Raw genomic sequence first — 72,089 nt, 5'->3', positions numbered from 1 at the left:
ACATCCAGGATTGGTCAAATAAGAAGCATTGTCATAATTCTTACCAATGCCAACATGTTAAGACCCTATGCCAGTTCTGGCTATAAACTAAACCCTAGACTGAACATCCCCAGTTCCCAGTAGGGAGCAAAAAAAGGCCAAATGGGGATACCCCCAGTATAATAAACAAACAAAATAGCCTGTTGTTGGTGGAGCATACTTAAAACAAACAATGAAAACCAAATGTAATGACAATTTCCCTGAAGCAAAGACAAAATAAGAGTTATAGTAACGGAGCCCAGAATATATTTTTGTATTGCATCTTAGCACATACTGCACCATAGCATATATATATATATATATATATATATATATATATATATATATATATATATATATATATATATAGTTACATTCTTATTCATTGGTAACAGTTTAGATCACAGTTATGCTCTGATACAGATTTGTTAAACAGAGAAAAGCCATTATTTATCCCTATCTCTAAAATGGTCAACATAGTGCTATCAATGGTGGTAGCCCCAGCTAATGAAAAGATTTGCCAGGTATCGCTGGTGAAAGCTTCACCATGCAAACTATTGGGAAGCCTATTTAACAAGGATCTCAGAGGTAGCAATAGCTTTAAATAAAGCATTTTTTCAATTGGCAATTCTGTTAAAAAAATATATATATTATTTTTTTTAAATATTTTGTATCTATTTTTTTTTTAAAAAAATTCACTTAGTGGAACTGTAAGCCCAAGTCTGTGAACCAGCTAGCTGGGTTGTGCTTGTGCATATTTCCCTAGTCTGGCCCGGGGAAGTCTTACTGCTCCCAACCAGTATCACAGAGGCAGCTGATCAGGGCCTGATTAAGGGTTCTGGCCGCCCTAGGCTAATACGGCCGCAGCGCCCCCCCCCCCCCCTCCTCCGAATATATAGGTGTATAGGAACACTCCTGAATATGAATGTTCAGGTGTATTCTCCAGCATTCAAATTTAGACAGATTGTGCCATTGTCTCTTACCTGTTCTTGCTCTTCTCTCTTGCAACTTTGTTATCCTCTCGCTGGCTACTGGAAAGTTGGCGTCCTGTTTTGAAAATGCAAAAATGTATTATAATGCAAACCCTGAATGATTAGGCCCTTTAGTTAAAACAAAACACTCCATTATGGCCAGCTAAAAGTACCCCATTGGACAGGCATATATAAGCAATATCTGAATATTTGTTGTCAATCAAATACAAACCTCTACCAGCCTCATCTCAGTAATATTTAGTATTCTAGTGATTGCTGAGACCACCCATGTGACCACCACACAATCATGAGATTCTGCTCCCCAAAGCTGCTCTATTTTTTAAATACCCCCTGCAGCCATTTTCCTTAACCACAACCCCCCCCCCACAGCCATTTTCTTTACTTCCCACCCTGCATCCATCCCCCTTGCAGCTGTTTTCCTTACCTCCACTCTGTAGCTATCCCCCCCCCGTCACATCAAAACTCCCCCAGTCACATATATCAGCCCCCCTCCTCTGCCCTCCTTCATACATATCAACCTCTCTCCCTCCCTATAGATTTTCATGGCAGCCCCCCCTCCCACCCTATAGATTTGTATGACAGTCCCCCTCTCCCTCCCTATACATATGCATGACAGTCCCCCCTCTCCCTCCCTATAGATATGCAAGGTAGTCCCCCCCCTCCCTATAGATATGCAGGGTAGTTCCCCCCCCCTCCCTATAGATATGCAGGGAAGTTCCCCCCCTTCCTATAGATATGCAGGGTAGTTCCCCCCCCTTCCTATAGATATGCAGGGTAGTTCCCCCCCTTCCTATAGATATGCAGGGTAGTTCCCCCCCCTTCCTATAGATATGCAGGGCAGTTCCCCCTCCCTATAGATATGCAGGGTAGTTCCCCCCTCCCTATAGATATGCAGGGTAGTTCCCCCCCCCCCTTCCTATAGATATGCAGGGTAGTTCCCCCCCCTTCCTATAGATATGCAGGGTAGTTCCCCCCCCCCTTCCTATAGATATGCAGGGTAGTTCCCCCCCCCTTCCTATAGATATGCCGGGCAGTTCCCCCTCCCTATAGATATGCAGGGCAGTTCTCCCCCTCCCTATAGATATGCAGGGCAGTTCCCCCCCCTCCTTATAGATATGCAGGGCAGTTCCCTTCTCCCTATAGATATGCAGGGCAGTTCCCCCCCTCCCTATAGATATGCAGGGCAGTTCCCCCCCGTCCTTATAGATATGCAGGGCAGTTCCCCCCCCTCCTTATAGATATGCAGGGCAGTTCCCCCCTCCTTATAGATATGCAGGGCAGTTCCCCCCTCCCTATAGATATGCAGGGCAGTTCCCCCCCTCCCTATAGATATGCAGGGCAATTCCCCCCCTCCCTATAGATATGGAGGGCAGTTCCCCCCCCTCCCTATAGATATGCAGGGCAGTTCCCCCCCTCCCTATAGATATGCAGGGCGGTTCCCCCCTCCCTATAGATATGCAGGGCGGTTCCCCCCCTCCCTATAGATATGCAGGGCGGTTCCCCCCCTCCCTATAGATATGCAGGGCGGTTCCCCCCCTCCCTATAGATATGCAGGGCGGTTCCCCCCCTCCCTATAGATATGCAGGGCGGTTCCCCCCCTCCCTATAGATATGCACGGCAGTTCCCCCCCTCCCTATAGATATGCACGGCAGTTCCCCCCCCTCCCTATAGATATGAAGGGCAGTCCCCCCCCCTCCCTATAGATATGCAGGGCAGTTCCTACCTCCCTATAGATATGCAGGGCAGTTCCCCCCCCCTCCCTATAGATATGCAGGGCAGTTCCCCCCCTCCCTATAGATATGCAGGGCAGTTCCCCCCCTTGCTATAGATATGCAGGGCAGTTCCCCCCCTCCCTATAGATATGCATGGCAGTTCCCCCCTCCCTATAGATATGCAGGGCAGTTCCCCCCTTCACTTACCTGTAGTTGTGCCAGCGTCGCTCCTCTCCTCAGATCAGCAGATAGGAAGTGAAGACGTCCTGCTTGCTGTCTGCTGCACAGCAACAGGCAGCCTGGCGATTGGCTGTGTGTTGCTAACCACTGACCACCAATGCTTTTGATCGTCGAGCCCTCCCCCCCCCCCTGCGGCGACCCCCCCCCCCCCCCCCCCCCCCTTGCGGCGACCCCCCCTCCCCCACCCCAAAAAAAAAATGAATGAAGAAAAAAAAAAAAAGGAAAAAAATTAATAAATACCCGCAACACCGCGCCCCCCGGGACCCAGCGCCCCAGGCTGAAGCCTGGTCAGCCTAGTGGTTGATCAGGCCCTGTAGCTGATTATCGCTCTGCTCTCTCAGCAATACTTGATTGTGAAATCATGAAGATAAGTGTGTTTCTATCACTGTGATAAGCAGCAATAGAACACCAGCCATATTGTCTTCAGGGGCGGGCTGGGCCGCTCATCAACATTACATTTTGGGTCACCTTGTCAGCAGGGGTGTGCAACACCTGCTCGCCCGTTACTACAGTGCCTATTGACAGAGAGCCAGCGCATGGGCTCTCTGCTCACTGCAGCGTCCTGACGTCCTCCCCCAGACTACAGGAGCCCTGTGGCAACAAATGACTGTGTGTGAGTGCGATCACCACAGTATTGATGAGCCAGGGTGTCAGATTATAATCCATTATATTCAGACAGGTATGTAAAAAAGGTTTTTTGTTGCATTATTTATTTTCCTTTTTTAAGATTTACATTTATAATAATTTATGTATCGCTGGATTAAGCAACACTAAAAAAACCTCTTTTTTGTATTGATAAATATATATTATAACAAAGACAACCCTTTAAGGATAGGCCGCTGCTAATGGGCCAGTGCTGTATGTTTGTCCCCCGGGCTGAAGTCTGCCAGCCAGCCCCTGATTGTCATGTATTAGTAAATGGACCCCATAGGAAGAAAGTGTGTACCCAGAAAGGGCAGTTAAGGTTCTAAAAATTATCTCTTCTTCCCTTCTATATGTTTTATCTAAATTGAGGTCAGCAAGGCAGCCTGCTGATTGCTAAAGTAATTATATCCTCTTGTGCATCAGACAACACTGCAAAGTCACTTAATAGGGAGCATTACCTATTCTCTAACAAGAGCTTCTGAACAATGAGCTAAATCCAAACAGCTTGACTGACTTGAAAATATGGGGTCAGTCACTTGCAGATTCTCACAGTGACTTTCACCCACAAGTGGTCATCTATGGAAACAAATACTATTTACCTTTTACAGGATATACACAATCAGGGATAACATCTACATGACACATACATCTCTAATTATAATGATTCCAGTACATTTTTTCTGCTTTGCCCTACAAAAAGATTTACTAACACGGAATGTATCCTGAATATCTCTAACTATTGGTCCTCTTGCTTTGATATATATCCTATGTTCTCACTCTTCAAGCCCCTAAGTAATGTTACCATTTTGTTTTTTTTGATAATAGTTTTTGCAAATATTTTTTTCCTCCATTCTTTTGTTTTGAATCCCTTTATAAATTTGTAGTTTGAAGTTCCATTGCACTTAATTATCTGCACAACACCTTGGATGGATAGGGGCGCAATGTTCTATTACACATTTTTTTAAAAAAAAAACTATAGTGAAAGTCAGCGTTCTGACCCTGATGTTAAATATATTAAAATGTTGCACCTGTAACATCAGTTACATTTTTACCAAACAATGAGACAGGAATGTGGTTTACAAAATACTACTTAAAGTCCACCTAGGTTTTTTGGGAATTTTTCAGTTTGCAGACGTATGCTCTTTTAATCAATTATTAAAAAAAATCATTGTTAAGATGCATAGTCTGTCCTGCCATCACTCTTTCGTTCCCTACAACCTGCCTGGGTTTTCTCCTGCCTTCCTTTGCATCAACCTATGCACCTATGGTGATTATAGAACAGTGAGCAAGGTGATCACTGTGCCACAGATGGTTATGCGCACCCTCTATATTGGTTGACAAGATAGAGAGGAAACAGATACTGTCAATTATGAGACTTCCAGGGAAATTATTTATGGGTGAAAATTTGCCTACCATAAAGGACAAGACGAATGTAAATTACAAACTGTAAACTAGTGTGGTTGATACATTGTAAGCATCGATAAGTACAAATAACATTATTATACATACTAGTACTTTTAAATACACAATGATATACAAAATCTAGACCAGAGGGGCTCAAACTCAGTCATCAAGATCTAGCAACAGTTCATGATTTTAGGATTATTATTATTATTATTATTATTATCGTTTATTTGTTAGGCGCCACAAGGTTTCCGCAGCACCGTACACAGCACAAACAGTACATTATACAGGGTAAAACAATACAGAACAATAAACACAAAGTACCAGAACTTCAGAAACTCCAGGCAGGCAAATACTGTAAAGGATGTCTGTAGGATGTTAATCTAGTTAATCTATTTTTCTAGGTCAATAATCATCCCACCTGTTACTACAGACAGAAATCCTGAAAACATAACTGGGCAACTCTTGAGGAATGGGTTTAAACACCCCTGATCCAGACTATTGTGTAGTGGGATACAAATGGTTTTCATGTATAAAACATGTTAATGGGGCCCACTGTGGCTTTTATCCAAACAGTAGAGGAACTGATAACTAAGTACAAAGCAAAACAGACAGGCAGATATTAGTCATTTAACTATATATCATCAACAGGAGACATAAGACAGTGGCAATGTAGCATACAATAGTGGGTAAACCACCCATCATATTGGTGTTTGCCACTCTCATGACTCATGCAAAATAGTTCAAGTGCGAATTGCTGTATTTTTCAATGTGTTATTCATTGTACCTGTATTTAAATATCCTTGTCAACTACATCTTATACTTGAATGTCATCTTGAATTACAACTTTCCAACAAATTTTAATTTTTCAAAATAATTTGTAACTTTAAGAATATTTTAATTAAACATGTTGTAAATACGGGTATTGATTCGGCACGGAGTACCCTCAAAGCTTTAATAAACAGTGACCTTTCCCCTTAAATATGTTAAAGATGAAAATATTATTAATGGTTTAATTTATCAGTATTTGTGGCTTTGGTGCAGTTTGCTTTATTTTAACAATACACAAAGTCAGCTAGATGTCCTGCCAGGTCTATCCACTGGAGAACAGCTCTGTACCGTGTTCTTGGCAAACTAAAAAGCAAGTATTGAATCTTCAGTACTCAGAGTTTCAGCTCAATACAAAGTCTGGCATCACCTTCACAAAATCTGATCTGCAAAGAAAATGAGTAGCATTCTGCAACTTCCATTAACGTTGATCAAATCCTTCAAATATTATCAAGATATCAGGTCCAAAATGTACCTTCTCCCTGATTTCAAATTATGAACAAATTGAAATTGTGAATTCAAATTATAAATTACTTCTACATATGATTGAAGTTTTTGGTTGAAAATAAGGTTTGCCTGTATGCTCGCCCTTTATCAGGATGATTCTGAACAGGATGCCTTATAAGTCACCAATAAAGAAATAAACAACCAAAGTCAAAAGTATACAATAGCAGTTCCCCTCATCAGACACATGGAAAGTGATTAGAAAAATATTCCATGTATCTAAATGAGGAAACCATCTAGCAATAGATATTTTATTGTGTTTTATTAATGTTTTATTAATGTTCTATACAAACTGTGACTCCCCCAATTATATAACTAGTCCTGTGATAGCCAGACTGCGCTGACTAGCATGATTTTTGGGAAAGACAAAACATGAGGTTCCCATATTATGTTAAACAGAAATGGGCCTGATTCATTAAGGAAAGTAAGGCAAAAAAGTAAGTATGTTTTTTCCTGAACAAATCATGTTAACATGCAAGGAGTGCAAATTAGTTTATTATTTTGCACATAAGATAAATACTGGCTGTTTTTTCATGTAGCACACACATACTTAATATCTTTATTTGTACACTGAAATTTAAAGTTGATCTAGAACATGCCTTAACCCAACTATAAATCTGTCCCCAAATTTTAAATTTACCTCCCCCTCCAATGCAACATGGTTTTGCCAAGGTGCAAAGTTACAATTTTTTTTTTGTTTACTTTCCTTAATGAATCAGGCCCAGTGGTGATAATTTCTAGTTCCAGACCCGGCAACAGGTGTTTGTGATGTTCAGATCTTCCAACTACAGATTAGCTTACCTTTTTGTATGTCGATGTAAGAGTATTTAATTTGTTGTTAATGTATATTAAAAGGTTTTTACTACATATAAGAGGCCCTTTATGTCCATTCTTTTACCTTTTGGTTTCCTATTGTGGTCTCCGGGCTGACTAATGGAACATATTGAGAGCCCTGGAGTGGGACCCCAGTGGAAGTTTACATTTGACATTTATGATTTTTTTTAGCCGTTTAATAGATAGATAGTGATATAAAGATATATAGATATATAAATATATATATATATATATATATATATATATATATATATATAGAAAGATGTAGATAAATACATGGAATTACCTTGCAGGAGACTAAAAAGTCTGATCTAGTATTCAGTCTTACTAGAAAATATCTTGATTAGTGATTTAAATCATTCTTAATGATTTTCTAAGTAAACTGAGCTTTTGAACAGAACACTTCTCTTAATCCTACAAAATATTTAAAAAAAATGTAAATTTCATTCCACTTCCATTTTTCCTTTTGAGTTGGAGAAATTGCATGTGAAGTAAATATATTGTGAAAGACGTGCAAACAGATGGCTCCTCACACAGGTTTCTGCTGAAGCACTTTAACGTTTATTTACTTGTCAGGATGGATAAACAGTCTTGGCAGTGTCTTCAGCAATCAAATGAAACATTCACCGAAATAAACATAGTCCCATAGCCCTAAACTCTGGCTATCACAGTTAGGTCCCTAACTGGTCACTGGTCACTTTTTGCCAGCAATCTACCACACACAGTTCAAACCCAGCTTTTTAAGCTTCCTGTTAGGCCTTGCCCTGGCTGACCCCTTAATTGATTAGACCAGGTGCTCCACCTGGTCACCTGCTCTGTGTCAGATTTAACCCTCTCTGCACCTTTAGGTTGTGGATTCTCAGAGAAACCATTACTATTTCCTCTATTAGAAGGAGGCAAAGTGTCCCAGTTGCCACAGTATACTCTTCCATAAGTGCATCTTTATAAAGAACACCCCATTCTGCTTCTATTAATAAACAGGAGTGCACATGAATGCAATCCTTTTTAAAAAAAAATCCAAAAATATTGACATATAAACCACAAATTAAAGGATCATTAAACCTAAAATACAAGTTGCCATGAAATATAAAATAATAACATAACTTAAACATAAACATTAAAAACATTAAAAATATAAACATTAAAATGTATTTGTACCTACAAAACATGAGCCTTTTCTTCATATATCTACTGAATGTGCAGTTCAGCATAAGTAATTGTTCTCTGCTATCTGACATTGTTAGACTTAAAAGTGTACATCTAAGTGCCACAACCAGCATTTGACAGCTTTTAGCCAGGTGTCCTTTGAAGAGCACTGGTGGACACAGCTCTCTTTTGTCAAATTTTGCAGATATGTAATTCACTATTGACAGTAGGACTGGTGACATAGAAAACAATTTCCCCTCATGATCACATCTTCATTTTTGATAACCAGGGAAGACTTTTATAAACATTTTTGAATGTTATTTGTAGCTCTTTTATAAAAGCCACATTGCATTTTTAGGTTTAGTTATCTTTTACGGTGAAGAAAAGTTTTCTCAATTTTGACAGTTATTTAATGGCTAACTTCTATTTAAATAACAGTTTTAATTGTAAATTTGTTTTCCCTGTGTTATTTTTCTATAACATTATTTTACATTAAAAGACTATTATAAGGCATTTATGTGTAGAAATGTAAAGATTTTCTTTAAAAAAAACATACTTGCATACTTGGCATGGCATTTTATTATATTGTATTATATTATTATACTAACTCATTTGAGTTGACACCCATACTTCATCACTGATATTAAAAGTTGCAGAAGCTTTTTAATCTTTTTGAGCAATTTTCAATATCTCCTTTAATAATTCGAGATTACTTTACATTAGAGTCAGTCGATCTTCAACAGCAGGATTGGAGAGTCACAAGGTAGATTGGGGGCATGTATTTGGATGATATTCTAGATTAGCATAGAAAGGGCTAAATCTGGTAGATAAAGGTTTGGAACTGTTATATGCAAATTCAGCTATGGGGAGGACATCAACCCAATCATCTTGGAGGTGACCAATATAGCATCTAAGATATTGCTCAAGTGTTTGGTTAGTTTCGCTCAGTTTCTTCATTTAACTGTGGATGAAACGCTCTAGACAAGTTCACAAAAATACCAAGAGATTAACAAAACTGTTTCCAAAATCTTGATGTGAATTGAACCTCTCAGACCTGGTCTGACACCTCACTATTAGGAATGCCATGCAGGTGGAATTCTTCCTTTATAAGTAAGTCAGCTGTTTCTTTTGCTGTAGGATTACCCTGGCAGCGTATAACACATGAGCCATCTTTGTCAGCTTGTCGAGTACCACAAATTTAGTGGACATATTCTTATATCTTGGAAGGTCTACTATAAAATCCATGGAAATGGAATCCCATAGACGTGTAGGTATTGACAAAGGTTGTAAGAGTCCAAAAGGAGAGGTACGAGGAGTCTTAAATCTGGCACCCATTGCGCAAGATGATACATATTTTGTTACATCCTCTTTATATTTGGGTCACCAGAATGTACAACTTAACAGTTCTTGAGCTTTCCAGACTCCTTTATGGTCTACTAATTTAGAGTCATAGAATAGCTACATGACCTTTAACCGTGCTGTTTCTGGAACATATAGTCGATGTTCCAAGTGCCAGACTCTGTTGTTATAGGTTAGTTTTAAATATTTTGGAGGATCTAGGAGGGTAGAATCAGCATCATACCCATTCTTGACATCTGTTAATAACTCACTGGTACAGATAACCCACAAAGGTTTCAGATCAGAAATTATTGTTTGAACAGGCTCTACTTGTTGAGGATTCTCAACATAGGCTCTTGAAAGAGCATCTGCTTTCCCATTCTTTGATCCAGGTCTATAACAAATTAGGATATCAAAACAGTTCGGACTTAGAGCCCAACAGTTTCATGATTGGTAAGAACTATACCTGGAATCTTTGTACCTTTTAAGAAATGACAAAAATGCAGCTATAATGATAGGAAGTTCCTTATTTCGCACATCATAATTTCTTTCAGGAGCAGTAAATTTGCCTTAAATATAAAGCACAGGGGTGAAGTAACATATTTTCTCCTACTGATTGTGATATTACTGCTCCATGATCTGAATCCAATGCCTCAGTTTCTAAAACAAATGGAACTGCAGGAAGAGTATAATTTAATGTAGAAGCTGATGTAAACTTTGTTTTCAAAAGGGAAAAAGCTTTATCACCTTCCCGTAACCATTGAAAAGAAGTGCCCTTTTTGTGAGTTGAGTAATGGGGGCAGTAATACCAGATAAGTTCTTTTTAAATTGTTGATAAAAATTAGCAAAAATCATTGTACTTCTTTAACATTTCTAGGTATGGGCCAATCTACCATAGCACAGACTTTACAGGAATCTATATACAGTCCTTGAGGGGATATAATGTAACCCAAAATTCTAATTTGAGTACGAAGGAATTCTTATTTCTCCAACTTGATATATACTTGCTTTATACGAAGACGTTGTAAAATAATTATAACACGTTCTTGATGTTCTCGTAAAGAATTTGAAAATATAAGGATATCATGAATATATACTATAATTAATAGATCAAGCAAATCTGGAAACACATAATTTATAAAGTGTTATAAAGTTATAAAGAAGGGACATTACATAACCCTAAAGGAATCATGAGAGACTCATAAAGTTCATAATTTGCTCGAAAGGCCATCTTCCATTCATCACCGGGCCAGATGTGTATTAAATTGTAAGCTCCTCTTAAATCGAGCTTTGTGAAAAAAATAGTCTTTCCAATAACTCTGGGATGAGTGGAAATGGATGTTTGTTCTTTATAGTATCTTTGTTTAGTTATTGATAGTCAATACATGAACACAAAGAACCATACTTATATTTTACAAAACAAATAGGAGCCCCCGCCGGGGATATTGAATGATGAATAAAACCTTGGACCTGATTTTCCTCAAGGATGTCTTTAGTGTCTTTAATTAAGGTTCAGCCAATGGATAAATCCAACCAAAAGGAATAGCAACCCCAGGTGATAGATCGACAAATTTTAAAGATGAGATGAGGAAAAATGTAAGATCCTCCTTATAATTGCATTGATTAATGAAGCCTAGATATCTTTTACGATCACCTTAAAATCAAGCTGGTGGTAATGGGAGAGTAGGTTGAAGCAATGTAGATGAAGGTAAATATGCAGTTCTACAATAACTCAATTTTGGAAAGTTAACTGGGGCCTGATTCATTAAGGATCTTGACTACAGAAACTTCTTATTTCAGTATCCTGGACAAAACCATGTTACAATGCAAGGGGTGCATAATTAGTATTCTGTTTTGCACATAAGTTAAATACTGTCTGTTTTTCATGTAGAACACAAATATCAACTTTAAATGTCAGTGTACAAATAAGCTATCAAGTATTTGTGTGCTACATGAAAAAACAGTTAAGCTCCTTAATGAATCAGGCCCCTGGTCTTTAACTTCTTGAACATTTATTTCTAAATTGGTTACCTTTTGGTTATGTAGTTGAATATTATTTGTAAACTGGGTCTCAAGCCCTTGAAATTTTGCATGAAATTCCTGTAGCTGTCTTGAGGTAGAATGCATGTAAAAAAGTCAGATCTGAAAGTCACTGTAAAGCAGTTGGTTGTGTACAGACTAACTCCATCATTTTGGCTTGTGTATCCTGTCACATTTCTGGAATCACAGATGGAAGTCCATTAGCCAAAAAGAAAAAGGTCTGGTGAAAGTATCAAACAATTGCAATTTTAAAATCACAGAAGGGAGCAAGTTTCTATGAAAGCATCAAGTTCAGATTCAAATACAATACACAGGCAAAGGCTTAAATCAGGAAGTGTCTTTTATAGGCCCAAAGAGGAAATGATATCCAAGATGGAATCTTAATGAAACAGTTCTGGCCGTCTTGGATAAGGCTATTCTATAGGTAAATTCACAGTCAGCTTCTCTTCAATAGTGGATTGGGGGTTAAAAATCACCACCTTTGATGCTCTGAAAGACTTAATGATCCACAAGCATTTTCTCACTTTGTGCCCAGCTGATGTGAACGAATGGGTAGTGGTTTGTGATCCTACATCATCGGAGGAGGCAGATAGACTTGCTAACACTGTCACTCGGGCACCTGCAGCTAAAGTGGATATTTTGTGCCAGGGCAGTATGCCTGGAAAGGGCATGGCCAGGAGGAGCAACACTGCCCCCCTCAGCAACTTTACTTGTTGTTTCCTCTTCATCAATTGGGAAGGTGGGGGCTTTGCCTGTTCTGGGATACACAGTTGTTTCATGTGCAACAAGGTGGGGTACACCAGTACTACCTGTCCAGAAAAGAAAAACACTACATCCTCCTCTAGGGGGACACCGTCCCTGCATTCTGCCCTAGCAGTCCTTTCTGTTGCTGGACCCCAAGGGAGTCAAAAGGAAAACCTGCAAACAGCCACTGTGAGTGACAAACTAACTGTGGGGTTAAGAGACATGGGTACTGATTTTACGCTGGTGATAATGAGATAGGTAAAATGTATGTTCAATCTGTGCCAGATGAGGCTGTTAATAAGTCTGATGTGTTCAGTATTAACAGGGTGTGTCCAAAGGTAATGAGTACCGAAATAAGGGCAAGATGTGATTACTGGAAGGGAGGGCAGAGGAAAATTGTGTATCCATCTGTGCCTGAACCAGCATGGCACACAACTATAGTGGACAAAGTGGAGTCCCACTTACCTGAGCTTAAGAGGGAGAATGTGGTTAGTTCAGCTAGTTCGCTAGAGGCTCTGGTAAAGATAGATGTAAGGCAATCACAGGAGAATGGCCCTCACCTTAAACCTTTGCATACTAAGCCATGTGTAGAAGGAGCTGTGTAGCGGAATGTTGGTGAAAACCTTAACAGGGAGGCAGCACTAGAGGTTAGTGTGTACCTGTATGTACCAGAACTAGTGGATTCCTCAATACCTGAGTCTATGAGAAAGGAAAGTGCTCTCTCCCTTAGCCCCAAGAGGAAACCCAGTTAGGGATAGAAACAAGGGGCCTGATTCATCAAGGCATGTATCTGCCAATTTTGAGCATATCGTACCCAAAACCATTCTGCGCACCGGGAGATATGACTGTGAATGCAGCCCTGTCCACCACGTCATCAAATGCAAAGGACACTTACTACAGCCTATAATTTTTGGGAGTGAAAGGTGCAGAGAAGGGGCATTTTGCCATAGACAATTTAGAGAAACGGGTTACTGTTACGAGCCGCGGCAGTGCCCAGCTGCCACGACTCTCCTACCTGCGTCCCGCCCATCGCTATGGCGACCGGGACATCACTTCCACCTATGACCCGGCCGTTGCCGGGGCAACGGAGGGACGCTTCAGCGCTGCGTCCCGGCAATGAGAAGCCGGGCGCATGCGCCCATCAATATTACTAGCCTGCGGGCTAATGAATTTAGGTGCAGGGGGCTGGGTATTATCAGAGCCAGGCTCTGATTGGCTGTCCTCACTATTTAAGGCAATGGGGTCTGTTACCTCATTGCCGGTTATAGCTTCTGTGCTCCAGTCTGCTGACCTGCTAGTTCCTTTTCCTGTATTCTGATACCACTACTGACTCCCCGTGTATGACCCTTGGCTTTGAATTGGACTTCGCTCGTGTTTCCTGTGACCCTGATCTCTGGCCTGTTTACTGATTCTGCTATTCGCCTGTGACCCCTGACCTTAGCTTGTTTACCGATACTGTTGTCTGCTGCCGGCCCTTGACCTCTGCGTGGACCTGACTCTTCTTGCCTGGGTTCTCCCCAGCTGGTACACACTTCACGACCCTCTGTCAGTCTGCGGCCCAGTCTGTCCCCACCATCAGGGGCTCCAGTGAACACCTGATTGGCAGAGTAGATTCCGGGTTGTGTTGTGCCGGCTGGAGGGGTTCCTAACAGTTACTAAACTCAAATACATACAGCCATGTCCGCATTCAGCTCTGGCCATCTCAAAGTTACTTGTTTTTCTGTTGTATCTCCTGCTTCAGGTAAAGGGCTATTCTAAATCCTGATCAGTAATGTTGACAGTCTCATATGCATGCTATAAGATATAACTGCAATCGTGTGCAACAGTAAAAATGTATTATATGCTTAGTAGACATTAGCAGCATCCTTATAAATGTAATACTTAGGACCCTTCCCCCCCTTTATTTTAACCTATTATATCATTAATACCTTTATTATTACCAGGTGGCATTAATTCAATATTTTGTTTCCTGTGCGTTTTGCAAATTTATAATCCACATTGGTATTGAATATAGCCTCCAGCATCTTGTGTAGTAGAGCACAGCAGACCTGCCCTTATTTCAACAGTACACATATCTTGAGATCCATGACTAGAGGAATTTGGGAGTACACAAAGCTGTATAATACTAACCATGGGTTACACTCAGAAAACATGCTTTGATGAATCAGGCCCAAGGGGAATGCAGGAGGTTACCTCCAGAATTGACCCTATTCCTACAAAGTAAAGTCTAAAACAGGTTTTGTGTCACAGTGACCGGAAACAGATGGATTGGGAGTCAGGACAAATAGAGGATATGGAGTGTGTTGTCTCTGATTTCCTTGAAACCAATACTCTGTGCTGGATAACCGAATGGGACACAACATGTAGAAAAACCACAGAGCTCTAATGACAGAGGGCCAAGTAAAAACAATACCCCAATTCACCCTCTTGAACAAGCTAACCCCAACCTCAGACCGTTGTCCCCAGACACTGGGCCCGAGGTGAAAGATACTGCAAGATCTAACAGAAGAGTCCTTTCCTGAGTCTCACAAGATGCTGTGAATGATTGTCATAGGGATATAGAATTTGTCCTTAAAGGGCATCTGGATAGAAAGCAGCACGGTTGGTGTGGCAAGCAATAAAATTTTATTTTATAGTTTATTTGTGATAAAGTAGTTTAAAGAGAGAACCGGTGGCTTCCTGAGTTAAAATGTCAGCTCTTCACAAAAATCCTTGGTGGTGGCATAATTGGTAAGGCAAAACTTAGTTTATGGCCTAGACAGGGGACGTTTTAATTATTTCAACAGACAAGGTGGTTGTTTTTAATAAACCCTTTGTCACAAACACGTCATGCAGGCTCAGGTGACTGCTGGATTGCGACACTGAGTATAAGCTCAAGGGGGAGTCAAAGTTTCATGCATTGGTGGGGACATTTAAACGCTTGAGTCCTACCACTTTGCACAACCCAAGGTCTTTCCTTTTAGACTACATCACTCAAGGGCGTTACATAGATACATACACCCAAAGTGTGATTACATGGAAATGTATTAATATTAGTTTAAATTAGTTTATTTAGTGCAAATGTTTAAAGCAATTTTAATATTAATACAGCTCAAAGTGCAGGCTGATGGACTACATCCTAATGGGCTCAGGTGTAAAGAAAATAGGTAGGATTTAGGTGGTATGATCTTATCTACTTAGATATGGGGGAAGTCAAGGGTGGAGTAGATGATGTTAACATGGATGAGTGGTACCTCTCCTGCGCATGTCTTTTTATAAATATGGATCTGCTTGCAGCTAATATTTATACTCTGGAAGCCTTGGTAATGTTAGTTTGCTTTCACCATGATTTTGCTATATGTGGAAATCATCCAGACCTTTGACAGTCCTGTATAGTCTAACTTGGCCAGAAAGCTCCATTCAGGTTAATGAGTAAGGAATATAAGAATGCACCAACTTGTCACATCTTCACAGTCTTTATACTGCAAAGCAAGGTACTATGTAAAACATGCCAGACAAGCCTGCAGCTGAGAAAACACATCACACTCGACAAGGAATAATACATCAGTGCAGTGAGATCGCTGGATCCCTCCAAAGGAAACAAAATCAGAGGTTGGCATTAAGAGTAGGAACTGAAACTCAACACAGGTTTGAACTACTGAACCTTTCTACAAGGGATGTGTGTGTCTCAGCTCATTCTTAAGCTCTTACACAGCAATGTTAGAGTCGGGACAGTTCTTAGATAGGCTATGCATCTTTTTAAAAAGACTCTGCCCAAACAGTTTAAGATATTTTCCTTCTACAGTGGTAGTTTTCCTCAATTCACCTCTGCCGGCTAGTCTTTCATGTTCTCACATTCATTCTCACCACTTTAGTATGTCATACCTGAATGTGGAATGTGCCGTGGCCTAGCAACGAAATGATGGAAGGAAATTGCATGCATGAAACAGTCTTTAATACTGTATACCGTAAAATGTTGTGATTTTTATTAATCATCAAAGAGATCACACAAATGAGCTATGTGATCCATATAATAGGCTGTTTATATACATAACCACCACTGCCAAAAGAAAATGCAGGGCAGATTACAGGCAGTCCCTCTAGATCAAACTTACTGTATAAAATATGTAAAAAAAAAGCTGTTGCACTGCCATTTGTAGCATTGCATTGATTCCACTATGTAGGGCACTGTGTTTTGTACACTTTTCCAGGGCAGGATACATATAATGCTGGCTATATATATTACATGTGTGTTTTGGTGAAAGGCTGGAATCCCCCTGTGAAAATGCTACACATGGAAACATTACTGTGCAAAACTTTCACAAATGTCTTGCAAAAAATTTGCTTTATTCTGCATCGGGACACAAAGTTTCCATAGTTATTTTGCCAATAAGTGTCCCCAGTACCTCAATGACACCACACAGCAGAATGTATTTATTCAGTCCTATTAATTTTGCAAAATGTAAATTTAAAAATACAGAGGCTGATTCAGAATGAAATGTGTGCCAGTTTGTGTGGTGTATCTTGCGTCAAGTCTATCTTACAATACCCAGAAAGGGGGAGTATTCATGTGCGTTATGACTTGCGTGATTCTGGCATTTACGCCCACTTGTCCCTGAAGAAGTAGAACAAGGGCGGGAAGGAGTGATCTAAAGTAGACCGAGTACAGGAAAGACATGTTTACACAGACCTGCAGAAACATATAAGACTGTTAGGAGGCTTATCTTTTACACTTGCTACAGGTACAGGTGAAAATGCTGCCAATATAGAAACGGACGAATCTTGAGACGTGTAAGGTTCTGCATAAGGGGGAAATACTTTATTTTTCCATGCTCTGTTTATAGAATCATTCCCCAATATTTTGCCAAAACCTCCGCATCAACCTTGCATTACAAAATGGCAGTAAAGCAAAAAAGGAACTCAAAGACTCTGGGCCTGATTCATCAAGGCACACATACCGAGCACAACTTGTGCATTAAATGCACGTATTTTGCCTTTGAGCACTCCTGAATTAATCGGATCTCAAGAGATGTTGTTAGATGAATTCTTTAGCAAGGACTTTTACGTGCCATAAATTCTGGCATAGCGTACTACTTCGTCTGTAAGTGGAAGTATTTGGTCCACCAGGTACTTCAAGGACACAGGTAAGTTTGAGTACGCTATGCATTTGTATTGCCAGCCTGTTATATATAGGTCCTTTGATGCATGAGCTCACATTGCAGTGAAACTCTTAGGAGCTGATTTTGCATCATTTACCAGGGTCTTGTTTTTCACAAAATTAGGGAATGTATTATAGATGAAAGACCCATCTTCATAGGGAATCCATCCCTATGTTGACATGCCTTAGGTTGTTGTAATTATGGCAGGGTGTCCCCACACTGTGGGATTAATTGCTATAGTGCCACCAGCCTGGGTTGTAAAGCCTAGTGCTGGTAATAGTAAAATCGGGGGGACCCCACGATTTTTATGAACCCGATTTTGCTAATACCAACCTAGGCTGGCAGCACTAGGGTTGCTTAAGCTGTTTGGGGGGAGATTGTTTTTTGGGGAAATAAACCTTTAGCATATTTTCTGGGCATAAATCCAACATTAATCAAACACACACACAAAATTTTCCAACTAAGAACAAAAATGTTTCTTTAACTTTTAAACAAAAAAAATGAATAATGACCTGTTTAGATAAGTAAGGGTCAACCAAAACTTTCACTTCCTCCAAATTCAGAAAATATTCACAATATTTCACCATAGTAATCTTCCTCTATGGATCTTATAAAGAAGAGTCTAATAAGATGAGTGTATGCAAATGTATGCTGGAGGATTGTTTCAACAAGCATTAGATGACGCAGGTGTCAAGCTATGTGTGTTCAGAGCTATCAGCAACGACTTAACCTAGACCCAGAGGTGATGTAGGCTTTCCGTCTGAAGATAAGTGTACTGGAGTTTAAATCAGACGTATGTACAGGTGAACGCCCTTACTGTATCTTGTCTATGTGCATCCGCCCAGTTCACATCCTGTTCCACCCCTGAAATCATAGGTTGTAGTAACTGTCCTTTGCGTCCCTGTATGCAGTGTACAAGGCTGTGTTTACTGGCGTATGGCCAGTTCTAGGTATGCGCAGTGTTACTTTGCGCATGATACACTTAAAATCAGCAGATGCGTGTCTTGATGAATCAGACCCTCTAGCTCCAGAATATTGCACCTCAAATAAATGGCCTGTTCCGCAGCAAAAATCAATTTAGAGCACAGGTATCAAATATGTGATTTATCACACCCCTTCTAAACAAACAAGCCCAGTCTTAAGTCTAGACAGGACCAACCTGACCCCACTTTTCCTACCACACTCTAACACTCTAAGCCTCAATTCATAAGGGTGATAGAGGTTCCATCTCCATCGTAGTTGGTGCAAGCAAAAAATAGCATTAGCAAGCCTTATTTTCAGACTCAATGAGCATCACAGGCCCCAGAACTGTATTACTCTACCGACATTAGCCACATATAAATGATGGGTAAGGCAACTCTGCCCCATGAACTATAATATTGTATCAGCATTCAGTATAGGTAACATTTTTTTCTGAAAAAATACCATTCTTCCTATATCTCCTTTGTTTCTGCTTTTTTAATAACAATGGCATTGAGCCCCTTTTTTTACAGGCCAGATGACAAACTTACGTAAGTAGGTTTATCCCTATTAAAGGTGCTTTTAATATGCTTTTAATAAATTTACTAAAACTCAGCTAAGAGGTACTCATTTTTTCTTTAAATGTAATGATTCTTTGTGTTTGACGAATGTCAGTATTCCACTCCACCGGCAACAGAGGGGTTAACTCATGATATATGCTGCAACATACTTATGCACCTGTTCTCAGCTGACTCCGGCCTCCAACTGCAAATTCAAGACCACAAACTGTGGGTTTTTCTATTGAACCAAAGACATGTTAGCTATATTTAGAGCATAAGATATTATCCACATGCAAGATCATCCTTTCAAACGCCCATTTATAAAAATATACTTATAGGGCATTTTTTATCAGTAGTCACCTGTACAGAAAATTAGCTAATTGCTAACAGTATAGAATATATTACTGACCAAATCATCCCTAGAGCTGCTTTACTTATATCACATAGTCATTGACTCTGAAAACAGGCATAAATCCATTAAAGAAGTCCACTCAACAAGGGTTAACAGGTGCAACTTTTGCATTTGTGACATAATTTTCAAAGAAGGGAATGTGGTGTCCCTGGGTCAACGAACAGCACATGACAGAATGTGACTTGTTAGCTACAACATCACATGCTACCAACCCTCAAAAAATAACACACATAGCACCCTTTCAAACAAATAATGTGTAAGCAATTGAATTGCAGCAGTTATTTCCCCTTTAAATTCATGTATAAATAATACAGTATTCTCCACTCACTTGAAAAGATACATTACAATGTATACTCAATCTTCAACTGATATCAATGTACTAGAATTGAAATGAGTACCCTCCAACATCATCCATATTATCTGGTACAAAATAATTTTCCTCTGTGATTCCAACTGCAGTAACCTGTGTGAATTATATATTATGTTAATTCATGTAAGATGTAGCACATTGAAAGCACGGATAGATTATTTGTTCTTACTGCATGTGACCTACTGAGGTTTTGTTGATGAAGTGACGACAGGAGCATGGGTTATTGTAGACCTCTCATAAGTTGCCTCTCAGTAAACTGATTCTTTGGGTGATTTGCTTGAGAAATTTACCCATATGAGTGGTTAGCTAATATGTGATCCTTAAATAATCAGTATCAATGTCCTAATAATACCCCAAATAATGTGGTACACAATACATTCTCACTGGGGTCATCAGAGTGGTTAACAGTCATAGAACCAGTTTCAATCAGAGACATAATGCTATTTATTTACACTCATATTTCCCTCTATTAGGACATGGTCTGGAGCATGGATAAAAGATTGTGTGAATCTTTCTTAGACAGTAACAGCTGCTTTAAAGAGTAATCTGAAGATGGGCTTCAGCAGCAGATGGACCAACATCTCACCTCCAAGCCCTATAGCCACGATAACACCTGCCACTAATTGTGTAATTGATTATGGAATGTATTTCCCTCATTAAAGTGCTATCTATCTATCTATCTATCTATCTATCTATCTATCTATCTATCTATCTGTCTATCTATCTTTGTATGTGTGTGTGTGTGTGTGTGTGTACTTGCATTCATATGCTTGTGGGGACATTGACCTGTTTACACACCAACACTGTTGGGACCTGAGTCGTAGTGGGGACAACATTTGATGTCCCAACAAAGCTTCTCAAGGCTAATCAAAGCAGGGGACCTTGCAATATACTCAGCATAAAAATATGGTATGTCCCCACGAGTCACATTTGTCGGAACAAAAGTGTGCATGTGTCCAATAGGGGGGCGGGGGAGAGTGTGTGCGCCTCCTACCGCTATAGGCCAGTATTCCGACCGAATGTATAGCAGGAGCAGAAAACGGAAGTGAATGCATCCTGCGGCGCTTTGTACACCAAGTGGGTAAAGACACAGTCAAATCCGTCTGCTGCTGAAGGTAAAGCAGGGACAATGAAGCATGACAGAGCTCACCGGTAGCTTCAACTATAGCCCAGAGAGCAGTGGAGATGAATCTGCCCCTCACACTTCGGAGGAGAGCGGTTCAGACACCAGCAGTGATGCCCCATTACCCACCAGCGCAGCAGTGTGCAGGTACCCAGGAATGAGTTCTATGTACGACCATTCTCGACCTTCTGCTAGCTTTGTTTTGAACACAAAGGGTCGGAGAGACGAAACGGTGTCCGTCTAAACGCTATCCAGAAAGAGTGATGGCTCCAGTGCACATAACAAAAAGCAATACTGCCTGTACTATGAGAAGCCCCTCTTAAAAATTACCCGGTACATGGAGCATGTTCACTGCAATGAGACTGAAGTAGCCTGGGCCCTGAAATTCCCCAAGCACTCGAAAGAAAGGTGCATTCAAATGTCACATCTTCGCAATAAGGGCAACTTTGCACACAATGCTGAGGCAATGAGGGCAGGCCAGGGCGTTCTGGTCCCATGCAAACTTCCAGACAAAGAGACGGATGCTGAAGGTTTCATGCACTGTGTAGCCTGCCAGGGCTTGTTTGCAAGGAAATACCTGTGGTGACACATGAAGAGATGTAAGTTAAACCGAAGTGGAAAGAATCTCACACCTGGCAAGAACAGAGTCCAGTCACTGTGTGCCTTTGCTCAGCCTGTTCCACCTGACATCAGTGAATGCTTTTGGAAGCCTTGAGGGACATGACCCAGGATGAAGTCTTACTCGCAGTCAAAAATGATCGATGCATCATGCATATGGGACAGCATCTGTTCAACTGGGTCAGATAAGATGTTGGCAGGCACCAGTACATCCATCAGAAGCTTAGAGAAATGGGCAGGCTACTGCTATAGGCCAGAAGAGCTACCCCTTTGAAGAGGATGGAAGACTTTACCGCCCCATTGAACTTTCTGCACGTAGTAGATGCTGTGAAGCTAGTAGCTGGCTATGGCGAGGAGACAGGTACATTTAAGACTCCCTCGCTGGCACTCAAGATTGGGCACAGCCTGCAAAAGATAATGAACATTGTGGAGTGTCAAGCCATGATGGAGGGCTGCAATCAGGAAGCTATATGAGGCGAAATGGAACGAGTTGATCTCATCGGCTGCCTTGAAAACTCTTAAGGAGTCCAAGTGGAACATGCCTCAGCTCTTACATTTCCCGGAAGATGTGAAAAAGATGCACTTGAACCTCGATGAGAAGCAGCAAGCCTACCGAAGTGGGCTATCCATCAGCCTACAGTTAACCACTGGGCACTACTTGCAAAAGTCACCCTGGCAGAGGTGATCTTGTTCAATCTAAGAAGGGAAGGGGAAATTTCAAAAATGTTGCTGACTACCTTCTCCTCAAGAGATACCTCAGATCTCCACGAAGATGTGTCCCTAGCGCTTTCTGAGGTTGAGAGGAAGCTTTGCCGGCACTTCACTCACATTGAAATCCGAGGAAAACGAGGGAAAAAAGTCCACATCTTGCTGACACTAGCCATGCAAGCTGCAATGAAACTTCTCGCAGAAAAGCCTGACAAATGTGGAGTGGATAGCCAAAATGTCTACATGTTCGCCAGGCCAACTGCCTTGTCACACTTCAGAGACTTCGATTGCATACGACTGTTTGCTTGAGAGTGTGGGGCCATGCATCCCCACACGCTGTCTTCCATGAAGCTTCAAAAGCACATTGCCACTCTCTCGAAGGTCCTCAACCTAAAAGACACAGAACTGGATGAGTTGGCAGACTTCCTTCGGCACGACATCAAGGTGCACCAGCAGTATTAGTGCCTCCCAGAAGGTACCCTCCAACTTGCCAAGATCAGCAAACTGTTAATGGCGCTCGAGAGTGGCAGACTGGCCGAATTCAAAGGCAAGAATTTGGATGAGATGCACATTGATCCACATGGTAAGTGAAAAATCTGGTGTCTGATGTATGCTTTTGACTTTGACCTCGGTCATTTACATATCTGTTTCTTTTCAGAACCGATCCAGCTACAGAGCGACATGTCAGATGAAGAGCAATGCCATGTGACAGCTGGACAAGTGGCCAAGCCTTTAGTCGACATTTCCACATCAGAAGAGAGGCGGTGTATGGACCTGGCAACACAGGACCAGTGCCAAGCCATGGCTTCCACAGGTAGGTGTAGCACGCACTTTTGCTAGGCAGAACAACTTTGCCTTCTCTGTATTTTGCGAAGCCATAATGGACCACTTTACTTCCTTTCAGGTTGCAAAGAAATACGGAGGAAATCCTGGGACAGAGAGGAGGTCAAGGCTGTGGAGAAACACCTGATGAGGTTTTAAAGACATGCCAGGTGCCTGGAAAGCGAGACTGTGTTGCGTGCCTTATGGCTGAACCATCCATACTCAAAGATCGGAACTGGTTGGGGGTGATAATCTACATAAAGGACTGTATAACAGCTTTAAAGAGGGATCAATCTTATTGAAATGATGCAAAGTGGTTGAACAGGACTGTAGCCTACATGGCTAAGTGTCAGTATAAGTGGGCATGCGGATGTCCTCAGATGGCCAGGATACACAAAACTTTCCCTACCATTGTTATTATTTATTAATTTATGTATGCTGGAATGTGGATGTCCTCAGACAGCCAAAATACATGACACTTTCTACATCTTAGTCCGTGTCAGTACTTTATGCAAAGTCAAAGTGTAAATCTCATATGGTAACTCTGGCGACAAACCACTCGTACACATACCCCTATGATTGTTCTATCGTCAAGGCATTAGGAAAGAGGTGTCCCTATACGCCATGTTCCAGACATGGGTCCTTACGATGCAATAAAAACAAGCGTGTGTGTGTGTAGCGTGTGCGTATGTGTGTATGTTTGTTTGTGTGTATGTGTACAGTATACATTAATAAATATTAAAGGGAATACAAAATAGGTTTGAGTTCTTATTGCTCTGTAGAATTCTTTTTTTAAAAATCAGTTTAGTAATGTGTAACCATATTACAGTAGTAAGCAACGGCCACCTCAAGCTCCATTTAGTGAATAAAACGAGAGAAATGAGAAGCATTACACATGTATTTCTGTCCAAAAATGAAGAAGAAAGCTGTATAGATGGAGAGGTGGTAACCCTTTTATTATAATACTTGAAGGACAGAAGATATAAAGCTTTATGCAGTATCCTACCAACATAATATTTACAAAAGACACTATTCAGTGAAGGATGAAACAGGTTAAGGTGCGTTAATTGAGCTTGAGATATTCAAGGGAAGCAAAGAGATGGTTACTGTTAATGGCTTGTTCAAGAACAAGAAAATCTTATCTGTAATGCTGTTTCTTTCCAGAGCTTTCATCTAAACCCAATTGTTCTCATTGTATTTCAAGTGTATAATACTTGGTAAATAAAAATATATTTGATTTAATGTTTTATGGAGTGTACTTGAAAATGTTTTCCTGATAATATCAAAACTCATGCCTGTATAAAACTCCAGTGTTTAATGAAATATATAGTCTTGTACTCAACTTTTTAGTAATGAGAATATAAAATCAGGTGAAATTAATTATCATTTAATACAGTAAATTAATAATGAAAGTGAGTGGACATTGGATCTGTCTTTATTATATCTGTACTACTATATTGTTCATCTGTACTAACAAGTTTCTTCACCTGCATTACACTGACTACTTTCTATGTCTCTCCACACTGCCCATTTTATTTCTCCCTACTATCCTACCTCTCACCTAGTGTTCCCCTTCTTACTCATCCTTCATAGCCCATTATACTTACCTATTTCAACCTACCCTCCTGCCAGTTGGACTGCTTAGCCTCCACTTCCACTGCTTCCCACACTGACCGCAAATCTTAATGTCTCTTAAGCTCCTATTGTCTCACTACCCCCTCCCTCGAGAATGTAAGCTCTCACTGACAGGGTACTCTCTAGCTTATATAAACTGGAAAGAAGAATAAAGATTTTCATGTATTGATGCACTCCTCTATTCTTAGTGTTAAGTCGTGTGTATTCGGAAAAAAGTCAGTCTTTATTAATAATAAGTAAAATAATTACACACATATATAATACTCGGCAAAGTATCATTAAAGTATCAAGAAAAAAAAGAAAGAAAAGGGAAATGTGCTTATGGAGGCACTCTGCGATCTTTATTATTGATAAAATATCCAATTCTTTATTCGTTTTATTTAAAATTGAAAATATGATCCCTCCAATTGTAATAGCGAAATATAAAACCAACAAAGTGAAACAAATGTGAATTAAAATAGCAAAAATAATTTGCTATGCCCCGCTACTTTATATATATCAAATATTTATATATCAATTGATCATACTATCCAATCTATAATATAATGCTACACTCCTTCCTAATACTGACGTTGTCAGATAGAGGTTTATTTAATTAGTGGAATGATCGTTCTGTTAATAGTATCACTAGGACTGATAACTTCAGTTCATTGGTTACTCTACTTTAGTAAATAGTAATCCTGCATATAGGCTTAATGAGATTACTCTTTGGCGATAAATCTATGATTACTTGGTCTAATTATACCTTGACCAGGTAATCTTGTATAATCACTTGATTTGCCAGTTGTAGGATACCTAATGTGATATTCGTAACTACTGCTGTGTCTCAGTCCTGTCGTTTGTACGATCTCACACACACATGCTGTTATATCTCACTGATTGAAGATTAAGCGTTATCTATAAGTATCTAATAGTGTAGTACTTGGCTGCCATAAGGTTAATCCCCTGTTATAAAAATTCACATATAAACGTTGTAATAGTCAGCTACGTGAGGATTCTCTTATGAGACACCTGATAAAATGCTGATGGCTGCTGCCAGACCCCGACCGCACACTGTCACGATCTCACACGCCCACCATGCATGCATCCTATTAATGTATGAACGCTATCTATAATCTATATTAATAGAAAGGAGTGAAGACATTCAGTAGCGAGGCGGACCCAACGCGCGTTTCGCTACTCGCTTTTTCAATTTTAAATAAAACTAATAAAGAATTGGATATTTTATTAATAATAAAGATCGCAGAGTGCCTCCATAAGCACATTTCCCTTTTCTTTCTTTTTTTCTTGATACTAGAATTTTTATGTGTGAGTGCACCATCCAGTAGTAACATGATATCTGTAACTAATAACTGTTAAGTTATCTGGATTTTGCAAAAGTGATCACCTGGTGCAGTGGTATCTTTTCTCTTCAAAGTATCATTAAAAACAGACAGAAATAGTGTGAGTGAAAAAGTTAATAGAAAGAGTGATTAAATAAAAATATAAAGTAAATAAACAACAGGGAGAATTCCTTGACTATTGAGTATTGATAATCAGATTAATTATTCAAATATTGCTGCTAATAAGCTATGTTATATGATAATTACAAAGACCAAACACAGAATTCTTTGTACTTATCATATATGACAGCTGATTAACAGCAATATTTGGATAATCTGATTATCAATGCCAAACATTTTCTGAGTCAGGGAATTCTCCTTGTTGTTTATATACAATGGTTTATTTAATCACTCTTTCTTTTAACTTTTTCACTCACACTATTTCTATCTGTTTTTAATTATACTTTGCTGAATATTATATATGTGTATAATTATTTTAATTATTATTAATAAAGATTGTCTTTTTTAAGAATACACACGACTTAACACTAAGAATGGTGGAGTGCCCCCAATACATTAGAATCTTTTTTTCTTCTTTCCAGTGTATATATGGCCTTTATTCTCTAGGGGAAGCCCCCTCTGCTCATATGAATAACTATGAATGAACATTACACCATTTTATTTGACAAGTGATTAGAGTATAATTCAAATTGAGCAGTCTATTCATCATAATATGCTACTCCATATAAAAATGATAGGTAATCTGTGTGGTAATTCCGTTTGCTTTTCCTTACTCTTTAAGTTATGTCTCATATCTGTCTTCCTTGTTTGCCCTTGTCATGTCTTATGCTGAATTGTTTATGTATGACATGCAATTTATTCTGTTAATTGCAACCATGCATTTATTATTCTGCTTTGTACCCATACACATGTTATTTTGCCTACTGCATTCATGTATGTCATATTAGTACTATGTTAGGCGCTATGGGATCTTTGGTGCCATACAAATAAATGATAATAATACTAATAATAATATATCACTTTTGTGTGTTTGTTTTTGCATTATTGTTTGAAGTATACCTAGAAATGTGCTTTTAGGAAAGATTGCATTGAAAGCGAAAAATGTGTAATATTGATAATATAGTATGAAACCCAGGGGTAAATTTATCAAGCTGGGGGTATGAAAAAGTGAAGATGTTGCCTATAGCAACTAATCAGAGTTTGGTTATCTTTTATTTGGTACATTCTACAAAATGACAGCTAGAATCTGATTGGTTGCTATAGGCAACATCTCTACTTTTTCAAACCCGAAGCTTGATAAATTTACGCTACCGCAGAAGTGGTGGAAAAATTAAGTACTTTAGAAGGAAGAAAGTATTTGTAGTCTATCACAAACTAGGAAGTGCTTCCATACATGTACTTTCTTGACCCTGTTCTTTAATCTTTTTATTTACCCTAATACCAAAAAATTAAATCTCATTTTTGCATGTTGCTGGTTGTTAGTCCAAACTTAGCAAGGAACGCCCTGATCCATCCAACTTCTCAGATGGTACAAGCTTTTCATACACGCAACAACATGGCCATAATGATCCCCAACCCCCTGCACTTAACACTAAAAATAGGTGCATCCGCACCTTGGCCTGATTCATCAAGGCGCGTAAAATGTAAAATGTAAATTGCAGGTTTTTTTTAAATCAGGCATACGCCTGTATTCAACAAGTAGCAGATCTCAAGAAACGTCCCTTGCTGAATACAGGTCTAGGTACACTCTGCTCTGACACACAACACACTGCCGGATATGTCAAATACATATGTGGAATATAAAGTCCCATCAGAACGCACATAAAAAACTATTCAATTCATGTCATCTGTTAATAATACAGTAATTGATGAAAAAAAACATTAAAAAACATTTTTTCTTTTTTCCATAAAATACATTGTTTGTTATGACTCAGATCCTAGGGCCTGATTCATTAAGGATCTTAACTTAAGAGACTTCTTATTTCAGTCTCCTGGACAAAACCATGTTACAATGCAAGGGGTGCAAATTAGTATTCTGTTTTGCACATAAGTTAAATACTGACTGTTTTTTCATGTAACACACAAATACTTGCTAGCTTATTTGTACACTGAAATTTAAAGTTGATATTTGTGTGCTACATGAAAAAACAGTCAGTATTTAACTTATGTGCAAAACAGAATACTAATTTGCACCCCTTGCATTGTAACATGGTTTTGTCCAGGCGACTGAAATAAGAAGTCTCTTAAGTTAAGATCCTTAATGAATCAGGCCCCTAATTTGTATCTGACCTGCAGTACCTCCATGCTGCCAGAAGTGCTGCTGTTTTAGGTTAGGACTCTGATCCTAATTTATATCTGGCCTGCAGAACCTCTATGCTACCAGAAGTGTTGCTGTTTTGCCATTGGACATTTCCACCTCATCTGCAGGAGTTAACCTCCATCCTTGATCATCATCGCTGCTTTATATGCCCACCCCAAACATTGCTCTTTGCAGTTCACCAACTGTTTGCTGCTGGTGGTCCCTGTCAGTACTCCTGTGAATTGTGCCTGTTGTTCTTCTGATTTTCAAACATCTGCCTGTTCCACCATTTTGCACCTTTGTGTATGACCTAGATCCCGGCTTTGTTTGACTTTGCTCTTATTTAATTGCTGGTATTGTTAGTGGATCCTCCGCACTCTGACCCTGGCTTGCCTGATCTCTCTCTTGCCTAATTGTCCCGTAGATTATCCAATGTCTCATGGCTCCTGACTAACGTAAGCCTTGTGCCTCCTGCTTCCCCTGGTAACCTGAATCTGCACTTCACAATTTGTGTCTGATTTCCAGTGTCTCCTGCTTCATCTACTAACCTCATAACCTGAATCTGCACTTCTCCTTGTAACTGCATTCTTGTTATACCCAGCTACCAGCTTTATCAAGTCTTTAGTTCCTGTTTGATCCAGTGTGCCTTTGTATCGTCACCTGATTCTGTCAAATATACTCTGGTTGTTTACTACCTGCTACTGTGAGCTGCCCTGTCCATCAGACAAGTGCCAGACTATTTTGCATTACCCCTGCCTCTGACTCTGCGTTCTGCAATACAACTTACCGGCATTACCTGTTGTGCCTACGAACTTGTGAAACCTGTATCAACATTGACTGCCTTTTGATATTACCTGTGTGGTCTGTGCTCAAAATATAGATACTCTGTTTGCAGTAACTACAAATCCTTTCCGTTGTATTCATACTGGAAGCTTTAACATTTTTTTTAATGTCTACTGTACATAAAATGCATTTTTACAGTTGCAGCTGATTGCAAACACATGTTCTAGCATGCATAAACAACAATCACAGCCACTGTCACTCAGCACTTACACTTACCCTGTCATGGTTATCTTGGCCGAGCTGTGGATCCCCAGACTCTGCTGGATATGACAAGGCTCACTCACGGGCACGGAGTCTAATGGGTAGGTGGTATTCACCAGGAAGCCCCTGCAAGGGAGTATGGTCTTAGCGGCCCCTATCCTGAAGGTCGCGGCCAAGTGAGAGAGTATACAGCAGAGAGGTATGGAGGAGCCAGGAGATGATGGGAAACAGACACTGACACCAGAAGGTAAGTAGTAGAGATATTAAAACAGCTGTAGTTCAATGCTAGCCACAGAGAGGAGAGCAGACTGATACAACGGTGGTAACTCAGGACAACAGCTGAGGAGTCACAGGAACAGCGGTAGCTCACAGAGGCAGTGGGGAGAGAACCAAAACAATGTAGTAACTCAGGAGGTAAAAGCAGAGATACTGGAACAGCGGAAGTTCAATGCTGGCCACGGAGATGAGAGCAGGCTGATATAGCGGTAGCAGGACACGAAGGAAGCAGGAGCAAGATTCTACTGCTGCAGGAAGTGAGCTTAAAGAACAGGTGCCAAACAGGTGAACACAGGTGGTTTAAATAGCGCTCCATGATCCTGCGGCCAATGAGGGAAGAGAGGTGGTTTCAAAGGAGGACTGCAGTTCTACACATGAGCAGGTCTGACCCCAAGATGGTGCTCGTAATGGAACTGATGCCACGATATGCCAGTATCACTGCCGGCGAGAAGAAGGTACAGGCGCTGGTACCCATATGCGGGACCGGAGCGTGACATGCCCTGTAGTTGCAGCAAGTAATACAACAAAATAATGCGCACGATAGAGATGCCCAAAGCTTAAATCAGATGCTACTGTGTGCGTTCAAGCTTGGCGCACTCTTACTGTATAGTGACTACATGCATACACTCAGTCCCCTCCCCTCAAAACATAGGCTGTCATGAGGGTCCTCTGCACTCGAGGCATATAGTCCTGTTCTGGGCAAGCGTAAAGTCATTTTGCGCAAAATACAGCATGCATAAGCATTTACGTTCCTTAATAAATCAGTGCCCTGATATCACAAAACAGCTTTACATTACACATTTGGAAATTAGCTTAAACCTGTCCGTTTATTTTATATTTTTCTATAATTTTCTATGACTTTGCTCTTGTCCGTTCCCTGCTATCGTTTATGTGTCTTCCACCTTCTGACCCTGGCTTGCCTGACTTTCCTCTTGCCCGATTCTCTTGTGGATCATCCAGTGCCTTGTGGCTCCTGGCTAACCAAGAAATTTGGGTCCCAATTATGGAATGTTTCTCCAAATGAGCAACACAATCAGATATCTCTTCCAACACTCATGGCATTCTCATAGATGTGGCTTTCTCACTTCTTCGGTACATTATTTAAGGAGTATAAAAGAAACTACTACACCGAAGAGAGTGGAGATCATATGATGCTGTTTTGACTGGCAATCAGTGAAAGTCACTTATGAAGTACAAAACAACCAATATACAGTGTAAAATCAACTTTGGCCTCCATTTTAGCATATGTGCCTAAATTTCCACCAAAGCTCATGAATTTTTAAGAGCAAAGTTTGCGGAGTAGTGGAAGTCTGCACAGGCCATGGGCAGGAGTTAGACAGAGTGATGGCCTTTGTTGTTAAATTCCCCAACTTTTGCAGAGCATTTTGTGGATCAAGATTATTGAAACTCCATAGAAAGACTTGAATTTTGCACCAGTTTAGAGTTAATTTTCTTCGGATCTTGTCCTATACTTTAATTGCGTCTTATTGCATGTTCATGTTGCATTTCGTTTACAGAAGCAAAATTCTACACAAAATGTAATACAAAGCTTCACAAACACAAAATTGACACATTAATAATTGCTTTCCAGTTTTCCCTTCCCTCTCATGATTAATGCAAGCTGTAAATCATGCTATAACCAGCAGTAATAAAAAAAAAGAGAAGTTTAATTTAATGAAAGGGGTTCTAAAGTTGAAGGAGGTTAAACTTTATTTTATGATATTTATACTTTTGCACTGAGACCTCTTTAATTCGTCTCCCTCCTTGCACAGCTAGGGACGTTTCTCAAGAGCGGAAAGTAGATGTGCATCATGATGTAAGCTGGATGGACAGTCCATATGCATAGAACGAGAATACAGACTTTTCTATGCGTTAAAGAGAGTGTTGAGAATGATTTACCTATAATCAGCAGGTGGGTATATCTAGCTGAACCACAGTGTATTTTCCAGATACAGGTCAGACATTGGATACTGCTGACTGCCTCTCTAAACCTCCTGGTTTAGAGATATATCCCACGCCTGTTCTCTTACACACATCAAGACAATCACAGCATTCCAATCTGGAAGTGACCCCACATATTGAGGCCTGAAAGAGGTTTTGTTCACAAACACAGATCAGATCTGATTCTGCAGCAGGTGTCAGATAACTGCAGCCTGCTAATCCAGCAATGAAGAGTCAATTAGGTCAAACTCTGGCTCTGTCTTCTGGCTTATTAACAGAGAAGTTCATTAATTTTACTAAGTAAGTTCTGCAAAACATACAGGGCCAAGTTTCCTAAGTGGTGCTATTAAAGACACAGATATTCCTATAAATTATTCTTGTAATGACACAAGCTATTCAGTAAACTGGACAAATGATGCATCTAGTGTATGCGAAAAAGCACTTAGTAAATTGAATGGAATTGCAACTACATTAAGGAAAAACTGCTGTAAATATGGTGTGAATTTAAGCAATAATTTTGTTTGTAAAATTAGGCATTGCCCAGGCTATATTTAGTTAACTTGTAATGAGCAAATAGAGCATATAGAATAAGTACATCAGAGAAGCATACCTTCTAGCATGACCTGTTTTACCCAATATGCAATAAACTTGTGGTCAGCCAACTGAACCCAGTTTCACAGTGTGATAATAGTCTTCTTCTGCTTTTCACATTTACATGCAAAGTGTAGTTTTAAAAGCAATGTTGCCATGTTTTTTCTGCTGCACCTGCAGTTATTAAGAGAGACCACAGCTGTGAAAGAGTAGTGCAGAAGTCGGCAACCCCCCAGGCACGTGCACCACTTTTGTCTGGCATGCCAGGACTCTGCAGTTGTCTCACTAAAGCAGCTGAAGATGGTCGAAACAGAGCTACTGCGCATGCGCAGAAGCTTAGTTTCGGCCATCATCAGCTGTTTAAGTAAAGCAGCTCTCAGGATTCTTTGTGCAATGGAAAACTGGTGCTGACTTCAAAGGTAAGTATGAGGCACACTATATATTGGAGGCACAACTATGTGGCATTCAATGTATTGGGGGCACACCTATGTGGCATTCAGTGTATTGGAGGCATAGCTATGAGGCATTCAGGGTATTGGGGGCACAACTATGTGACATTCAATATATTTGGGGCACAAATATGTGGCATTCAATGTATTTGGGGGCATAACTATGTGGCATACTATGTATTGGGGCACAACTATGTGACATTCTATGATTTGAGGGCATAGCTATGTGGCGTATTATGATTTGGAGGCACAATTATGTGGCATTCAATGCATTGGGGCACAACTATGTGGCATACTATTATTTGAGGGCACAACTATGTGGCATACTATGATTTGGGGGCACAACTATGTGGCATACTATGAATTGTGGACACAGCTATGTGGCATACTATGAAATGGGGACATACTCTGAATTGGTGCACAACTAATTGGCATAATATGACTTGGTGGCACCACTATCTGGCATGAAATCAATTGGGGGCACAACTATGTGACATAATACAAATTGGAGGCACTACTGTGTGGCATAACATATTTGTTGTTCCCATTACTATTAATATTATGATATTAGCATAATAAAATAAGCCATAGTTAAATGCAATATATATATATATGGCACACCTGGGCTTGATTAGGTTTGCCGGCACACTTATATAAAAAGGTTGCCAAACCCCTGGTGTAGTGTATGAGGATCAAACACAGCAAAAAACAAGTTCCTCACCCACAGAAGAATCTTCTGAAAGCCATATAAGGGTACTTAACAAAGTGTACATGCCATTATTCACACTTATATAGTACAAACTTGTACATTTTTGAACAGAAACTATATGCTAAAGATGCATAATAATGAACATTGGTCAATATATTAACCATTAATTGAGGTCTTAGTGGGATTGCAAATATAAATCAGAACCAGCAGCAGTAATTTAATTGTTGGTTATTATTAATCCACATATGTATATGGTGATGTTACATTTCAATCCTTACATAAGCCTTTCTCAAGTCCATGTAGGGCACACCATTACTACTTTTCAACATGATTAATCTTTGGTAGCGTTAGTTCAGTCTACTAAGATAAGGGGTATTTCAGGAACCTGCAATCTTTCCATAGCAGTGCCACTACTTCATCATCATCATCAACATTTATTTATATAGCGCAAGCAGATTCCGTAGCGCTTTACAATTGGAAACAAGCATTAATAAAACAATACTGGGTAATACTTACAGACAGAGAGGTAAGAGAACCCTGCTCGCAAGCTTACAATCTATAGGACAATGGGAGTTAGAAACACAAGGGCATGTGCTACATCATATTGCACAATGGACCAGCTAGACTGCAAAGGTGTAAGTATTGAGTGGGCTGTGTGTGTTGCAATGTTGGTCAGAGGGTTGTTGTCTTGCGTTAGCAGTGTAGAGGATGGTAATAGGGTAATCTAGGGAAATTAAGATGGTGGTTGAGGAATATTATAACCTTGTCTGAAGAGGTGGATTTTCAGTGAACGCTTGAAGGTTTGAAGACTAGAGGAAAGTCTTACTGTGCGAGGGAGGGAATTCCACAAAGTGGGTGCAGCCCGGAAAAAATCCTGTAACCGAGAATGGGAGGATGTGATGAGAGTACAGCGCATTGAAAAATGTTAATTCTTAAAATAATTAATAATAGCAACAATATCTTATTATTGCAGCTGTGTTGGAGGGAAAAAAAACAATAATAGTAAATATTGAGTTTAGTAAGATATTTTAGGCTATAGCTGTACAGAAATATTTTGGTCTAACAAAGTTTTATCATATGTATCCTAGCTTCTGTACAATATATTCCCTGAATTCATCACAACCTGTAAATCTGTTAATGATTCCTCTGAGCCAAATTCCACTGGTCATTTCAGTGTTTGTATTGAAACATTCCCACAACAACTGCTTTTTATAAATTGTGGCTGTGTTAAATTTTCAAGTTAACACTTAATGAAAACAGATTAATAAATAACAGTGAAGTGTTATATTGTTTTCTTAGTACATTGTGTTAACATCTCTAAGTTTATCTTCTTAGTATCACATGTGAACTCTTGACGGTGTAATGTTTATAGCTAGTCACAGATATAAACATGTAGTGATATATAATAAACATGGCCTCCAATTAAATTACCCCTTTAGTCATCTAATGCAGCATAACGCATAATTCATTTCACTTTAGAACTAAGATCAATATCATTATTTTGGTCAAGACAAAAAACTTACTATGTCCCCATTTAAATGTGCAGTGATTCAAGTTTTTGGGGGTAAATTTATCAAACTGCGTGTTTGAAAAAGTGGATATTGCCTATAGCAACCAATCACATTCTAGCTGTCATTTTGTAGAATGTACTAAATTAATGCTATCTAGAATGCGATTGGTTGCTGTAGGTAACATCTCCACTTTTTCAAACCCGCAGCTTGATAAATTTACTCCTTGGTGTATGAAATTGCTAGAAGATAAGGTGATGGGTGTTAGCTGATTGAATACTTTTGTGAGGGAGAAAAGGAGAGAAATATATGTTGTTGGTAGTATGGTTATGCTACTAAAATGGTGTTTAGTGCAGGAGTGTTTGAATGGTAGGTCATTGGGAGTTAATGGACTCTGCAGAGCTAATACAAACTGATCATAGCTGCTGTAAAACAAGCCCCACTACCCAAGTGTTAGTAGAAATCTTACCGTTGCTCCTAGGGATCTGTTTATTATCTAGTGACAAGCCCTAGCTCCAGTGAAAATGTCTGTTTTTGCTAGAAAAGGACTTATTTTACTCTTCCCAAAATTTATGAAATGATGAAAACCAGCTAAACGTCTGATTTTGCAGGTGCTAACCACGTTTTCAACGAGTATCGACGTCTCCATAGAGCTCTATGGGGACTGTGAAAATGGTCAAGTTATCAAGCAACGAAAAGGTTAACTTTTCGTTGCTGTGATATTTTAATCTCATGTAATTAACACCATTTGTTGAAGGCATTGACCATAGATTACTGCAGTACAGATACTCAATGGAGCAGAAACAGAGAAGAGGCAGCTCAGCTCTTCCTGGCTCCTCCTCTATGCTGCCAGCTCCTCACCTCTGTCTTCAGGGCAGCAGCTTATTGTAAATAGAGCTGCTGATCTTTAATTGGCTGTCTGGTGTTTGATTCATAAACAGAAACCCCTAAGCTATCAACAAAATGAACGCCCCCCTCATCATATTTTGAATTGTGGCATTGATCTTCTCCCAGGCAAAATTCCTCCTCGTGGTTGAGTCTATCCATTATCTATTATGAATACTTAAGTCATGACAGAAAATATTCAAGAAAATTTGGATTGTGACTTCATTATAAAATCATCATCACCCACGGGAGCTAACTTATTTTATGTCAAGATGAAAATGGTGGGTTACATCCTTGCATAAATTACTGCGGCTTAAACGCCTTTAATGTGAAAATAGATATCCTTTACCTTTGGTTTACAAATTCCTTGATCATATAAAAGGAGCTGCTATTTTTTCTAAGCTGGACTTCAGAGGAGCATAAAATATGATTCATATCAAGAGAGAAGGGATGATTAGAAAACTGCTTTTAATACTTGTGACTGCCACTTCAAATATCTAGTCATGTAATTTTGCCCGTGCAATGATCCCACAGTATTTCAAAGATTTATTAATAAGATTTTTCAAGATGTCATTTATCATTTTATGGTAGTATATTTGGATGATATACAGTACTAATTTCTATATTATTGCAGATGCTGGACTTCGAATGGACCCGTCATCAAAGAGTGGCCTCAACCTTCAGGACTTAAAGCTACCCAACTTTTTTGGGTTTTACTAATAATTACTAATAATTACTAATTTATTATAGGATATTCTACCTTGGTTGCTCCCATCACATCCCTGACTCAAAAGACTGCTAACTCCAAGGAGTGGTCTTGAGATGTAGTGCAAGCTTTTAAACAATTTGAAATTGCTCCAATTTTGCAAATACCTGTTAGTTCTCATTCTTTTTCCCTTGATGTGGATGCACCTCCCTACGGAATTTTAGAAGTTCTCTCTCTGCGTGCCTCTTCTGGGATGTTCCATCCAGATGACTTTTTTTTCTCGCAAACTGTTACCTGCAGAGAGAAATTATGACATAGGAAACTATGAGTTGCTAGCCATTAAATTGGCTTTAAAAAAAAGGAGACACCTTTTGGAGCAGGTGCAAATCCCAATGACCAATTATTCAGACCCTAAGAACCTTCTCTATTTATAGCCTGCACAGTGTTTAAATCCCCATCAGGCAAGATGATCATTATTCTTTTCTCATTTCAATCTCATTTTTACCTGTCATCCAAGTTCTAAAAACAAGAAGGCTGATGTTCTTTCATGATCTTTTGATTACTCTTTTAAAATCCTTTGTCATTAATCAAGTCTCTACTTTCAACAAACCTCCACCTCCCATTTTAATACAAAATCAACATGAATATGAGATTAAACACATTCTTGTTTCTCATGTCCCCAGAAGCTCCTTACAGTTTCTTGTTGATTGGGAAGGCTATGGTCGAAAAGATGCTTCCCGCCTTTGGAAGCTTTTCAATAAAAATTCACAGACAAACCTTTGTAGGGTATTCTGTGTCAACTATTATGGGGAACGGATACTGTGATGTCCACTGTACCTACCCTTTCATCGATCTAGGTTCAGCGATGCCGTTCATGATAACATACCGTGTATACAGCAGGAGTGTGGCTCTTCAGGCTTGTCATGACTGGAGTCATGTGACTTTTCAAAATTTGAGCTAATATTTAAAGCTGCTCTGAACACTGTGTCAGTATCAGATCAACAGTTTCACTACCATAGACTCTGGCTCCCTTGTACATGCTTTTTCCCTTCCTGTATTTTTCTCGGATTTACTATTTTTACTACTCTTTTGGATTCTGAATTGGCACATCTGACCACTCGAATACCAGATCTTGGATTGTTAACATCGCTATTAGTTTCATCTGCCTCAGCATCTTGCTAGAAGGCAGTCAGAGGGTAGCAAATTCCAAGTCTCTGGCCACAAACTTCATACCACCTTGTGGCAGTTTCTGATTAATACTGGGGGGCTCATTATAGTGTGCGCCTCCGTGCTAGTAGCTGGCTGATAAATTGGAATCCACTTATATATGGTATTTGTTGTGAGTAAAATATTGTGTAATAAGTTAATATTGTTTTTTTGCGTTAATGTGATCAAGAATGACTCTTTCTAATTAGTTTAAATGTTCAAATGGGAAAGGATTTAAACTTCACAGAAGAGCAAGAGGTCATAGAGATAATCATCTCAAAGACAAATGACAGTGGATGAGCCCAGGATGGATAAAAATAAGAATTTTATTTAACACTAATAAGACACAGTCATGTTTCATTATAATAACACCATCAACAAGAGAATAAAGCGTACCTTTGTAACAGAATGTAAATCCTAGTTGCTAGTTAAATATTTCATCACCTTTGTACAATTAACTACATGGTACTCACATCGTCCATTTACAGTGTACATGACATTAACCACTAACCAATAAACACTTGATAATAATGAAAACAGTAATAATACAATCATTTTATTGAGGCAAGCTAGTTCCAAGGGACAAACTTGAAAACATGTATCCAACTTTTCCCAGGATAGTCTCCTTCTTTGCACCCAAAATCTTTGCATTCTCTCTTTATTATTTTTTTATAATCCAGACTCCTGGTGCACCTATATAAACATATTAAGTGTGGGTATTTTCCTTTTTTTTCTGTACAGTTTAAGTACTTATTTGCAGATAGGTGATTGATTGTGTGCATAACTGTAAGATACCTTTGTCACAAAGAGAGTGTCTCCATCATAATCCAGGTGGATTTATGAACTTTGTATCATGTAGTATCAGTGTGACAGGAGCCTAAAATCATTACTCTGTAGTATTGATCCTGTATCTTTTATTATCTCTTTGTACACGGCATGTTTGCTCTATTCCCTTCCATACATACATATTGCAGTGTGTGCGGCCGGCATAATAATACTTAGTACAGATAAACAAAATGTTCAAAACTGTTCTACAAAATAATCTTCTCATCTTCTCATTCTGATTTTGGCTTGATAAAGTGGATGTAATTTGCTAATTTTACAATGAAGGCAGTAGGAGAAGTGGCGGAATGGCATACCAGTGTATAAAGCTTCCACCACTGGTCCCATCCCAATCACAGCACCCAGCAAAATGAATTGACAGATGTTGACCCATTTCTACACATAGACAAATTCTGCTTAATGCAAATTTATAGTTACAGTGCAGGATTGCATAAATTAATGCCAAAAAATGTAAATATTATATTACCAGAACCTTACTTCTCTGCGAAACAGCCTGTTCCACTGTGCAATCTGTGCAAAATGTGACTGTGATATTGCTCATCTCTCCTTCATTCCAATTCTCTGTGGATATATAAAGGTGGAGAGTGGAGTCAGAGGTCCTGGAGGAGGTGGCATGTCCTGCTTATACACCTGTGGTTTCAGTTCTCCTTTTCATTGCAAAAAGAACATGGGCTCACCACAGGGACCAAGATAAGATGAAAATGGGTGAAAAGTCCCTCAACTATATTTAATTATTTATTTATTTCGATTTTCTTTTGTTGTTGTAAAGAGCCCAGACTCCAATGAGTCCCCAAGAGGGAGAGCTCAGTGCAGTCACTTATACTAATCACTCCCAGAAAGCGACCTCTTCATGGTCTTTACATTAAGCTGTTCTGGCAGTCTGTTGTGGATTTGTTTTACTATCAATTAACTGTACAATTATTTTCCAATGAAATATCATGAAAGATCATGAAACACACTAAATGCAAAATAGGCTAATCTGTTGTGAAAAAAACATATACAAAACATAAAGAATATACAAAATCATATAAAAATGGAAATGATTCAATAAAACATATTGTGGCATTTCTATACATGGTGCAATTTATGTCTCCAAAATTTTATTAGGGTGTACCATACTCACCTCACTCCCATGTTCTTTAAAAAAAAAAAAAAAACTAGGTTAAAAGTACTTTCATTAGTGTAAATATACAATTACCAGTTATTATATTACTCTTCACACAGTAATACATTATTATAAAAAATATTTAAGGATTAGCAGTAGCAGCTAATGAGTTCAAATAGATCTAATTTATCTCATCTACTCTGAATAGGCCAATCCTATTATAGTGCAGAAAGCAGAAATGTCAGAATGAAGCCATCAAGCAGAAACTCACACTGTTCCATTGCCCTATAACTAAATCAAAACCAACTTTCAGTATTAATCCAACTGTAATAATGACTGTAATTTAAAATTAAGAACATGCTACTGATAATCATTCTTTAGGAAGAAAAGATCTGTCAGAGATGGGATCTTTTCAGCTGGGCTCATTAGGGAATTTACTGGAATTCACAACCAATTTAAGATGAGTTGATAGCGTAAATTATGATAATGTCTTAGTTTAGAGAAGACGGAAGTTTTACCCAACTCAGAAGGAAGCATACTTCAGAGAAAGACCTAAAGACATATTTTAAAGATAAAATGGGACTAGATTTATGAAAAACATTTTTAAAAAATAAAATTAAAATTGCAAAACAATTAAAATACAGTAATTGAAAACATATACTCTATTTATAATTTGACTACTTATTTAAGTATTTCTATCATTTTTACACACAGAAATATATATTTAGATTTATATATATTCATACTGTGGCCATTCAGTTGGTAGCTACTTGTCATTTCAACTAGAGTGTCATTATTTGGAAATTGGTTGCTGTAAAGAGGTCCAGAGAGTCATGGGTTCACTTCCTACCTTGGCTCTATCTATATGGAGCATGGGTTTACTTCTGGTACTCTGGTTTCTTTCCACACAGACCAAAAGCATTCTGTTTAGTTAGTTGGACACAAACAAAAATGGACAAAGAGTGTGGTAGGGAATATAGACTGTAAGCTCCAATGGGGCAGGGACTAATGAGAAAGGTTTAACAGAATAACAGCTGATCGCCCAAGATGGCTGCCTTACCAGGTAGGGTACCTAGTTCCGACATTGGAAATGTTGGCACTTAATCTGCCAAAATGATCATGTCGGCAGGCTAAATGCCAACACTTTCATTTTGCTGACAGGTCGACAATGTCGATAGTGTGATTGGCGACATTCACAATGTCCCCAATCAGATTGTCAACATTAAAAGAGCAATGGCTTTAGGTCCGGGGTATGAGAGAGTGAGAAGCAACAAATGATCCAAACAGTTCAGAGCAATGGAGGAGCTAGAGGCTACTTTACTGCTCCACGGCTTGGGCTAATAGAGTAGGAAGCTTTTAATGTCATCCACACTCATATCCTCATCTAATGCATGGTTATGAGACTACATTCACATTGCTGCCCATATATGTAAATCTCTACCATTTTATATTAGGCCCTTTTCAACTTTTAAAACATTTAGAAGTATATTTATCAAGCATCGGAATGTCCATGGTTTGCCATGATTTTTTAAATCCGCTAGTTTAGTAAAGACAAAACCCAATGAGCTTGGTCTTTAATAACATTGGAATTTTAAAAACTTATGGCAAACCGCTGAGAATCAGCGGCTTTACTTAACCACCTATTAAAATATTTACCCCTTAATCATTCAGTGAAAGAAGCGTATCCCTTTTATCCCTAACTATATCTGTCTATGCATGATCTTACGCACCAAACCACTGTTTCCTCTAAGCTATGTGTTCTAAGAATAATATGTGAAAAAATTAATTTTCTAGTTACACTGAACAGTTTTTTCTCAATGAATCCTTTCAGGGTGAATGTTTCTAAGATGTTTCACTCCTTACGGAGTGCACAACTTAGCGAATCATTGGTCATAAAACTAAATACTACTTATTCCTACCTTTCATACATCCTTATATCCTCAAATTGGCAAATTTTAGCCCAAGGGGCAAGACTCGACTCAGCAGCCTATTACGAACTTTTTAAAGGAAATAAAATGCAAGTTGCCCGGTAACCCAGCCGAAGATAGCCCACTGATGGGAATTGCTCGGGGGCAGATGCCCCCCAACTCCCAGCCTAGCCTGCCCCTGCTCCTTAGCATATGTTTTAGCAGGGTCATCGCTATCTTCTGTTTAAATGTGTTCCTATGTGATATGTCCGTAATACAATTTCCTATCCATCTATGAGTAAAATATTGGATGTATAAAGAACAAAAATAAGAAAAGGCAACAATGATACTTACATGCCGTAGTACAAGACTGAAAAAAAATAACACCACATTGGGGTTCATTTCAGTGAGAAAAATAAAAATCAGAAATACACATTAACTTTCACATTCTCATACCTGGATGTGCACTATGTACATGCATGTGGCCCAGGCAAAATGTATATCTTATGCCAGTCTGAGATGGGATTGTCATCCCTTTGGCATACCTACATTATTTATCCCAGGTACTCTTAGTGAAAAGATTAAAGGGTATATTTACTAAACTGCGGGTTTGGAAAAGTGGGGATGTTGCCTATAGCAACCAATCAGATTCTAGCTGTCATTTTGTAGAATGTACTAAATAAATGATAACCAGAATCTGATTGGTTGCTATAGGCAACATCTCCACTTTTTCAAACCAGCAGTTTAGTAAATATACCTCCAAGAGTTAAGTCTGTACCACTTTTTACTAAATCACTGTCATTAAACTTCTCATTGGACCCTCATATAGTGATTATACACCTCAGGCTCTGTATAGGAGAACATTTATGCAGGACATTCCAGGCACAACCACAGTAGTTTGTCTGAATCTGCACATGAATGCAAATACAAGTCAAATGGTGCAGATTGCTCATATTTGGAGTTGTTCTTTATTTAGCAAGAAGAGTTTTCCTTTGTTGCTTAAAAAGGTCAAATTTATACGCCACAGTATACAGTAAAGTAATTTTTTGGGGATACATCTAACTGGTGATTTCCATTGTATCATAATCCAGGAAGTACAGGTGAGTGGTGATGGAGGTGGGAGAGGGACTTAAATTGTGTAGTGTAAAGATCAACACATCCCTTACTGTAAATTAAAAGATATAGTGGGAGACAGTTTGAAGTTATATGACCTGTGTAAAAGCATATAGCCTGCAGTCTTATACTTGTATATGATAATGAAATTCCTAGCTTTCTTTTACTATTCTTATTATTTATTATATCAGGTATATTATCTCATATAGAGACACAGTCTACTGGGATACTATAGGAAAACGGGTTCACAGATAACTGCAAAAAAGATGCTATTTTCAAAACTGTATTAGAAAAATGACTGTTATAATCTAATTGATTGCCATGCTTAACAGCTTTGTTTTGGCAGTTACCTGTACATGATAAAATTACTCTCAATATGTCCTCAATATACACCATGGGCGTATTTTAAACATAGGTTAGTGGGGCAGATGTCTTTCAAATCCCATTTGTGTTCTAGATTAGTTTTCACTCTGATCTAATTTAATCAGAGTAGATGCAGTTTCACTATCAGAGTACAACTGAGATGGTGGATATTGGCTAGAGATAGCAACAGAATGATTCAGGCCACCTACTCTGCCTACGACATAAATCCAGACCTGTAAATGATATGGACAAAACAAGAAAGAAAAATAACAGCTCAGCAGGTTTATAGGACACAAGAAAGATTGTAATAGAAATGACAATGATATTTCCTGTGCGGATTACACAGGTTATCGTTTCAGATACTTTACATAGTAATAGAGGTGGCTCAGCCCTCACTGTTTCCTTAATGCCGGCTTAAGCAACTTGTGGCTCTCCAGCTGTCTCTTTCCAAAGGCTGGCAGGTCAGCCTGGGACCTGGAGTTCTACAGCAGCTGGATAGCTACAGGATGCCTAAGTCTACATTGATGTATTTGAACTCGTTGCTTGTTAGACAGGAGAGCCTATTTATAATTATTCCCTCTATTGCAGCTATAAAAAAAATGACTTGCCTGAATTTATCACAAAAATATTGCAGAGACAGCTGAGCTGCACCAGTGATAGAGGCCCAGAAAGGTAAGAGTTAACTTACCATTTTGACAGGCCAGTCTCTCTCATTTTGCACATGCATGTTGCTGTCTCATGCTTTCACAGTGGAACTGAAAGTCCAGCTCTGCTTTTCAGTTCCATTTAGTAAAAAAACCAAAAAACAAAACAAATTAAATAATTAAAACATACACACCAACAACATTACATATAATATATAACATTTATTTTGCTGCCCTTTTACATATATTTTTTTAGTTTAATTTCTTTTAATAATTAAACATTATCATCATCATTATTATCATCATATTTTATTTTTATGGCGCTACAGAATCTGCAGTGCTGCTCAAACAATAAAAAATAAACAGAACAAAATACGTATAAGTACAGAAACAATAGAATCAGTAAATGTCAATACAAGACACAAAAGAGAAAGTAACTACACATGTGTAAGTTAATATTCAAGAGGATTAGGGAAGTAAACAGAGACGTTAGGGGTGGAGGGAAGCAAGAAGAAGAGGTAGGTGGGAGCAGTTTAGGATGGGGCAGGGTAGCAAATGGAGATATTAAGGTGGGATTGGGAAAGAAGTAAAAGGGGCAGGTTGAATGTGAGGAGGTAATTGTCTTAGGATGTGGAGGGGTAGGGAAGCATAAAAAAGAGAGTTTTGAGGGAGCGCTTGAAAGAATCGAGGTTGGCGACAAGTCGGGTCAGCCAGGACTGGCATTTCCAAATGTGGGGAGCATCGCAGGCAAAGTCCTGAAGGCGGAAGTTTGAGTTGGTGACAGGTGAGTTGGAGAGACGAAGGTCATTTGCGAGTAGGGGAATATTTCTTGTCAAGGTCGGAGATGTAGGAGGGGGAGGCATTAAAGTGGGCTTTTCAAGTGAGGGTAAGCTTGAAATGTATTCTGGTGGTAATGGGAGCCAAAGGAGGGCTATGCAGAGGGGCATAGTGGGGCAGAACATTGGGAGAAGAAGATTAGTCGCACCACCTCATTCAGGACAGATTTCAGGGGGGACAGACATTTGACATTTGTCAGGCAAGCCAGAGAGTAGAATATTGCAATAATTAAGGTGGGACAAGACAAGAGCAGGTATGATGGTCTTGGTGGCATTCACGGAGAGGAAAGTGTGAATCTTAGCATTGTTGTGAAAATGAAACAACAGGATTCGGTGGAGAACTGGGTATGGGTAGTGAAATTAAGGGTGGCATCAATGATGACACACAGGCAGCGTCCATGGGGAACAGGGGAGAGAGTTATATCATTAACCTTAAGGGAGATTGGAAGAGGGGATGTGACACTGGGTAGGGAAAGATGATAAGCTTAGATTTGGATATGTTTTGCTTGAGGGAGAGAGGTCAGGGGTGGAAAAGTAGAAGTAGTACAGTGCCAACAGCATAGAGGTGATATTGGAGAATGAATGTACAGATGAGCTGACCAAGAGTGAAGATGTAAAGAGAAAAAAGTAATAAAGTAATGGGCCAAGAACAGAGCTCTGGGGAACACCAATAAATAGAGTTAAAGTATGGGAACAGGTATCAGAGGAAGAGACATTGAAGAGACACTGAAGAAACCAGCAGAGTGTTAGGAGGTAAGCCAGGAAAGGGTAGAGTTGCGAAGGCCAAGGAAGTGAAGGGTGTCAAGGAGGAGAGGCTTGTCAACTGTGTCGAAAGCAGCAGAGAACTCAAAGAACAACGTTATCTATACTGCAATACAGGACAAGAATGCAGGAGCACACTTTACACACTAGAAATCTGCTAGTCACAATAACAACCATTTATGTTTCAGACTCTGTAATACCAATATAAATGTAACATCTGCCACAGACCAGATATTGAAACTAAATATAGAGGATGAACTACGTATCCCAGAATCTCTGGCAGTCGGAAAGATATCGCACAATTGCCTCAGAACTAACAAGGGTGTGCTTTAGTTACAGTGCAGATAGGAGAAATAATGATTTTACTGCCCATTTACCACAACAAGGTGACCTCATTCACATGGTAGGCCCTAGCTGAAAGCTACCATAATTAAAAATACCTATGAATAAATGGGTGTGGAGCACGGGCAACGTGAATGAAGTTAAAACCTTCAGTGCTAAACAGAAAAATTAAAGGGAAAATTTAGTCTGATCATTCTATATTCAACAAAAAATGCTTTATTCTTAGCATAAATAATCTTCATTGCTGTTGCTCTAATAATGTCTTCCAATTATATATTACCTATACCCTTCCCTACACAGGGGAGTCTGGGAGAGTCACAAATATTCTCAGTAGATGGAGTTAGTTGCCTTTAATAGAGACAAGCCACACCATTTTTGTTTTCGGGGTGGGGTGTCTAATACCCCATTCATACTGCACCAAAAACCCGGGTTTTTGCAGAGGCACGCTGAAAAACCCGGGTCTTGGTGCAGTATGAATAGTCCAACCACAAAATCCCGGGTCTAAAATCCCGGGACTTAGACCCGGGATTTTGCGAGGGGCAATTCCCATGTTGGACCCCGCTCGCCTGCAGTATGAATGGTGCAACCCGTGTAATTCCCGGGTCTCACCATTCATACTGTAAAAAAAAAAAATTGTGAGGTAAAAAAAAAAGATTTTAATTAATAAAAAATACATAAGAAATGTTTACTTAACTTATTTTCAGCCAGCGGTGTCTCCGGTGCGTTGCCGGCTGTCAGGGGGACCTCTGGGTACTAAAATGACGTCATTTCTAAATGACGTCATTTTAGTACCCAGAGGTCCCCCACCGCTGGCTGAAAATAAGTTAAGTAAACATTTCTTATGTATTTTTTTTTTATTAAAATCTTTTTTAACACTTTTTTTTTTTCTAAAACCCGGGTCGGGCAGGTGCAGTATGAACCCGCGCGACCCGGGAATCTTGTTATCTATACTGCCCTGTGCCCCGGCAATATCCCGGGTTAACAACCCGGGATATTGCCGGGGCGGCAGTATGAAAGTGGTATAAGCTTCCTCTAAAACGATGTTACTAATTTTCAGAATTACAATACAGTTGGGGAGAGGAGGGTAGCATCTGCAGAGCTATCAGTTACCTTTCTGCAATTGGGCAGACGGCCCATTATTGTACTGCTAAATTGCCCTACCACTGGGCCTAGTAATAATTCTGGTTTAGTGCAAATATTCTCTGAACTCCATAACAATGCCAATCACTCAATCTTACAGTTTACTACCCTTAAATGTATCCATTTTTATTTCTTCTACTTAAGAGCCTACTTGCCTACTCTCAAATTTTGGGTAGTTCTCCTGAACGCCTGGGAGATCAGGCCACCTTCTGACATCCTGTCCACAGCTGGAAATTAGGTCTATCCTAAGAAAATCAGGACTGGTAGGGGATTTGCCTATACATATGAAATTTACATACACTCTGTAAACAAGACAGGATCCTACTGTCACATAACTGATTTTGAAACTGCTCTATGATGGAAAGTGTTTCAGTCATTAATAGTAAAGGCACACAGACTAAGGTTAATGTTGTAAGTAGCCAATTAACCTATCAGTATGTTTTTGGAGTGCGGGAGGAAACTGGAGCGCCTGGAGGAAACATGCAAACACAGGGAGAACATACAAGTTCCACACAGATAAGGCCATGGTCGGGAATCAAACTCACAACCCCAGTGCTGTGAGGCAGAAGTGCTAACCACTGAGCTGCCCCACCTTGTATAAGAATCACAGAATTAAAAACAGCTAATTACAATAACCATTCCCCAGTAATCAGCTCAAATCCTTTAACTCTTTTGAAGGGAAAATAACACTGAAATTGTGTCCAGAATTTCTCTGGACTAAGCCTACACTTTTCACTTTATCAATAAGTTTTGTCCATACATTTTTCCAGCGAAAACTGACAGATCAGAGATTCCAATGCAGCTATACAGCTTATCAATATTGCATACAATTGCAGAATTCTCCTCTATCAGGTCGGCAGCTGTCAGAAAGCATTAGCTTCCTACAGAGATGATAACAGCATCTCCAACAGCCAGCTCAGGGCGTATATGTACTTGCAGTGGTCCACAGCTTGCAGTTTGACAGCCTTAGGGGTTATTCCTCTACCTGTGAGGTGCAAACTCCGATTAATCATCTTCTAAATGTTGCTTGCATCTGACAGTGAGGTCATTTCAGCTGACAGAAAGTGTACATAACAGTGCATTTCCTCTAGTCAACTGAGAAACGTACTTTTTGTGGGCTTAATGTATTTTAACAAGACTTTGGGTTTTTGGTAAAAGTAGTGTCATTATGGGACCGAATCAAGTCTCTAAAAACAACTAAGAAAATCTAAGAAAATCTAAGAAAATCGTTTTTGATCTAAATTAAATGTTTTATTCTGTGATATTATTATTATTATTATTATTATTATTATTATTATTATTATTATTATTATTATTAATAATAATAATATTATTATAGTTATTATTATTAAGCATTTGATTGTGGATTCAGTTCAGTTTTAGGAAGATTTGGATGAGATGATGAATTTTTCATCTGGAATTCAGTTTCACATAAATGATCATATAGAAAAAAAAATTAGTTTTCAAAATAAATGTGGAAAATAATCATTGCTTAGCTGGAATACTACAATTTAGTACTTGGACACTAACAATTAAATTAAATATTGTCACTGGCAGAGATTTTCAAATTTGGGGGGTTGAACTTCTTTAATAAACTGTAATATGTGGACATCCCCTACCCACTGTCTGAATAGACATGTTCAAAACATATGCTTACCAGGATATTCTATGATGTGGGGGTGGCTAGGTGGGACTGCTGTTCAGGCCCCTGCAAATCAAGAAGGCCCAGACTTATTTGCTGGTGCTTAAGCCTCAGCCATTGACAGCAGTTCAAGATCTTTGATCCATTTGATCCATAAAACCAGTGGCTGAGGCTTTTGTACCATCCATGCGATACTGCCCTGGGATGAAACAGGAGTCATACTGTCAGTCCAGACTCTCTGAGGATGAGTTCTTCTCTTTTCTTCTGGTCCTCTCTGTCTAGCGTTTGCTACTCTGCTATTCTCTCTTTCTTCCTTCCTTTCCTCTCTACACCTGGTTCACCTTCAGGGGCGGGCTGGCCCGGGGGGCAGGGGGGCATATGGTACCGGGCCGGACAGAAGAACAGTATTTTGGGCCGCCTGGTGGCCCAGTGATAATGCGATGGAGACAGCCTTTGCGGTCTGTGCAGGGGCTGTCACATCACGTAGTACTCACTCATTAATTCCCAGAATATTGTACTACAGCTTGTAGTACAATATTCTGTGAATGGATGATGCCCCCAGCATCCTGCACAGACCGCAAAGGCTGTCTCCATCGCATCTCGGTAGCAGGCAGCCTACAGCACAGGGTCATGTGACCGCAGTGGTCACATGATAGGAAGTGTAGGCGGGGCTGATGGCACTCTATGGTCAGTGTGCAGGAGCTGCAGCAGTTCTCTCTGTCTTTGGAGCTACTCGTGTACAAAAAGGTAAGAGGAAGGGGGAGTTAGTGTGTGTAAGGAGGGGGGAGGGGGGGGGGGAGGGATTGAAGTTGCAGCGTATAGGGATACATGTGTAGCTAAAGGTGCTGGGACAGAGGGGGACATGTGTAGCTAAAGGTGCTGGGACAAAGGGGGACATGTGTAGCTAAATGTGCTGGGACAGAGGGGGACATGTGTAGCTAAAGGTACTGGGACAGAGGGGGGAATGTGTGGCTAAAGGTGCTGGGACAGGGGGAGGCATTTGTAGCTAAAGGTGCTGGGACAGAGGGAGACATGTGTAGCTGAAGCTGCAGTGTATAGGGGTACATTGTAGCTAAAGGTGCTGGGACAGAGGGGGGCATGTGTGGCTAAAGGTGCTGGGACAGAGGGATACATGAGTAGCTAAAGGTGCTGGGACAGAGGGGGGCATGTGTGGCTGAAGCTGCAGTGTATAGGGGTACATGTGTAGCTGAAGGTGCTGGGACATAGGGGGACATGTGTAGCTAAAGGTGCTGGGACAGAGGGGGACATGTGTAGCTAAAGGTGCTGGGACAGAGGGGGGCATGTGTGGCTGAAACTGCATGGTATAGGGGTACATGTGTAGCTAAAGGTGCTGGGACAGAGGGGGCATGTGTGGCTGAAACTGCAAGGTATAGGGGTACATGTGTAGCTAAAGCAGCTGGGACAGAGGGGGATATGTGTAGCTAAAGGTGCTGGGACTGAGGGGGACATGTGTAGCTAAAGGTGCTGGGACAGAGGGGGGCATTTGTAGCTAAAGGTGCTGGGACAGAGGGAGACATGTGTAGCTAAAGGTGCTGGGACAGAGGGGGGCATGTGTGGCTGAAGCTGCAGTGTATAGGGGTACATTGTAGCTAAAGGTGCTGGGACAGAGGGGGGCATGTGTGGCTAAAGGTTCTGGGACAGAGGGGGACATGAGTAGCTAAAGGTGCTGGGACAGAGGGGGGCATGTGTGGCTGAAGCTGCAGTGTATAGGGGTACATGTGTAGCTGAAGGTGCTGGGACAGAGAGGGACATGTGTAGCTACAGGTGCTGGGACAGAGGGGGACATGTGTAGCTAAAGGTGCTGGGACATAGGGGGACATGTGTAGCTAAAGGTGCTGGGACAGAGAGGGACATGTGTAGCTAAAGGTGCTGGGACAGAGGGGGACATGTGTAGCTAAAGGTGCTGGGACAGAGGGGGACATGTGTAGCTAAAGGTGCTGGGACAGAGGGGGGCATGTGTGGCTGAAACTGCATGGTATAGGGGTACATGTGTAGCTAAAGGTGCTGGGACAGAGGGGGACATGTGTAGCTAAAGGTGCTGGGACAAAGGGGGACATGTGTAGCTAAATCTCTCTGTCTTTGGAGCTACTCGTGTACAAAAAGGTAAGAGGAAGGGGGAGTTAGTGTGTGTAAGGAGGGGGGAGGGGGGGGGAGGGATTGAAGTTGCAGCGTATAGGGATACATGTGTAGCTAAAGGTGCTGGGACAGAGGGGGACATGTGTAGTTAAAGGTGCTGGGACAAAGGGGGACATGTGTAGCTAAATGTGCTGGGACAGAGGGGGACATGTGTAGCTAAAGGTACTGGGACAGAGGGGGGAATGTGTGGCTAAAGGTGCTGGGACAGGGGGAGGCATTTGTAGCTAAAGGTGCTGGGACAGAGGGAGACATGTGTAGCTGAAGCTGCAGTGTATAGGGGTACATTGTAGCTAAAGGTGCTGGGACAGAGGGGGGCATGTGTGGCTAAAGGTGCTGGGACAGAGGGATACATGAGTAGCTAAAGGTGCTGGGACAGAGGGGGGCATGTGTGGCTGAAGCTGCAGTGTATAGGGGTACATGTGTAGCTGAAGGTGCTGGGACATAGGGGGACATGTGTAGCTAAAGGTGCTGGGACAGAGGGGGACATGTGTAGCTAAAGGTGCTGGGACAGAGGGGGGCATGTGTGGCTGAAACTGCATGGTATAGGGGTACATGTGTAGCTAAAGGTGCTGGGACAGAGGGGGCATGTGTGGCTGAAACTGCAAGGTATAGGGGTACATGTGTAGCTAAAGCAGCTGGGACAGAGGGGGATATGTGTAGCTAAAGGTGCTGGGACTGAGGGGGACATGTGTAGCTAAAGGTGCTGGGACAGAGGGGGGCATTTGTAGCTAAAGGTGCTGGGACAGAGGGAGACATGTGTAGCTAAAGGTGCTGGGACAGAGGGGGGCATGTGTGGCTGAAGCTGCAGTGTATAGGGGTACATTGTAGCTAAAGGTGCTGGGACAGAGGGGGGCATGTGTGGCTAAAGGTTCTGGGACAGAGGGGGACATGAGTAGCTAAAGGTGCTGGGACAGAGGGGGGCATGTGTGGCTGAAGCTGCAGTGTATAGGGGTACATGTGTAGCTGAAGGTGCTGGGACAGAGAGGGACATGTGTAGCTACAGGTGCTGGGACAGAGGGGGACATGTGTAGCTAAAGGTGCTGGGACATAGGGGGACATGTGTAGCTAAAGGTGCTGGGACAGAGAGGGACATGTGTAGCTAAAGGTGCTGGGACAGAGGGGGACATGTGTAGCTAAAGGTGCTGGGACATAGGGGGACATGTGTAGCTAAAGGTGCTGGGACAGAGGGGGACATGTGTAGCTAAAGGTGCTGGGACAGAGGGGGACATGTGTAGCTAAAGGTGCTGGGACAGAGGGGATGCATGTGTGGCTGAAACTGCATGGTATAGGGGTACATGTGTAGCTAAAGCAGCTGGGACAGAGGGGGACATGTGTAGCTAAAGGTGCTGGGACAGAGGGGGACATGTGTAGCTAAAGGTGCTGGGACAGAGGGGGGGCATTTGTAGCTAAAGGTGCTGGGACTGTGGGAGATATGTGTAGCTAAAGGTGCTGGGACAGAGGGGGGCATGTGTGGCTGAAGCTGCAGTGTATAGGGGTACATTGTAGCTAAAAGTTCTGGGACAGAGGGGGGCATGTGTGGCTAAAGGTGCTGGGACAGAGGGGGACATGTGTGGCTAAAGGTGCTGGGACAGAGGTCAACATGTGTAGCTAAAGGTGCTGGGACAGAGGGGGGCATGTGTGGCTGAAGCTGCAGTGTATAGGGGTACATGTGTAGCTAAAGGTGCTGGGACAGAGGGGGGCTTGTGTGACTTAAGCTGCAGGGTATAGGGGTACATGTGTAGCTAAAGGTGCTGGGACAGAGGGAGACATGTGTAGCTAAAGGTGCTAGGACAGAGGGGGACATGTGTAGCTAAAGGTGCTGGGACAGAGATGGACATGTGTAGCTAAAGGTGCTGGGACAGAAGGGGACATGTTTAGCTAAATGTGCTCGGACAGAGGGGGACATGTGTAGCTAAAGGTCCTGGGACAAAGGGGGACATGTGTGGCTGAAGCTGCAAGCTATAGGGGTACATGTGTAGCTAAAGGTGCTGGGACAGAGAGGGACATGTGTAGCTAAAGTTGCTGGGACAGAGGGGGACATGTGTAGCTAAAGGTGCTGGGACATAGGGGGACATGTGTAGCTAAAGGTGCTGGGACAGAGGGGGACATGTGTAGCTAAAGGTGCTGGGGCAGAGGGGGGCATGTGTGGCTGAAGCTGCAGGGTATAGGGTTACATGTGTAGCTAAAGGTGCTGGGACAGAGGGGGACATGTGTAGCTAAAGGTGCTGGGGCAGAGGGGGGCATGGTGGCTGAAGCTGCAGGGTATAGGGGTACATGTATATTTAAAGGTGCTGGGACAGAGGGGGGCATCTGTGGCTGTAGCTGCAGGGTATAGGGGTACATGTGTAGCTAAAGGTGCTGGGACAGAGGGGTACATGTGTAGCTAAAGGTGCTGAGACAGAGGGGGACATGTGTAGCTAAAGATGCTGGGGGCAGAGGGGGCATGTGTGCAGAAGGGGGCCTAATTATAAAACGTGGGTGATATATTGATTTAATGCCAGGGTTTGTTAAATTTTTCTAAATTTCATGTACCCATTTTTTTTTTTTTTTTACCAAATAGTGCCTTCAAGGATCCAGAGCTAAAGTAACCAGCAGCCACAAGTGGTGACAGTGACAAGAACAGGTAGGAGAGAGCAGGACAGTCTGCCAACTGTCCTGAATCTGGTGGGACAGTCCCGAATTTGGGTGACTGTTTCGCTTAGGACAGTTGGGAGGTATGTCCCGCTTCACCGTGTACTGCTCGTGAAGGCAGAACTGTGTACACCTAACAGTAGTGCACACAGTATTGCCTGTGTATTTTTTCTCTAAAATGATAACCATGTTACATCATAGGGGGTTACCCTGTCTAAAGTGCCCAGGCCCCCCAGAGCCTTAATCCAGCTCTGGGCCTGGGCATAAATATATATATATATATATATATATATATATATATATATATATATATATATATGGATTAAGCAACACAAATAGCCTCTTTTTATATAGATAAATATATATTGTACCAAAAACCACCCTTTAATGATGGGCCGCTACTTATGGGCCAGTGCTATGTGCTTGCCCCCCGGGCTAAAGTCTGCCAGCCCTCCCTTGTTCTCCTTGCTCCTCTTTATATCTCTTTGCCTCCAAGCTCATCTATCTCCCCGTGCTCTTCTATTTCTTCATTTCTACTTGCTCATACCTCTTTTTGTAAATCCTGTCCTTGACTCTTTTTATTTCACCCTCTCTCTAACCTCTTTATTTCTTCCTCTCCCAATCAGTTTATTTCTCCTTCTGTGATCATCCTTTCACCTCTCCAGCTGTACCTCTCTTTTTCTCCCTCACCTCATTGCTCATTTCTTTACTTGCACATTGATGAGACATATGGTGAAACCCTGCACATTTAGGAGAACACTGTGGATGAGATACCTATTTCACTGCACTGAACTATTCCTGGTTTCCAAGCACCTGCCTAATAGTTCACACTTTGATGACCATTGATCTAAGAAATACACTGATAGACAATGTACGTACTCATAGTAAAAAAATATGCAGCAGAGAAACTGATCACATGCCTCTAACAATGCCAACTCTCTGCACATGCCCAGAAATGAACTATGTGCCAGAGAATGCTGCAATCCAATCCAATTGAGCACAAAGGACCCTTACTACAACTTACAATTTCATATTCGGGACGTGAAGGAGAATGGGTGTATGCACTTAGTCCATGTACAGTAAGGGGGTGACAATCTTGAGCACATGCAGCAGCGTCCATTTCAAGCTTTGGCCCTCTCTAAGTAATGTTCTTTTTTGTTGTATTACTTGCACTAGCTACAGGTCAGATGTAAGTGCCGTGATAATGGCATGACCCAACATTTGTTACGCTAGTCAACGTTGACTTGCTACGGGTCATCCATCCTCGTGATTCCACAGGGAGCAAATGCTGGCTCATGGGCAGGAGAAGCAGCAGGTGGCAGTGGTGCAGCAGATGGCAGTGAAGCAGTAGATGGCAGTGGTGGGGCAGAAGGCAGTGGTGTAGCAGGAGGCAATGGAGCAGGAGATGGTAGTGGGGCAAGAGATGGCAGTGGGGCAGGAGAGAAGCCTTGTTGAGGATAATGAGGGAAACCTGGGGGAGGATAATAAGGAAAACCTAGTGGCAAATGGTCCAAAGGGAGAAATGTGGCATAAGGGCAAGAGTGGAAACATGTGACATGGGTGAAGGATGGAAAAAATGTGGCACCGGATCAGGAGGTGGAGTATTGATATACTGGTCAAAGAGGTTGGCTATGTGCTCCAAGGTAGAATAAATAAGTGTCAGTGTTGTATTCATTTGCACCATATTGTACTCCGATGTTTTATTGCTTTCGCACATTTTGTTTTAAAAGCTATTCAGACTTGAACTCTTCCCATTGCCCTGTGCTTCCTCATTCTAGGGCTGCTGTTCTGCATATGATCCCTCACGGATGTCCTCTACGGTGGCCTACTCTTCAATTGCCCTATGATTAAACAGTCTGAATAAAATGCAAACTGCATATCTTTGGCTTAATGGCAACTTTAGCTATGCATCCATTTAAACTTTCTAAGGAATCACTGAAAATACACAGTAAGCTTAAAGACATTGTCCAGATTAGCCAATAGGCTGGCTAGGTTGCAGTTTAGGGCACTAGGTTTTTGTGGTTTGTTTGATTTCCAATTAACAATATTATTATTAAAAAGGCAAGTGTAGCTTTCTGAAAGGCGTATTTATATTGTTGCTAGGAGTTTTTATATTTCTTTAGTCAAAACATTTGTCATTTGAATAGTTTATGCATTTATTCTGATCTGAAATTTACCTATAGAGGATAGTGACATGATTATGGGGAGGGGCTCCTCAATCCACCACACACCCTGCACCAACTGATCGTTGATGCAGGCCAATTCCATGGTCTCCAGGGAACTGAGGTCCAATGACAACATGGTCCCACCACTGATGCCCCAAGCACGCCTGTGGTGTTAATGGAGCTTATCCTTTAGGACAGGGTTGTCCAACCCGCGGCCCGCAGGCCGCATGCGTCCCAGCATGCCTGTAAATGTGGCTCAAAAGGAGTTTTGGTTGTGGCAAGGGGGCAGCACTGTAAATGGAAAAAAAAAATCCTGCAAAAAAAAGAAAAGAAAATACTTACCTTGCGGTCACGCGGTCACGTCAACTGGTACTCCGGCTCCCTCCCTTGTTTCCTCCTCCGTGCGGTGCTCGCAGTGAATGTCGGGCGTGATGTCATCACGCCCAACATCCATTGCAGAGTACAGCACAGAGGAGTCACCCGCGCGAGAAGAACAATCAGCAGCACAGAATTGGAGAAAAGAAGAGAAGAGGACAGGAGAACAAGCCGATTAAAAGGTAAGTTAAGGGGTATTTTTTTTATTATTTCAAGGGTCGCTGACCAGTGAATAAAAGTCACCTGGTCCTGGAGCATCATTGACCTTATCTCCCTGCTACATACTTCTACTTGTAATACTAATGGGGCATTATATATTATTCTCTTTGGCCCATTATAAGTTGTTATCCCTTAACTAACATAGTGGTGTAATTAGCAAAACAGGTCACAATTTGGGGTAACAGTGGTGTATATGTCAGGTACCGCAGGCCTGGTCAGGGCACCCTGATATACAATGCCTGGCTTAAATGCACTTTATTGATATTGCATCGAAACAATACAAAAAGTGATTATAGTATAATAACTAGAGAGGATTTTTTGAACAGGGCGATTGAAAGGTAAGTATAGGGGGATTTGAAAAAAAAGTGATATATATCACTTTTTTTCTCATATATATATATGTTAACTATGTTTTCTATGTTTTTTTGGATGATTAGCTATCGTTATTGTATCTTATGTGCGGCCCAAACCAACCCGTCGTCTTCCAATGTGGCCCAGGGAAGCTAAAAGGTTGGACACCCCTGCTTTAGGAGATGCTTTAAGTCCTGCCACCTGTGTAAAATGAATAATGTTGCATTATACACTGTCAAAAACAAGTCTAAAATACTTGTGCAGACATACATATAGAATATAAATGTATTGGGTCTAAAGGTCACACAATAATCACAGAATGCTACACAGCCATGATCATTTTTAAGAATGATGTAATGTAAGCTTGATAATGTTAGAATTTCTATATTTATGAATGGTGTTGGTCTTGGTTTTACCATTCCTTGGAGAAGCTGGGGTTTCCTCCTCCTGAGGTCACTCCACCGGCAGCACCTCTGAACTCTGCTGAGCCAGAACAATGTGGAAATGAAATACAGTGCTAAAACTAAGATATGTTTCCAAAATGTCACAGTATTATGATTCTAAAACATTTTATTTTTTTTGCTGTTGGTGAAGATACTCCCCACAAAATCTTATTAAAAAAATTTAAAGACGAAAACAAAACAAAATAATCAAGTAAGCTAAGTTTACTAAAGTTCATTTTATTTTTGAGCTTTATAAGAAATGCAATTTGCTGGAAAAAACATTGTGTGTGTGTTTTACTTCTTATAAGCAAATCTATACATATTATAGAAGAAGAGATATAGAGACTGATTTTGAGTTAGGAGCAAAGCAAAGAAAAGGAGCAAAATTGCACATGGACAAACCATGTTACAATGCAAGGGGTACAAATTGATTTGTTTTTGTGCAAGCAAGAAAAATACTGTCTGTTTTTCATGTAGCAGATAAATAATTGATAGCTTTATTTTTACACTGAAATTAAAGTTAATCTATGACATGCCGTATCCCAGGGGTGGGCAAACCTGTCCTCGAGGGCCATATCCAGTTCATGTTTTTAGGATTTCTGTCTGTAGAAACAGGTGGGATAATTACTGACCCAGCCAAATAGATTAACTCAGCTGTACATGATTAAAGAAATCCTAAAAACATGAACTGGATATGGCCCTTGAGGACAGGTTTGCCCACCCCTGCCGTATCCCAACTATAAATCTGTCCCTACATTTTAAATTTACCTCCCACTCTAATGCAACATGGTTTTGCAACGTGCAAAGTTACTCCTTTTTTTTGCTTTGCTCCTAACTCAAAATCATCGTCTATATGGGTTGATGTGTTCAAGTTGATGTGATAATGCATGATACAAATGGTTAATATGCAGGGTTAGTATGACAAGAATGTCATGAAACATGTGTGTATAATAAGTAGAGATGCTCACTGACCCCCATGTTTTGGTTTTGGTTTTGGATCTGGATTACCGTCGTGTTTTGGTTTTGGTTTTGCCAAACCGTCATTGCGTGTTTTGGTTTTGGTTTTGTTTAAAAATCAATGTTTTTGGGCCTAAAATAACCAAATTTAGTGCTCCACCTGTTTCTTGGATAAGTAATGTAATTGTAAAGCTAATAAATTATCCAAAAAACAGTTTAATTCCTGGTAGGCCTTCATTAATTCGACACACAAGCCAGATTGTCTTCCTCTCCATCTATGAATATTGGCAATGCAGCCATCGTCTTTGATGTATATTACACCCTACACTTGTACTTAAATATGTAAAGAAATGGACAAAGGCAGTTTGGTTTCTGTCTCTCTAGGCCCCCCTCCAGTTGTATAGAATACCAAAAAATTCAGGCGTTATAGACTGTACAATATTAATTGAAATGGAGAAAGCCAGTTTTGTTTCTGTCTCTCTAGGCCCCCCTCCAGTTGTATAAAATACCCAAAAATTCAGCCGTTATAGACTGTACAATATTAAGAGAAATTGACAAAGACAGTTTGGTTTCTGTCTCTCTAGGCCCCCCTCCAGTTGTATAAAATACAAAAAAATTCAGCCGTTATAGACTGTACAATATTAAGAGAAATGGATAAAGACAGTTTGGGGTCACTCTGTATATGACACGACTACCCTTAAGGAGAAATTGCCCAAACAGCAGCCTTTCAAGACGGTACGTGATATGGAAATGCCCCAAGTCCCTTTCCTCTTTGGGGGTAGATTGCATCCTACACTTACATAGAAAGTTTTAAAAAGATGTTATCGTCATCATCTGGAGCTTCATCCTCACCCTCATCAGTGTGTACATCATCATCACAGACTATCAATTCAACGCCGCTTGAATCCGCCATTAGAGAACAGTCAGTGCTTGGATGTCTTGGATGATGAAGGCCTTCCTCGTGGAAGATGTAGTTCATTTTTATAAACATCATTTTCTCCACATTTTTGGGAAGCAACCTTCTACGGCAATCACTGACTAAGTTCCCTGCTGTGCTGAACACTCGTTCAGAGTACACACTGGAGGGTGGGCAGCTTAAGTATTGCAAAGCAAGTTTGTACATGGGTTTCCAAATTGCCTGCTTTTCTTCCCAGTAAGGAAAGGGACTATCTGACATTTCCATGTCAATTACCTCTTGAAAATAATCCTCCACCATCCTTTGCATGTTAATACTCATATTGGATAGAGTTATGGGCAAGGTCACACATTTTTTTGAAAAATCCTTCAAACCAGCCCAGATGTTAAACTGTTCTGGTCTGCTCTCTGCGTCTTCCCTGCTTCTTTTTGGAAAATTCAATTTTTTTACGAGCAACAGCTGCTTGAGAAACTGAAGAAGGACACGTCGGCAAGCCAAGGCCCAGTTCAGTGGACAACTTGCTGAGCAATAGCTCCTTGCAAAAGTTCACATCTCGTTCATTTTGAAGCAAAGACTCAATGTAGGTCTTAAACCTTGGATCAAGCACTGTGGCCAAAACGTACTGATCCGAGTTCAAGATCTTAATAACTCGAGGATCATTGTGAAGCGAATTAAGTACTTGATCGACAAGGCCAACATACTTTGCGGAATTGCTTGCTTTCATCTCCTCCTTCAGTTTCTCAAGCTGCTTTTCCAATAGTCTAATTAAAGGAATGACTTGGCTCAAACTAGCAGAATCTGCACTCACTTTACACGTCACAACTTCAAATGGTTTCAGCATCTTGCACAGCACTGAAAGGATTCCCCACTGTGCAAGAGTGAAATACATGCCCCCTCCTTTCCCAATGTCATGGCTTCTGCAATACGCTTGGATGGCTTTGCACTGTTCCTCCATCCTCTGCAGCATGTACGGGGTGGAATTCTACCTAGTTACCACGTCTTGCTTAAGTTGGTGGCTGGGCAAGTTAATCTGCTCTTGGAGCTGCTGCAATCTCCTACATGCTGTGGCAGAATGCCTGAAATGGTCTGAAATCTTACGGGCCACCGATAGCATCTCCTGCACCTCACAGATATTTCTTAGGAAGCTCTGCACCACCAAGTTGATGGTGTGAGCAAAACAGGGTATGTGCTGGAAATCACCCAGCTGTAATGCTCGCACTATATTGTTGGCGTTATCAGAAATGACATATCCTGGGGAGAGTCCATGTGGTATAAGCCATGTATCAATCACATCTCTTAGTTTTGCGTAACAAATTGTCAGCTGTATGCCTGTTAGTGAAGCCGGTGATACAAAGAGTGGCATGCCTGTGACAAATGTTACGTAGTGGTGTACATGCTGCTGTTGTTCCTGCTGCTGAAGGTGAATGACCAACCCAGTGGGCTGTCACAGTCATATAGTCTTTGCTTTGACCACTTCCACTTGTCCACATATCTGTGGTTAAGTGGACAGTGGGCAGAATGGCATTTTTCAGCGTAATCTCTACATTTGTACACACTTTTTGGTAGAGTTGCGGAATAGCTTTACGGGAAAAATGGTGTCGCGATGGAATTCTGTAACGCGGACACAAACCCTCAATTAACTGTGAAAAACCAGCTGCGTTTATTGTGGATATTGGACGCAGATCTCACACTAACATGGCAGCCATGGCGTCTGTGATTCGCTTGGCGACTGGGTGACCTCTGTCATATTTGCTTCCCCTAGCAAATGATTGTTTCACAGTTAATTGTTGAAATGTAGGACTGCTCTTTTTCTTGCCCTTCCTCTGGGCTGATGATTCACCCTCAGCAGCAGCAACAGCAGCAGCAGTGGGACTAATGCTTTCTTCAGAGGAATCAATAATAGTGCAGGAGTCATCCAGCCTTAATAAGTGGGATGCAGGGCTAACTCCGAGCGCTACTGAGGATATTGATGAGGATGGTGTGGTGGGTGGGTTTTGCAGCTGTCGGGATGTCGGTGACCGCAGGGTCCTAGCTGATTATGGATTGCTTGTAAATTTTTTGGAAGAACTTTCAGCTTTTCCCAACACTTTGCCATGAAATCTCGTCAAATGGCGTAACATAGCCGAGGTTCCAAGATGGTTAAGGTCCCTCCCTCGACCGACTGTGGCTTGACATACACTACAAGTTTCTATACAGTTGTTGTCTGGATTGGGGTAGAAATAATTTCACACATAAGAAGTGGATTTTTTTGTTTTATGGTCAGGCATGACAATGGAATGTTTCTTGTCACGTGCCAGAACTGCTGCCACTGGTGCAGGACTGACACAAACAACCTCATCAACATCCTCATTAGCGCCCTCGTCGCCTACACAAATCTCCCCCTTATCCTCTTCTATTTCCAAAGTGGCATCCTCAATTTATGTATCACCAGCTACACTTGGGCTGTTCAGGCACACATCAGCAGAACTGCTGAAAGGGTCCCTCTTTATGGGTACACTAACAGAATGCTCACGATTAGACATCCCACTGTTGGATGGACTCTCCACAGGGAATGGTGTCATTTGTGATTCAGAGCAAACATTATCTCCTACTGCCTTACTGTTATCTTGCAGCTCGGCTTTGACGCATAACAGTAGTTGTGCACCACTTGTAGGCTCGGTAACATTTTTTGATCTGGCACTAATAGACAAAGGTGAAGGCCTCATTCTCTGTTTGCCACTGCGTGTGTAGAATGTCATGTTGGCAAAAAAAAATTTATCGGCACTTAACTTTTCCTCACTTACACTTCATTTTCGCTTCAACACGGTAAAAAAATTTTGGGTGTGTGTTTTTTTGACTGATTTCAAAAGACTGTGTAGTTTGACATCGCCTTTCCCAGATGACGTACTGGGAACACTACCATCAGGACTGGTGACAGAACCTGGTTGCTGATTCTGCTCATATGTGGATTGCTTTGAATCCATTATGAGCCCAAAGCACTTGTAGTGCTACAAATTGTTTTAGATACTGCTGACAAACAGGACTTTGACAGCCAGAAATATTGATGCAAAAGAATGGGGGACACCCCAAAAGCACTTGAGAGTGCTAAATATAATTTTTTTAGACTACTGACAAGCAGGACTTTTGACAGCCAGAAATATTAATGCAAAAGAATGGGGAGACCCCAAAAGCACTTGGGAGTGCTAAATATTGTTTTTTTAGACTGCTGACAAACAGGACTTTGACAGCCAGAAATATTAATGCAAAAGAATGGGGACACCCCAAAAGCACTTGGGAGTGCTAAATATTATTTTTTTAGACTGCTGACAAACAGGACTTTTGACAGCCAGAAATATTAATGCAAAAGAATGGGGGACACCCCAAAGCACTTGTAGTGCCAAATATTGAAAAAAAAAGACTCCTCTATCCTCCTCTCTTCTCTATCAATTGTAATCAGAATTGTAATCAGAATTGTTGTCAGAATTGTTATCAGAATTGTTATCAGAATTGGATGAAGAATAAGGTATATTATCTGTCCCTGCTCTAATCAGCCTGTGACTACACCCTGCTCTGTCCCTCTGTCAAATGGCGATGGATTGCTGTGGAGGTGGGTATTTATGGATTTCAATTATCGCAAGAACTGAGCCCCGAGATCTGACGACGTCACAATGACGTTCAGCCTCGATTTAGAATCTGAGCGGGCGGGAGAGTACCGAGCCTGCTCGGCATGGTACTCGGATAGGCAAAGTTCGGGTGGCTTTGGTTCTCGGGGAACTGAGCCTGCCCATCTCTAATAATAAGGTGAATGAGGGTAAGGCAGGAATTGCATGCCTGCGAAAATCGGTGATATAAATGCATGTCATGCACACGTACCATCTGTTGGTGAATCAGATGGAGGAGCAAATAAAAACAAACCAGTGTGTAGAATTTTCAACACATAAGAGAGTTGCTCCAGTATTCATCAATGAACGTATTGCTTGCATACGCTCGACCTTAAATACGGATGTACATATGCCCGATGTATGTGCGTTTTTATGAAAACCACTTACGTTCATTTTGCGTTCCTTATTGAGTCAGGCTCACATTGGTTTAATCCTAGGTAAATGCTGGACCTTTTTAATAGCTGAAAAAGTTGGACTAGAGATGAGCGAAGTTGTGTCGGAACGGATATCTTTTCAGAACTGTGAAGTTCTGGAAGGAGGTTCCACTTTTGCTTCCTTATTCGTTGCTTGTAAATTCCAAATTCCAAAGAATTTATGGTTTAAAACTAGAGGTTGAGTGATGACAGTGTCAGTTCATTCTGCTCTCTGATGCGGTTGCGATACATTAAGGGAAAAGTCCAGATAGGTCAAAAATGATAGGGGAATTCCTCACAGAACAGTTAAAGCCAAAGGGAAATAATTGAAGTTCTACAGGGAAATGCAGAACAAACTGCATATTCTATAGAAACATTTTGCCTTTACCTGGAACAAGGGGGTCCCACCAATAATTCCAAGTTTACAATTAGTGTAAGAGTTAGACATAAAGATTTGTGTTGACGTATAAAAAATAATAACTTTCATGCTAGTAACCCTGCTAAAGTTGAAACCAGCATCAGTCTAGAAAGGCTGGACTGGTCACATTGTAACAGAGATTCACACAAAAAACAATGCATTGCCCCACCGCCCAGAGACTTCATGTTGTAAAGTACTAGGGATGTGCACCGGCGACTTTTCAGGTCTCGTGTTTTGTGTTTTGGATCCGGATTTTCATTATTTTTGGGGTTCGGATTTGTCTTGCAAAACACTTGACGAAAGGTCTCGGTTCGAATTTAAGGTTTTGGATTCGGATTTTTTTGGGAAAAAACATAAAAAGTTTAAAAATCAAGTTTTTGGGCTTATTTTCACTCCTATGCTATTAGTAACCTCAATAACATTCAATAACAAGCATTTCCACTAATTTACAGTGTATTATGAAAACCTCACAATATAGTTATTAGTCCAAAACGTTGCAACGAGGTATCTTTCTGGACTGCGTAGAGGAGAGGGTCACCACAATATATATAATAAGAAAACCATCAACTTGTATGATTCGCACCAATAAATGTACCTGGACTGCGTAGAGGAGTGGGTCACCACAATATATATTAAAAACCCTGAACTTGTATGATTCGCACCAATAAATGTACCTGGACTGCGTAGAGGAGTGGGTCACCACAATATATATTAAAAACCCTGAACTTTTATGATTCGCACCAATAAATGTATCTGGACTGCGTAGAGGAGTGGGTCACCACAATATATATAATAAGAAAACCATCAACTTGTATGATTCGCACCAATAAATGTACCTGGACTGCGTAGAGGAGTGGGTCACCACAATATATATAATAAGAAAACCATCAACTTGTATGATTCGCACCAATAAATGTACCTGGACTGCGTAGAGGAGTGGGTCACCACAATATATATTAAAAACCCTGAACTTGTATGATTCGCACCAATAAATGTACCTGGACTGCGTAGAGGAGTGGGTCACCACAATATATATTAAAAACCCTGAACTTTTATGATTCGCACCAATAAATGTATCTGGACTGCGTAGAGGAGTGGATCACCACAATATATATAATAAGAAAACCATCAACTTGTATGATTCGCACCAATAAATGTACCTGGACTGCGTAGAGGAGTGGGTCACCACAATATATATTAAAAACCCCGAACTTTTATGATTCGCACCAATAAATGTATCTGAACTGCGTAGAGGAGTGGGTCACCACAATAAATATAATAAGAAAACCATCAACTTGTATGATTCGCACCAATAAATGTACCTGGACTGCGTTGAGGAGTGGGTCACCACAATATATATTAAAAACCCTGAACTTTTATGATTCGCACCAATAAATGTATCTGGACTGCATAGAGGAGTGGGTCACCACAATATATATAATAAGAAAACCATCAACTTGTATGATTCGCAACAATAAATGTACCTGGACTGCGTAGAGGAGTGGGTCACCACAATATATATTAAAAACCCTGAACTTTTATGATTCGCACCAATAAATGTACCTGGACTGCGTAGAGGAGTGGGTCACCACAATATATATTAAAAACCCTGAACTTTTATGATTCGCACCAATAAATGTATCTGGACTGCGTAGAGGAGTGGATCACCACAATATATATAATAAGAAAACCATCAACTTGTATGATTCGCACCAATAAATGTACCTGGACTGCGTAGAGGAGTGGGTCACCACAATATATATTAAAAACCCTGAACTTTTATGATTCGCACCAATAAATGTATATGAACTGCGTAGAGGAGTGGGTCACCACAATAAATATAATAAGAAAACCATCAACTTGTATGATTCGCACCAATAAATGTACCTGGACTGCGTAGAGGAGTGGGTCACCACAATATATATTAAAAACCCTGAACTTTTATGATTCGCACCAATAAATGTATCTGGACTGCGTAGAGGAGTGGGTCACCACAATATATATAATAAGAAAACCATCAACTTGTATGATTCGCAACAATAAATGTACCTGGACTGCGTAGAGGAGTGGGTCACCACAATATATATTAAAAACCCTGAACTTTTATGATTCGCACCAATAAATGTATCTGGACTGCGTAGAGGAGTGGGTCACCACAATAAATATAATAAGAAAACCATCAACTTGTATGATTCGCACCAATAAATGTACCTGGACTGCGTAGAGGAGTGGGTCACCACAATATATATTAAAAACCCTGAACTTGTATGATTCGCACCAATAAATGTACCTGGACTGCGTAGAGGAGTGGGTCACCACAATATATATTAAAAACCCTGAACTTTTATGATTCGCACCAATAAATGTATCTGGACTGCGTAGAGGAGTGGGTCACCACAATATATATAATAAGAAAACCATCAACTTGTATGATTCGCACCAATAAATGTACCTGGACTGCGTAGAGGAGTGGGTCACCACAATATATATAATAAGAAAACCATCAACTTGTATGATTCGCACCAATAAATGTACCTGGACTGCGTAGAGGAGTGGGTCACCACAATATATATTAAAAACCCTGAACTTGTATGATTCGCACCAATAAATGTATCTGGACTGCGTAGAGGAGTGGGTCACCACAATATATATAATAAGAAAACCATCAACTTGTATGATTCGCACCAATAAATGTACCTGGACTGCGTAGAGGAGTGGGTCACCACAATATATATAATAAGAAAACCATCAACTTGTATGATTCGCACCAATAAATGTACCTGGACTGCGTAGAGGAGTGGGTCACCACAATAAATATAATAACAAAACCATCAACTTGTATGATTCGCACCAATAAATGTACCTGGACTGCGTAGAGGAGTGGGTCACCACAATATATATTAAAAACCCTGAACTTTTATGATTCGCACCAATAAATGTATCTGGACTGCGTAGAGGAGTGGGTCACCACAATATATATAATAAGAAAACCATCAACTTGTATGATTCGCAACAATAAATGTACCTGGACTGCGTAGAGGAGTGGGTCACCACAATATATATTAAAAACCCTGAACTTTTATGATTCGCACCAATAAATGTATCTGGACTGCGTAGAGGAGTGGGTCACCACAATAAATATAATAAGAAAACCATCAACCTGTATGATTCGCACCAATAAATGTACCTGGACTGCGTAGAGGAGTGGGTCACCACAATATATATTAAAAACCCTGAACTTGTATGATTCGCACCAATAAATGTACCTGGACTGCGTAGAGGAGTGGGTCACCACAATATATATTAAAAACTAGGGATGAGCGCACTCGGATTTATGAAATCCGAGCCCACCCGAACGTTGCGGATCCGAGTCGGATCCGAGACAGATCCGGGTATTGGCGCCAAATTCAAAAGTGAAACTGAGGCTCTGACTCATAATCCCGTTGTCGGATCTCGCGATACTCGGATCCTATAAATTCCCCGCTAGTCGCCGCCATCTTCACTCGGGCATTGATCAGGGTAGAGGGAGGGTGTGTTAGGTGGTCCTCTGTGCTGTTTAGTTCTGTGCTGTTTAGTTCTGTGCTGTTTAGTTCTGTGCTGTTTAGTTCTGTGCTGTGCTGTGCTGTGCTGTGCTGTGCTGTGCTGTGCTGTGCTGTGCTGTGCTGTGTTCTGCAGTATCAGTCCAGTGGTGCTGTGTGCTGTGCTCTGTCCTTCTGAGGTCAGTGGTGCTGCTGGGTCCTGTGCTGTGTCCTGTTCAGTCCAGTGGTGCTGTGTCCTGTGCTCTGTGCTTCTAAGGGCATAGTTATTTCCCCAATATTCCCCTGTGTTTAAAAAAATAAAAAAAAGTTTTTTTAAAAAATACCAAAAACTACTTTAATATTTTTTAATTACCACAAAATTTGCACAACCAATCCTGCAGTATAAGCCCATTGGTACTGCAATATTACCAAGTTCACACATTCAGCAGTAAAAGTCCAGTGGTACTGCAATATTACAAAGTTTACACATTCTGCAGTATCAGTCCAGTGGTGCTGTGTCCTGTGCTCTGTCCTGCTGAGTTCCGTAGTGCTGCTGGGTCCTGTGCCGTGTCCTGTTCAGTCCAGTGGTGCTGTGTCCTGTGCTCTGTGCTTCTAAGGGCATAGTTATTTCCCCATTATTCCCAAGTTTTTAAAAAATAAAAAAAAAGTAAAAAAAAATAAAAAATTTTAAAAAAAAAAAAAATATATAATAATTATAACCAAATTTGCAAAACCAATCCAGCATTATAAGTCCATTGGTACTGCAATATTACCAAGTTCACACATTCTGCAGTATCAGTCCAGTGGTGCTGTGTCCTGTGCTCTGTCCTGCTGAGTTCCGTAGTGCTGCTGGGTCCTGTGCCGTGTCCTGTTCAGTCCAGTGGTGCTGTGTCCTGTGCTCTGTGCTTCTAAGGGCATAGTTATTTCCCCACTATTCCCAAGTTTTTTAAAAATAAAAAAAAAATAAAAAAAAAAAAAAAATTTAAAAAAAAAAAAATATATAATAATTATAACCAAATTTGCAAAACCAATCCAGCAGTATAAGTCCATTGGTACTGCAATATTACCAAGTTCACACATTCTGCAGTATCTTGTGCTACATATAATGGAGACCAAAAATTTGGAGGATAAAGTAGGGAAAGATCAAGACCCACTTCTTCCTAATGCTGAAGCTGCTGCCACTAGTCATGACATAGACGATGAAATGCCATCAACGTCGTCTTCCAAGCCCGATGCCCAATCTCGTAGTACCGGGCATGTAAAATCCAAAAAGCCCAAGTTAAGAAAAAGTAGCAAAAAGAGAAACTTAAAATCATCTGAGGAGAAACGTAAAGTTGCCAATATGCCATTTACGACACGGAGTGGCAAGGAACGGCTTAGGCCCTGGCCCGTGTTCATGACTAGTGGTTCAGCTTCACCCACGGATCTTAGCCCTCCTCCTCCTCCCCCACCTACAAAAAATTGAAGAGAGTTATGCTGTCAGCAACAAAACAGTAAACAACTCTGCCTTCTAAAGAGAAATTATCACAAATCCACAAGGCGAGTCCAAGGATGTTGGTGGTTGTCAAGCCTGACCTTCCCATCACTGTACGGGAAGAGGTGGCTCGGGAGGAGGCTATTGATGATGTAGCTGGCGCTGTGGAGGAACTTGATGATGAGGATGGTGATGTGGTTATTGTAAATGAGGCACCAGGGGGGGAAACAGCTGATGTCCATGGGATGAAAAAGCCCATCGTCATGCCTGGTCAGAAGACCAAAAAATGCACCTCTTCGGTCTGGAGTTATTTTTATCCAAATCCAGACAACCAATGTATGGCCATATGTAGCTTATGTAAAGCTCAAATAAGCAGGGGTAAGGATCTTGCCCACCTAGGAACATCCTCCCTTATACGTCACCTGAATAACCTTCATAGTTCAGTGGTTAGTTCAGGAACTGGGGCTAGGACCCTCATCGGTACAGGGACACCTAAATCCCGTGGTCCAGTTGGATACACACCAGCAACACCCTCCTCGTCAACTTCCTCCACAATCTCCATCAGATTCAGTCCTGCAGCCCAAGTCAGCAGCCAGACTGAGTCCTCCTCAATACGGGATTCATCCGAGGAATCCTGCAGCGGTACGCCTACTACTGCCACTGCTGCTGTTGCTGCTGTTAGTCGGTCATCTTCCCAGAGGGGAAGTCGTAAGACCGCTAAGTCTTTCACAAAACAATTGACCGTCCAACAGTCGTTTGCCATGACCACAAAATACGATAGTAGTCACCCTATTGCAAAGCGTATAACTGCGGCTGTAACTGCAATGTTGGTGTTAGACGTGCGCCCGGTGTCCGCCATCAGTGGAGTGGGATTTAGAGGGTTGCTGGAGGTATTGTGTCCCTGGTACCAAATCACCTCGAGATTCCACTTCACTAGGCAGGCGATACCAAAAATGTACAGAGAAGTACGATCAAGTGTCCTCAGTGCTCTTAAAAATGCGGTTGTACCCACTGTCCACTTAACCACGGACATGTGGACAAGTGGTTCTGGGCAAACGAAGGACTATATGACTGTGACAGCCCACTGGGTAGATGCATCCCCTTCCGCAGCAACAGCAACAGCTGCATCAGTAGCAGCATCTACAAAATGGCTGCTCATGCAAAGGCAGGCAACATTGTGCATTACAGGCTTTAATAAGAGGCACAACGCTGACAACATATTAGAGAAAATGAGGGAAATTATCTCCCAGTGGCTTACCCCACTTAGACTCTCATGGGGATTTGTGGTGTCAGACAATGCCAGTAACATTGTGCGGGCATTAAATATGGGCAATTTCCAGCACGTCCCATGTTTTGCCCACACCATTAATTTGGTGGTGCAGCATTACCTCAAGAGTGACAGGGGTGTGCAGGAGATGCTTGCGGTGGCCCGCAAAATTGCTGGACACTTTCGGCATTCAGCCAGTGCCTACCGCAGACTAGAGGCACATCAAAAAAGCTTGAACCTGCCCTGCCATCACCTCAAACAAGAGGTTGTGACGCGCTGGAACTCCACCCTCTATATGCTGCAGAGGATGGAGGAGCAGCAAAAGGCCATTCAGGCCTACACAGCCACCTACGACATAGGCAAAGGAGTGGGGATGCGCCTCAGTCAAGCGCAGTGGAGACTGATTTCCGTGTTGTGCAAGGTTCTGCAGCCATTTGAACTTGCCACACGAGAAGTCAGTTCCGACACTGCCAGCTTGAGTCAGGTCATTCCCCTGATCAGGCTGTTGCAGAAGCAGCTGGAGAAAGTGAGGGAGGAGCTGGTAAGCCATTGCGATTACACCAAGCATGTAGCTCTTGTGGATGTAGCCCTTCGTACGCTTTGCCAGGATCCGAGGGTGGTCACTCTTTTAAAGTCAGAGGAATACATTCTGGCCACCGTGCTCGATCCTCGGTTTAAAGCGTATGTTGTGTCTCTGTTTCCGGCGGACACAAGTCTACAGCGGTGCAAAGACCTGCTGGTCAGGAGATTGTCCTCTGAAGAGGACCGTGACATGCCAACAGCTCCACCCTCATTTTCTTCCACATCTATGGCTGCGAGGAAAAAGCTCAGTTTTCCCAAAAGAGGCACTGGCGGGGATGCTGATAACATCTGGTCCGGACTGAAGGACCTGCCAACCATTGCAGACATGTCTACTCTCGCTGCATTGGATGCTGTCACAATAGAAAAAATTGTGGATGATTACTTTGCTGACACCATCCAAGTAGACATGTCAGACAGTCCATATTGTTACTGGCAGGAAAAAAAGGCAGTTTGGAAGCCCCTGTACAAACTGGCTCTATTTTACCTGAGTTGTCCCCCCTCCAGTGTGTACTCGGAAAGAGTTTTTAGTGCAGCGGGGAACCTGGTCAGTGAGCGGCGAAGGAGGTTGCTTCCTCACAACGTTGAAAAAATGATGTTTATAAAAATGAATAATCAATTCCTCAATGAAGTACAGCACTGCCCTCCAGATACTACAGAGGGACCTGTGGTTGTGGAGTCCAGCGGGGACGAATTGATAATGTGTGATGAGGAGGAAGTACACACTGTAGGGGGAGAGGAATCAGAGGTTGAGGATGAGGACGACATCTTGCCTCAGTAGAGCCTGTTTAGTCTGTACAGGGAGAGATGAATAGCTTTTTTGGTGTGGGGGCCCAAACAAACCAATCATTTCAGCCAAAGTTGTTTGGTAGGCCCTGTCGCTGAAATGATTGGTTTGTTAAAGTGTGCATGTCCTATTTCAACAACATAAGGGTGGGTGTGAGGGCCCAAGGACAATTCCATCTTGGAACTTTTTTTTTTGCATTATATGACCAAGCAACAGTCGTTTGCCATGTTCAAAAAGTAAAACCAAATGTAAAAAAATTCAAGAAATTAAACCAAAAGTAAAATGCCGTGTCATAATTTAAAACAAGAGGTATTGACGTGCTCTAAAACTACTGTATTGTTGTTTATATTTTATAAACACTACACTTGAAAGCTTGAGTCTTTCAATAGAAAAGTAACTGTCCATTGCACGAATATTTGCAACAGGGACAATTTTAGGGTTAAGAAAGTCAACTAATAATAACACTTCGACGCTGTGTGTCTTTATAAACACTACACTTGGAAGTTGGAGGAGGTATTGTGGCCCCGGCACCAAATTTACTACCGGGGACACTCCACTGTGCAGTCCATATTTAGGTGTATCAGATATTAAACAACGGTGACAGTTGATGCCCAATTTTTTAATTATATTGTGGCCTCATTATGTAACCCCCTGTCACTGTGTGTAGTGTGGGGTGCAAAGGGTACACAGTGCACCTCCTTCTCAAGCCCTGGCTAGCTGATGGGCATGGGTGTAAATGATCAGGGGGTCCCTGCACATGCAGGTGTTTCTTTGTAGTTAGTGGGACACAGGTAATGTCACTTTGGTGCAGTGTAATAGAAGTCACAATAATTTGGGCGCCAGACCATCTCTATAACAAACTGAACTTTTATTTACACTCTTCCTCCAGCACGATAATCATAATGGTTGCAGAATATATACATCTCCTTACTCTCTCCAGCACAGTTATTAATGAGAAATACGAATATGGTTGCAAATATCTTATCACTCCTCCTGCACAGTTCTTAATGTTATCCAGATGTTAAATAACATAATTTACATGTCTCTTGCACTCCATACTCACTGCAGATCACCCTTTCTGCAGGGGCACATGCATGGATGCTAATAGGCAGGCAGCCTCTCCTCCATGCAGCTCTGACACACTCTGTGTACCTCTCAACTGCAGCTCATCCCTCCTCTGCGGGGATAATGTCTCCTGTGCTCTGACACGTCACTCTGTGTACTCTCAGCCTCAGGATCTGACACTACAACTACCATGCCTCTTGTAGCAGCCCTCACTCCAGGGCCTCTTCCATGTGCAGTGTCCCCCTCTCTCTTGGGTTCACTATAGTGG

This window comes from Mixophyes fleayi, chromosome 7 (genome assembly GCF_038048845.1).
Source record: "Mixophyes fleayi isolate aMixFle1 chromosome 7, aMixFle1.hap1, whole genome shotgun sequence".
Classification (NCBI taxonomy): Eukaryota; Metazoa; Chordata; class Amphibia; order Anura; family Limnodynastidae; genus Mixophyes; species Mixophyes fleayi.
This window is presented reverse-complemented; position numbering follows the sequence as displayed.